The sequence below is a fragment of the Ambystoma mexicanum genome, chromosome 6q, assembly GCF_040938575.1.
Source record: "Ambystoma mexicanum isolate Mex_15411 chromosome 6q, UKY_AmexF1_1, whole genome shotgun sequence".
Lineage (NCBI taxonomy): Eukaryota > Metazoa > Chordata > Amphibia > Caudata > Ambystomatidae > Ambystoma > Ambystoma mexicanum.
In genome coordinates, this window is record NC_090937.1 from 378,329,640 (window position 1) to 378,401,728 (window position 72,089).

The window sequence follows — 72,089 nt, forward strand, 5'->3', positions numbered from 1 at the left end:
TAACCAGTGAGGGGGCCTAAGTCTGGCTATGTGGAATTGGGGTGCGAATAGCTACTTGGTACCAAGTACATCTAAAGTGTGCAACAATCAGCCCTTTCCCTAAAAATTCCCCTTCCTATCCACAACCTCTACCCAACCCTCAATCCGGTTTCCCTAAAACCCCCCAACCTATCCAACCAGCGAGACCCTAACCCTCCTTCCCTGCTCTGGTCCGGGTAGCCTGTGTAAGCTTCGACTTGCAGGCTCCACGACCATAGTGGGGGTGGTTGCTATTGCGTTGCTCCTGCGCCTTGGACCAGAGTGCCTTGACAGCAGACTTCTGTTCCTTGCCAAACATCGGATATCTGTCATCTCATACTACTCAGAAGTGTATAGTGCACTCAATTGCCAATAAAGCTGTCCCTTGCAGCTGGGAAAGGTAATGGCCGCAGAAGGAATATCCTGTGTGCTGAAAAGAGACAATGGACCTCTCTTTCAAGGCCATGTGTTCCATGACATTTCTGGCACAGTCCACCAAGAGTCCTAACGTCATAAATATGGAACAAGTGGAATCAAAATGGCGCCGCCAAAATGAACAGATAAGCATCACGATGAACTAAAATGTCAGACATGCAGGTGGGACAAATCATTCCAGTATGGAACAGGCACTTTCTAGGAAAACCAAACTGCCTTTCAAGATGAACCTGCCAACAGCTGCCACCCATCAACAAGAGCCCCTGTTAATAAGGGGAACAGCCAAGACTATCGGCAGAAACAAAGCACACTTAAACAGGCTGGGTGGACAACTATCAAAAGTACTGTGTGGATGGGCCTCTAATCACCTTTACCCAAAGCATGCCCACCACTTAACAAGCAAGTGCACGTTTGTACAATAAACTTGGTTTATGTATAATCGGCTGGGAGGAGTTGAATGACGCTGTAGAGTAAAACTAACAAGAGTCTCCCTGAACCACACAAGTTGACACATTATATAAATGTTTAAAACAGTTAAAACACTCCCATATATTTTATTACAAACCACCCCCCACACATGATTGTTCAAAACCGATACAAAATGAAATCCAATCTTCTCCAATTCTCCCGTTCTCATTGGTTACAATTATCTTAACTACAATCTTCAGCTCATGTGTCTCGAATACCCCATTTTAGGATTTGTCCATGGTAGGTCAGACATCATAACATAGTTACACATTTAAACAGAAACATTTATCACAAGTTCCAGCTGGCTCTGGACCTTCTCACCCCATCCGCGACTGAACATCATTTGCAAGGACACTTCAAACAATATGGGGCGAGGCAGAGTAAATAAGTTTCCTTTGAACTGATGATAACTATCCAGACTTGCTGGTGTCCCTGGAACACTCTAATCTGAATGACTACCAATTCAACATGCATCACCTCCAGACAGAGTCTGAGAAAATAATTGAAGCCTATATGTATCGGTCAACTCTGGCCTCAGGCGTCCCTTCACCCCAGATTTATTGCTGATCAAAAACAAATGTGCAGATTCCCCTGAACAATAATTAACAAGCTCTCATGCACTTAAAAGATTGCATCTTCTTTCAGCGATACTGCCAAGCCATAAAAACCATGTGCTTGCCTGTGTGTGTCCATCTGATTATTGTTGTACTTTCCCTTCTTAGGTCCTTCAAACCTTGCGAAACCAGTTCTTTCAGTCACTCAGAATTCACCTCGCAAACCCTGACTGCAGAGTTGAACCAATTTATGAAAAAGCACACTGCATATAAATGTGTGAATTCCCCATGTATGTATATCAGTGCATGAATGTTTTAAACTACTTTGTCCTCTTTACAATGGTTTCTTCATGACAGAATTCCTTTCTCGTATGCGCATTGTGAAGCTCCTTGTTGCCCACTTTCTAGGCGCTTACGTGGCACATCATACCAATATTTTGTTTATATTTCGTCAGTGGGTTTTGACATTTATCTTGCTTCATGCATGCAAATCTAAATATAAATGTATCACAAAGTAACACTAAAATAACACATATCTCACTCTCATTAACTACTCTAGATACATATAAAATTGCAACATCGGGCCAACTTTGCCACTCCCCTAGTCACTGATATGGCACGTGGAAGTAAACCACTCTTTCTCACCAGGGCCTCACCTGCCACCAAAACGGAACAAATGCAAAAGGCCAACGGTACTGATGAGACACCAATCATGACCATGTGCATTTCCCAAAGGGATGACTTTAAAGACTTCCCCCGAGCACCTCCATGATGAACTGGACACACACGTGAGGCCATCACCCCCACATACTTCATCGTCGCCCTTGGCATCAACACTATATTGCCACGCTCATGTGGTAAAACCGAGAACCCGGCAGCCATCTGATAATAGTGCTCCCGACTCACTTTCGGTAAGTGCTGCTCCACGCTGTGCCAGCAGCTATAAAGCAAATTTCTGACAGCATAGCGGAAGGCATCCGTATGTTTTGTTTCCTCACGTTTCTGTAAAACATATACGGTTTTTAAAGTAGATAGTTTCGTAATAATTAAATGAGGTATCAGATTCTCTGTTATTGCAGGTTGGCATCGCATAAAATCTATTTTAAGCAGTATTTATTTTTAGTAGGAACAGAGAAACGATCTGCTTCTGCAAATTCATTTAACCCCAGAGCCCCGGTCTGGTGACTATTTTTGAACAGATAATGACATTCAATTGGCTCTCCAGGGACGCTGTGGACAGTTTGCTGTCTTCCTCTTTTGCATATAAACTGCCTGCGTTCTCCTTTGAAGCAAATATTGGTTTTGTTCAACCTCTGTCCATTTTTAGCAACACTGCTTCCAATAATATGCTATCATAAAAAAAGCAGGCTGATGGAAATGGCGCTCGGCTCGCCTGATGCTAAATTCAACATCATTTCAGCTGTCCGCTTTTCCACTTGCCTTCATCGTCCCCAGTTCCGAGTAGTACAGTACCGTGTACTAAAATAAAAGTGGCCCACTCCAGCTCATGACTTTTCACAGAAAACATTAAGCAGTGCCTGTGGGAAAATATGTGACACGAGGTGCATGTTGGTGCAAATTAGGAGAGTCGCCCCCACTGGGTTAGTAGGCCAGCCACAGGCTGTGTCCCTTCAAAGATGTCTGCTTGGGTAAAGCCCACACAAATCTACAAACAGTGGACCTGGGAATGAGCAATTTTGTAATTATATGTGTCGATCCGAAAATTGACTGAAAAGCTAAACACTGACAGTGACCTCCAAAACGAAGGTTTGCTGCAAAATAAACTACCAGAGGTAGGAGGCTGGAGGGCAAAACTCTAGACTAGTTTTCTCCACCTGCCGCTTTTGCAGATGGTTAAAGAAGATAGAGGGGGACCCGCTTCCACAACAGCCACTCGCTCACTCCCGAAAAATGGCTCTTTGGAACCCAACACAAAGAACAAGTATTGGCAAAGTCAACAGAATTGGCTTTTGTGTAGGCATGGGTTAGGCATTTGCGAGGCAGAGCTGTAATGAGATTACCTGGCCATAAAATGCCAACAGTTGGAACATGCTGTGAATACCTGGGTACATGATAGCAGTGACTGGCACATGCCTTCTGAGAACCTATGCATAAGCATAAATATTTGGATTTGTCAATGATTGTTTTTAACAGGACTTCAGTGCAAGCAGTTGATATAAATCAAGTGGCTGAAGGCACGCTTGGATAAGACATTTTATTGCACCAGGAGCCAGATTCCCCAAAACAAACGCAAATAAAAAAAGCACATGTGGAAATGGACAGCAAACAATGCACTTTTCCATGCATTAGTTGCAGGAGTGCGCCTATAACTTTATTACATGACAGGCTCCCGGCACCCACATGGAAGTTGGGAGTGCATTTCACAGAGACAAAACCCTTAGAGGGCCTGTCAGAATGATATATGATATGATACTGATATGAAAAGTCATTTATAACATACCAGGACACAAGTGTTTCTAGGTGCAACAAGACAAGAAAGGGAGGACAGGAGGAGGACAAAACAACAATCTTACAAGGCCTTGTGTCATTCAGATCGCGCAAGTGCGGGGTTCATTTACAATGAAATGTAAACCAACAACAAAAAAAATCTATCCCTTTTTGAGGGCTAGAAATGCAAGTTTGACAGCAGCAGAAGCAGCTGTTGCTGTCAGACTTACCTATAATGATGAGGCGCAGGGGGATGTGATCATCGAGCTTCAAGATCATCTGTGCTAATCTACACATTAGGAGAGGAGGTGGCCTAGCTCTAGTGCTCAGGGACTCCTTCGTAGTCTAAACACCTTCCATTGACATCCTCCCAGACTTTCAATCGCTCGCTCTGACCTGCTCCACCTCTTCCATGGCTACACTAAGCTTCCTCTTCATCTACAGACCTCCCTTCTAAAGGCCACACTTTGCTGATGCCACCGCAATCCTGCCCGTAGATCGACCAAGTACTATCTATACTTGGAGATTTCAAAATCTGGTTTGAGAAAGAAGACAACACTATTACAAAGTCACTTTGACAAAACCTTGCTACATTACGCCTTAAACAGATGGTGTAGGGTACCACCCACAAGGCTGGACACACTCTGGATGGCATTTTCTGTATTGAAAACATAATCACCATCTGCTTCCCAATTCCCTTCCCATGGGAAGATCACTTATTATCCCATTCACAATATTCACAGAGACATCCCGCCTCTCAGGACTGCCAAAAGAACCATCAAACCTGACCGGACCGTGGAAAGAAATACACATCAACTCCCTACTAGAAAGACGATAAACAACCACATCTACCATCCCCACAGACGGACTGACAACTACACTCCATACAAAATGCCACCATATGCACAACTGAATTATTTCCGCACTCAACTGTATTGTGCTATGAAACCTTTCAAAAACGTACAAAAAAAGAAACAAGACACACGGTTCACCCCCAGACTAAATTACACAAAAAAAGAAAAATCGGAAACTGGAGCAAGTCTGGATGAAAAACAAGCTACACACTAGAAAATCTGCCTACCATCAACATTTACGCCATTATAGGACACAAGTACTCAAAGCAAAGAAAGCCCACTGCTCCAAATGCATTGATTCACTGCATCACAGCAAAAGCAAAATGTATAATATCAGAGAATTAAAAAACCTGACAGCCTGCAACACAACCCCTACACCTACACAAGAACTCTTTGACAAGATTGATGCACACTTCAACCAAAAGATCCTCGACATCCAGGATCCCCTCAACAATAAAGGATGCAACCATCTACACACCACCAATGAAATGCCACCAACACCTACCACTACCTCCTCTCTATTGTCGTTCCGCCTTCTGTCTTCAGGAGACCTACAAGCTACCAGTGACTCATGCAACCCATCAGGGTCTCTCCTGAGGGCCCATGTCCCCCTCAATCTTTACAAATCGATCATGAAATCTGCAGACGTAGCGCCCATCTTCCTACGCCTCTTCAGTGACTCCATCAGCACAGGAAGAGCTCAGTTGAAATCTGCCTACATCAGAGCTTTTCTTAAAAAGCCCAGAGTAGACCCATATGACCCAGTTAGCTATCGGCTCATCTCAAACATGCCTTTAATTGGGAAAATTCAGGAAGAATTCATTCACATATCGCCAACTCCTAAAAGAGACACAGCATGGATATAGACCTTCTAGGAGTAGAGATTCAGCTCTGCGCTCTGGATACACTTAAAAACAGTACAGATGAAAACTCAGAGAGCGTGCTCATCTTGCTAGACATTTCAGGCGCATTTGACAACATCAGTCACAAGATCCTCCTCAAAAGACTTCAGGATATTGGTATTAAAGCAGCAGCTCAACACTGAATCACCTCCTTCCTCATGGGCAGTACAGAAACCCAAGGCTTGTGCCCCTACAGTTCCCAGCCTTGTACACTTACCTGCGGAGTATTGCAAGGATCCACACTCTCACCTCTAATTTTCAACATCTACATGACACCCCTACTGGACATCATCAATAAATCTTGTATCTCCTGCTACAACTATGCAGATGGCATGCAAATAATCTGCACATTTCTGAACGATCCATCACGAAACACCCCAAACATTAAAAACTGCCTTGCACTGGTGGCCGTTTGTATGACAACGAACAGACTAAATCTCATCCTTAGTAAAACTGAACTGACGCTCTGGAATCCTAAAGGTTCTAACTCCACCACAATCCCTAGGCTTGACAAAATGGGTCCCTGCTGAAACCCATCAACCATAGTAAGAAATATTGGAAGGAAAATGGACAACACCCTCACTCTTGATCCACAGGTGAAAGCCATCATCAGAAGCTCTTTCTCCCAGCTGCGTATTCTATGCCTCATCTTACCTTATTAACATTCACACACAGGGCCATGGCCATAATGCCTCTAATACTATCCAAACTAGACTATGCAAACAGCCTCTATCTCGTACTCCCAGATTACCTAATGAGGGAACCTTAAAGGGTTCAAAATACAGCAGCAAGACTACTTCTCAGAATGAAGTGATTTGAATATATCACGCCAGCATTATGTATTCTCCACTGGCTACCGATCAAAAAAGGGTTAATTTTAAAACCTCTTTCCATCGCCCATCATTCATACCCTGGAGGGATGCCTTCCTCCTTCAGAATCAAGTTTCAACATTACACTCCTTCCAGAACACTTAGGTCCAGTAATGGTGCGCTAGTAGTAATCCCCAACTTCAACAAGAAACGGCATGGAGGATCCTCTTTTTCAGTCTAACAACAAAACTGTGGAATAACTTACCCAAACCTTTCTGGCTGGAAGTGAGCCACCTAACTTTCAATAAACAGCTCAAGACTTGGCTTTTCAACCAACCCCCTTGAAAGAAATTAAAAATAATAGCAACCAACTAAAGACGTGGTGCAACAGGAATTTGAGCTAGTTTGCGACAAGAAATTTTCGAAACTCTTGGCACTACCATCTGTGGGAAACCAATTTGATTCATGGATCTGCTGTGTGACACTGCTCCACACCTTAATCTCAGTGAAATCTATAACCAAGAACCAGGAAGTGACAACTCCCTCACTCCCCTCCCCATCTCAGCTCCTCTTCATCCCTCAACTAACTCCTCACTCATAAACTCTTGCATCCTTACACCTCCCACACTCCTACAGATGGCCTCTGGTGTACTTAACAGATTCAGACCATATCATCTTTTATCAACAACCATGCTGTCAATGTTTACACTCTAGAATCCGGGGGCTGCTCATATGGCTAACCTGCACTGTTGGTACCAAACACAAACAACGTAGAGATTTTGATATCAGGACGCAAGTATCGGGTACTTCTGACCTGGATCCATCAACACCAAAGGATTCTGCATCTGTCTTCCCGCTATCCGACTAAAACACTGTGCCCTCCTTTCTTACAGGGCCAAGCGCAGGGAGGCCAACTATATTGGCAGAAGGGTGCTATGTAAGACCACTTTACATTGTGTAATAGTTTCTGCTTATTTCAAACAGCATCCCGTTTGTGAATTGCTCACAAATGCCCCCATTTTAAGCAAATGTGGAAATGGGATGGAAAAGGGTATCTGAATGTGTGCAGCTAAGATGCACACATTCAGATGGCCATTGTGGATTGGGCAGCACCTTTATTTGGCACAAGTGATGATATGTGGTAGCTCATCAAATCACTTGTGCCAAAAAATGTTTTGAGAATCTAGCCCCAGTAGTGCAGTTAAAGCTCTAACTATTCACTCTGCTTAGAAATAGCACTGGTAGGCCAAACTTAGATGTTACTGCTTGATAGAACTAGCTCAATGAGATCCCAGGGGTGTTTTGGACGGTGAGGGGCATATAATGGGTGGGGATGACTATAGTAATTACAATTGGCCGGGGTAGTCAATGGGGAGGTAAATAACGAAAGTCCCACAAGCTGTGTGACTCTCCTCGCATGTTGTTTCCCACCCAGCTGTACTCCAATACAATAGTTTTGGATTATAGGCGCTCCTTAAGCACCACCTAATAGATATAAATAAAGTACACAGCGTTCTATTTTTCCCCATTGGAAATGCCTCCAGATAGCAGCACGCGGTTGATGCCCTTCAGGAAGTGAGATGTTCTGGAGTGCAGTTTATCCCTGTTTCATTGTATTCTTTATCTTCCAAAAGTATGCTGGCTTAGTAACAAACCGCTCAACAGTGGTCCATGCAAACTGAAAACAACCATTGGCAAAGCCAGCAGTGTTGTCTTTGTCTAGAGATGGGATCAGCATTTTCCAGGCACTGCCATAATGGTACTTAACTGGGCATAAGATGGCAGGTCCTGGAAAATGCCTATAAAAGAGTCACAACTATTGGCTTTGCCAATACAATCTATTCAAGGATTAAGTGCAAGGAAGAGATGTTATGTCACCAGCCTTTAACACTATGTACATCACCACAGTAGTGATGTTCAGTTATTTTAAAACATTATTTATATTTCGTTTTATATCGCAAACCTAGCTTAGGAGCAATGGAGTCCTGTACAGGTTATAGAGCAAAATGTCGACAGAGAGAATTTAACAAGTCACCAAGTAGAGCAAAAAGTCAACAGAGAGAATTTAACAAGTCACCAAGTGAACATTAGTAACAATTATTCCAGTACAACATGTAATGGGTGTGTGAAGAAGACAGCTGCAATCTAGATTAGACCAAATTGTTGTTGGAAGCGCCAGGTCTTCAGTTCTTTCCTAAACAGGAGAATAATTTGAGCAGTTCGCACTACTACTAGGATGGAGTTCTAGAGGACTAGACCAAAGAGTAGTACGAGAAGAACTTTTTCCTAGTTTTATCCTGCAAGCCATTCTCCTATCTGGTGATGCTCTTACAGTGAGACGGTGTGTGCTGCCCAATGTTTTTTTGTTGGCTTTGTGGTAGACCAGCGTACCAGTGTTGGTTGACGTGTAGGTGAGGCGAGCATTTTTTAACCAGATCCTAACTGGGATGGGGAGCCGGTATAATTCACACAGGCTGGGAGTGATATGGTCAGATTTCCTAAGGCCGGTGATGAGTTGACTTCAGTGTGATCAACCACACTGAGGAGGGGCAGGTGAGCAGACGTGCGCACTGCGAGGAGGTCATTATCATCGTTGATTTATTTAAATCACGAGGGACTGCACTACTCTTCAGAAGTCCTGTGTTGGAGGGCTTGATCTGCAGAGTAGAGAGGAGATCAATTACCAAGCCGTTTGATCCTTTTCAACAATGTGTTTTTGAAAGGGTAGACTGATATCCACAATGTAGCCTACTGATTTTGCTGAGTCGGTGAGGTGTTGGTTGAGCCTGCCCAAGCACATGCCTAGCCACATTTGAGTGGGTTCCGGCTTTGATGGGTGGTCCAGAAATATGAGTTTGGTCTTAGGAGTGTTACATTTTAAGTAGGCACTTGTCATTTATGTTTGAAATCGTGACAAAGGCAAGCAATAGCTTGTGGGCCCTTGATCTTTAGGTACAATTGTGTATCATCTGTATACTGGTGTATTGCGATGGTGGGGCTGCATAGCGATGAGCCCAGTGATTCCCACAGAGAGGTTAAAGATGACCAGGAGAGAATGGAACCATGTGGGGACTCCACCAGTGATGGGGTGGTGGTTAGACCTGTTGGAGCCAATCTGGACAACCTGGTGTCTGACAGATAGGTAGGATGTGAACCATTTCAGGATGTGTCAGGATGTGTCAGAGAAGTCTATCATGTGCGCAAGTGCCGAGTCTTATCCCAGTGGGAGTGAAGTGTGACCCCCACCGTGGGTAACAACCAGACCGTGTCTGTGGCGTGAAGAATAAAGAAGGAATGGAGGAGTACATAGGTCCAGAGAGTGAAGGCACAAGATGAGACGGATGGATTTAAGTTCAAGTAATTAGGTGAATGCAGCATAGGGGTGTATGATAATGATCACAGTAATGCCTGCAAACTTTGAGGTGCTTTGATCAAAGTAAATCTCATCTAGAAAGGAAGGTTGCTCCTTCATTGACAGGTACACTTTGCTGGTGGCTGTTATTAGAGCAATGCTGTCAAGATACACATTTAATCATGTTATGGATTTGGGATGGCTTTCAGATGTGCAAAAAAGAGTGCGTAGGAGCTGCAGAAGCAGCTATGCCAGATCATCATAATGAATGTCCTTCCTGATGCAAGGGCTATGGCAGTGCAGAGCCCACTGACAGAAGTGTCAGAGGCAAGTATTGGCTGTTGCCAGATCATCATAATGAATGTCCTTCCTGATGCAAGGGCTATGGCAGTGCAGAGCCCACTGACAGAAGTGTCAGAGGCAAGTATTGGCTGTTGCCAGATCATCATAATGAATGTCCTTCCTGATGCAAGGGCTATGGCAGTGCAGAGCCCACTGACAGAAGTGTCAGAGGCAAGTATTGGCTGTTGCCAGATCATCATAATGAATGTCCTTCCTGATGCAAGGGCTATGGCAGTGCAGAGCCCACTGACAGAAGTGTCAGAGGCAAGTATTGGCTGTTTGCAGAGTTCATGTGGGAGGACACAAACGGAAGGGTTAACTAGATAGACTAGAGAACACCACCTATCCTGTGCCAGTCCAAGTTGGCCAAGGTAAGAGGACATCCTGCCTCCATGTATATTCAGAGTGAGGGATGAATGTATCCTTGTGGTGGCTGATTATTTGTGTTGTATGTAGCAAAGGATTATACTAAAACTGAGTTCTTGGTATTATTATACAGGAGTCAACATTCAACCTGACAGGAAGTGATACTGGTGAGCGTGGCAAGTCAATCATACATGCCACCCTTAGCTGGTGGTAGACCATTCGTGAATCAGGTATTGTAATAAAAAGGAAGGTTGTATGGCCACTACCCTGTTGACAAGCAGTGTTGATGTAGAAAAGCTAATGTTACATGGATATGCGCAATTGCTTACACTGAAGAATTAATTTCACAATGAGGGCATTCTACCAAATAGATTGGTGATAGTATTAACATGTCTACCCATTTAAACAGGGAATGCATCTCAATGATATGACCGTTACCACATAGATCAATCAGCAACATAGAACAGGGGGTAGCAATCAGATTACACCATGTGCAGTAACTAACATTAAGATTCACAGAGATAACAAGTTGAATATGACATCTTAACAGCAGAAGTAAGCATTTATTCACAAAGCCCAACCTCGAAATAACATGCTTTAAGTATATGATATTACTATGTGATGTGTGCTATCATAATGAGCCACCATAGCAGCTCCAAATAAGCACCCACGTGTCCATACATGGCACTCTATGGCCCTGCCCATGGAAATCCAGACCCCAGTTTGCTGGATGGTAGTAGTGTTGCTAAGTCTGGAAAAGATCTGGGGCTACGCTAATTTCTGGACTCGGGGCTAGCTAGCCTTTTGGTTGTAGCCCCTTAGTGTCTATCCGGGGTTACAACCAAAAGACCTGGGGCTATAGCCCTCTTAGTTCCCCCAGCAATGCCTCTGCTGGATGGAGCATACATAGATGAAACAAAGCTATTAAGAAGCATACCCCATAGTACCTATGAGGATAACCCACACAATGCATGAAACAGAGAATGAAAAACAGAATTCTCTAGCAAGCACTTCACCTTTTGTGGGATACATTTACCCACTCAGCAGAATTCCCCTCCATCTCCAAGCTGCATTTCAGCAGCTACCAGCAGAATGGCTGCGCTGGCTCCTTTCAGCACCATTGCCTCGCATCAAAACTGTGTTTTGTAGCTACAAAGTGAAGGCTGCACTGTCTTGCCAAAACACCTATTGTGCAAGATGGAACAGGGAGCACACTGAAAAAGGCTGCCAGTGTGTTTTCTTACATGCATCAGGGAAGAGAATTGAAAAGCAGCGCTGCTTTGCTGCTAGCTCCACATTTCCCCTTGAAAACGGAAATATTTGGCATTTAAAATTATGGCACCCTGATGCTCTGTTTCATCTATTCAACACTACACAGTTCTGATCCAGGGAGATCTGGCTGTGCCCATCCACATTCAGATTGTGCTACAGCCAAAGAAAGCATTATCACTGAATGACAGGCTGTGTCAGGCAAGATCTGGGGAATCACCAGCAACTTTACTCTCAGCCGTATGGAAAAAGCTTGACTTTTTGCTATAAAGTGTCAAAAATTACCCTTCAAAAGAAACCCTAGCTCTCTGTGCACATGTCAATTTCAGTGGACATTTTCCTTGAACATACTGCTGTGTAAGAGAAAGTGACTAGGGCTGCAAACAATGTTTGGAATCCAGATGGGAGAGAAAACCGAATTTGAAGGGGACTTCCCAGCAGAATTCACCACATGTCCTGTGTGTGTCATCAGAAGATCGATGAAACGGGCACGCCACACTAATAGAGAGGACTCCCTCACCAAGCACATTAAGTCATAAGAGGATAAGATCACCTGTGTATCCACATTTTCACCAATCAGTAATGATTTACGACGCAGTATTTTTTTTAAAACTGGGCCATGATTAACACAGAAGAGTTTTGCATCAAAAAAATATGTTTTGCCTTCAAACAGATGCCTAAACTTCGAGACAAACTGGTACATACATATCCATCGAAACCCCAAAATAAAATCTGTACACAAACAGCACTCTGGAATTTACCTCCTGTTAGGGGTCACTTCAAATGTGGTTATTGTTCCATCTGTCGTTTAACCAGCATCTTCAAAGAGATAGATCTTAAAGGCTGTAAATGGCAACTTAATACGTTTACCAACTGTAACACCAAATGGGACATTTATGGCATCAAATGCACGTGTGGCCTATTATACATTGGCAAGACAAAAAGGCCTGTTAAACAGCAGATCTGTGAACACAGATCATGTGTGAAAAACATGGTGGTGGACAAACCTTTGGTAGCCTACTTTAAATTGGCCAAACACACTCACAAAGACATTTACTGGTTTATTATCCAGACAGTTGCAGTACACCCTCGTGGTGAAGATAGAGATCTAAAATTAAAAAAATTAGAACAAAAATGGATTTATGACCTAAATTCGGTGAAGGAAGGACTAAATGTTGCAATCGAATGGAGTCACTTCACCCACTAACTAGTTCACTCATGTAACACCTGTTGGAATGGCCATTCGTTGTCTCGCGATGGCCATTCGTTGTCTCGCGCATGAAGTTAGATATCCATATGATAAGTGTCTCTATTATACACCTATATGGTAATTAAACCATAAAATGTATCCAATACATTTTCTGTTTTTGTCAACAAAAGTATAAGGTTCATACTAAAAAACATTCTAAGTAATGAACAAAAATGAGGTAGAAATATCCCACATTTATAAATACATCATATGGCTCCAAATAGATAGTGTGGGAAATAGGTCTAGACAGTATGACAGATTAATGGTCGATTTGTGTTTAATTGGCAATATACCGCTTCTCTCTAGGCATTTATGTTAATCATTTTGACTGTTGCACAGTTCTGTAACAATGAAAACACTGTGAGGCTCAACTAAACACCGGGAAAAATAGGCCCGCACTGTATTATGTATCAGTTAAAGTGATTTGAGAGCTTGTTGGGAACTGTGGGTCTTGCGCTAGTGTGTGCGTTGTTTTCCTCTTTGCATTGCCTGCCGCCTGTCAGGTGGATCCCAGTGGGACAAAGCTCCAAAGTTCCTAGTGTTTGTAAAGGTTGTTCTGGGTGATTGAGATCCAATATCTGTAAATAGGCGCTGGACAGTGGTTCCTTAGTATCAAATGAGTATCAATTTCCACCCACGTTCCAACACTTGTTGATTTATTTTTCCTTCAACATTTTTTTCAAAACATGTGATATCACTCTTGTGACAAGCATATTCTTTGGCTAATCTTTACATGTGTTACAGAGTATGCGATATACTTCTATTCCATTAGTGCCGACATGTGTTTCAACCCATGAGGTCTTTCTCAAGGCAATTGCATGGTTAGCGTGTTCCCAGATGGTTGGAATTGCATTTACTATAGTCAGCAATGGTTGAGGGTGGTTCCTCTTCTCCTCGGGTGAGGGTCCTTGCAGTCTCTCGGTCTCGCAGTGATCTGCTTCGATGAGCGATGAAAGATGGTAGGAGTTGCAATTCCAACCATCCGGGAACACGCTAACCCTGTAATTGCCTTGAGATGGACCTCATAGGTTGAAACACGTGTCGCCACTAATGGAATAGAAGTATATCACATACTCTGTAACACAAGCAAAGAATATGCTTGTCACAAGAGTGACAGCACATGTTTGGAAAAAAACGTTGAAGGAAAAATAAATCAACAACTGTATTATGTATCGTTGCTATAGTAATGTGTACATTTGACATCACGTCGGCTTGATTAAGCCACTCATGGTCCGGTTTTCGACCTCTTTAGAAAACACGGCTAAAATAATACATTAGCCGACAAACTCTCTACAAAAAAGCAAGATTTCCCCAATCCAATATGGCGGATCGTTTACCTCATACGTGGCCGTTGCATGCTTAGACGTATTTAAACAGTAGCAATATAATATCACGTGATTCGTATTTGTGAAATGGCCGTATGAAGAACAGATCCATTGCAGGTAAGCTCCACAACAACTGCTCCTATAAATTGCAGTTAAACAATGCTCTGGCTCAAGGGCTGAGCGAATAGTTAATATAACATCAACATAAACGGTCTGTTTACTTTGTAGTAGATAAGGATTTGGGACATCCCGTAGCAATCGCGCCATTCCTTGACCTTAAGGGCGGACGTGCCTGACGCCAATCCATTATAAAAGGAACGCAGAGAACAATCTTTTTTATAAAAAGACGTATTTGGCCCCAGTAAGTATGAAGTTAAAACCATCCAATATGAGATATGTACATTTCATTACCAAAAGTTTAATAACGAACGTGTTTCTGATACACAGGTGCATTAAAAAGGCTCCTCTTGTGATGAACGCAAACTGTGAATGGGAAACCACACTATTTGATCTTGATTGAAGGAAACTGTTCCACGAGACCAGTGTGCACTCGTACGGGCACACATCAAGGTAATCGGAAACCTATTCAAAGGGCGACTGATAGAATTAGCATCGTGTTGTTTCTGTTGTTTTCAATGATCAAAATTAAGTAGACAAAATAACTGGGTTGATTAAAAAGAGCTTGAGATCAACCAATCAACAAAACCTGTTAAATTCTTCAAATTTAAAAAGTTATCTCTAGTAGATAAAAACAAGGTTTCACTTGTTGAAATAGATGCCAGTGAAATAAAAGGCATGATAAGGAGAAATGCAAATCCATTTTGTCCTTTTTTCAGTTCTGAAAAGGAAATCGTGACTGATTGAAACATTTCAAAAATTCAAAATGATATGGCTCCTTACACGCTAATAAGAAATGCAAGGTCAGTGACATGATAATCCACATTCGAATCACTATGATATATATTGGGTACCTTTGTAATAATTGTCACTACATGTATGTTTGGGTTTAGATTGCCATGGAAATTGAAAGTCGTGTCAACTAATATGGTGAACATAAAATACGATATATGAATAGAAAGTGTCCTGAAGACAGGTCCAACGAAACACGCCAATCAGATCCATCCACGCACATGTTCGTTCAGAAAATGGGACCTAGAAACATATTTAATTTGTCGACACAACTTGTATATTTCAGAAATATTTGAAACACGCTAATAGAAAGAAAAGCAATGTCTGAACAAGTTAACTAGTGATAGACATCTTTCACGATTCATGTTGAAGTACTAACCTCACATTGATCTTTCAGAATTGATTTCTGATTTTGTGATAACTTCTTCTGTTCCCGTTTTTTTTTTTAACTTATACCGATTTATTCCTAGGCTTTTAATTGTTTTATGTTTATATATGAAATTATATTTGATTATTAAAATATGTAAATCTTTTCAATCATCTATTGTGTATCCTTGTCGATATTGGTTATGACAATCCTAGAAGTGTTCTGATTGTGGTTATCTAAGGCCTAAGCTTGTAAAGAAGGGTAGCTGTGTGTTGGCATCTCTCTTTGTTACTCTTTCTAGTGATTCCAACCTCTAATTCTGTCAGGATCGGAGGATCCGCATTCTCAACCTTGGCACCAACTCTGATGAACTCACTCCCTCCACATATTCGAACCCAACCAAGACTACATTGCCTTCCGCAAGGCTCTAAAAACCTGGCTCTTTCCATAAGGCCGACTGAGACAATCTAAGCCTGCTGAGAACTTGCAACTTAAATACAAATGATCAAGAGATCCTGAGCAATGATGCCACTGACTGCGCCTACTTAGTCACTGTTAGGCAAAGTTTGTATGCAGTACCCTTTGGGAACACTACAACAACTCTGACTACAGGTATAGGAAACTGTTCTGACTTGAGTGTCGTGTAGACCGTTGAAACCTCTGTCCTCAAGTGACGCACAGGGGAACTAAAAGAAACCCGCTTTGCAACCTTTGGGGCCACAGGTGGGAGATGTTACTTCCCGGATCCACGGAACCTCTGGAACACAGATGCTGCTGTCAAAAAGGAACGAGGTTAAGTACCAGACAATTACAATATATCACGTTAACCAAAGGATCTGAATAGTCTTACCTATCTGGTGTTAGGAAAACCCAGGAGACCTAGGAGGGAGGTTCGAGACTCAGATGAGGCGGTCCCTAGAACAGTAGAACCGCAGAATAGCGTGGATGCAGGATAAGCCACCTATAGGACTGAAGGCGTGACTTGAATCCCAAGAGGGAAATGGCGTAGAAGTTCAGCAAGGTACCAAGGGATGATCCAAAGGCAAGTCAGGGTCGTGTCCAAAATCCAGCAACAGGTAAACAGTTCCAAGCAAAGGTACAAAGGAGTATCCGAAGGAGTCCGAGATAGAGTTCCGAGATCAAGATAAACTGTAGCAAAACGTAACGCCAAACAGGGTCTGAAGACAGCTGAGAAGCAATGAGTGTTCCGTGTCTCAAGCCTTATATACTGTGCGTTTCTGGGACATGTGACGTTTCTGGGTCATGTGACGTCCACCAAGGTCACGTGAGGACCGCCACTCTGGATCACGTGATCGGCGTGGAGATGTAACGCCGCCCCTTCTGCTGTATGTTCTCCATGGCAACTGCCAGTGCAGGAAGGGTTGCAATCGAGCCCGTACACCATACCTGGTACGGAGCTTTCGGTCCTTTGGGTTAACCGAATCACATGAGCCTCGAACCCTGGAGGGAGGTGTTGGGGAAATGTGAGCAGTGTTCTGGTGTGCAGTGGATCGGTGTGCAGAGGATCGCCTAACATAGCCCCCCCCAACGGCCCACGACCCCGTGGGCAGGACGGGTGATCCCTATGGAAGCGAGCTACCAACCGAGGGGCGTCAAGATCCAAGGCGGAAACCCAAGAACGTTCCTCCGGTCCGTAACCCTTCCAATCCACCAAATACTGGAGCCTACCCCTAAACCAACGGGAATCCAAAATGGCAGACACTTCAAAAACATCAGGAGAGGCCAGGGACACCGGAGCAACAGGGGCTTGGAGACGGGAAGAATCAGGACAAGGCTTGAGGAGAGAGACATGAAATACAGGATGGATACGCCAAGAACTTGGGAGAACTAGACGAAAAGCCACCGGATTCACAACCTGAGAGATCACATACAGGCCAACGAAATGAGGTAGCAGTTTCCGGCAACCCACTAGGCGAAGGTGACGTGAAGACAACCACACTCTAGAACCCACCACCAGGGGAGGAGCAGCCAGACGCTTGCCGTCAACACGGGCCTTCATAGAAGCCTTTGCTTCAGTGAGATGGACCACAGTACTAGCATGAACAGCAGACAGATCCCTAAGACAAGCCGTGGCCGCAGGATTCGAAGAAACAGAAGCATCAGGGACAGGCAAGACCTTGGGATGTTGACCGTAGAGGGCGTAGAATGGAGAAAAACCTGTAGCAGAATGAACCGCGTTATTGTATGCAAACTCAGCAAGCCGTCAAACGGTCAACCAGGAGGTCTGTTGTTGCAATATAAGACACCGAAGATACTGCTCCATAGATTGATTCGTCCTTTCGGTCTGCCCATCAGTCTCAGGATGATAGGCCGAAGAATACCTGGTATCGATGCCCAGTAATTTAGTCAATGACCTCCAAAAACGAGAGGTGAATTGTGACCCTCGCTCGGATACGATGACCGAAGGAAGTCCAAATAACACGAACACATGCTCAAAAAACAAGTCTGCCAAGACCGGGGCCGAAGGAATACCCTTACAAGGAACAAAACGAGCCATTTTTGTGAACGTGTCCACCACCACCCAGATGGTGTCAAAACCTTGTAACTTGGGGAGATCGGTTACGAAATCCATTGTCAGTGTATGCCAAGGTTTTGGAGGTACCGGAAGCGGAAGCAGCAGCCCAACCGGTCGTCCTCTTCGATGTTTAGCCTGAGCACAAACAGCGCATGAATTGACATAACATTCCACATCGCGCTTCATAGAGGGCCAACAACACCAGCGCTTTAGGAGGTCCAAAGGGCGCTCCTGACCGGGATGGGCATTGAAGGGAGCATCATGAGACCACTCAAGGGCCAAATTACGAGTGTCAGGTGTGGGAAGAAACAGACGTTCATGCACGAAAGGCAAACCATCAGAATACACGGGGTCCCAATCTCGCAATTGGTCGGAATGATTGCTAGTCCAAGATCGTACAGAATCTAACAATGGCAAAGAGGGAGTGCAGAGACAAATTACATGACTCTTTTCGAGAACAGTGTCAGGGAAAGTTGGCAACGCGACCCCACCCGGGGAACGTGACAAGGCGTCCGCTTTTCCATGTGAGGTTCCAGGACGATGCATAATATGGAAATCAAAAGAGGAAAAGATGCCACCGGACCTGTCTGCTATTGATGCACTTCAATGAGGCCAGATCTTGTAGATTTCGATGATCTGAGTATACAGTGATTGGATGCTTAGCCCCCAGAAGATGATGGTGCCAGACACGAAAGGCGTCCATGACAGCCAGGAGTTCCTTCTCCGTTACAGTATAATGGGTCTCAGTATTGGTGAACTTACGGGAATGGTATGCCACCGGGTGCAATTTGCCTGTTGTAGGACATGTCTGAGACAATACCGCACCAAGAGCAAAAGAAGAGGCATCCGCCTCAACTATGAACGGAAGATCGGGATTGGGGTGCTGGAGGACAAGTGCAGTAGTGAAAGCGGTTTTCAAAGCCTCAAAAGATTCCTGATGTTCCCTCTGCCATCGATAGGGTACCTGAGGGCTGGTCAGGGCCGTGAGCGGGGCAACAATTGTGGAAAAAGAGGAAATAAAACGCCTATAAAAGTTGGCGAAGCCCAAAAAGGCCTGCAGGGACTTGAGTGTTTGAGGTACTGGCCAGTCTAGGACTGCTTTAACCTTGGATTCGTTCATGGATAACGCCCCAGGGGTAATGTGGAATCCCAGAAACTCAACAGACGTTTTATGGAACTGACATTTCTCGGGTTTGGCAAATAGGGAATGTTCCCTCAGACGGGATAATACTTCTCGGACATGCTTTACATGGTCATCAAGATTACGTGAAAAGATCAAGATGTTGTCCAAATACACAACCATGTATACATCCAGAATGTCCCTGAATATGTCATTCATAAAACGCTGGAAAGTTGCCGGGGCATTACATAGGCCGAAAGGCATGACTAGGTATTCATACAAGCCGTAACGGGTAAAAAAAGCAGTTTTCCACTCATCGCCTTCGCGAACGCGCACTAAATTGTATGCGCCGCGAAGATCCAGCTTGGGGAAAACAGAAGCATAAGATAAGTGGTCCAGAAGGGGTGTGATTAACGGAATTGGATATCTATCCTTTTTCGTTATAGCATTAGGACGCCGATAATCCACACAAGGACGTAAATCCCCCTCTTTCTTAGGTACAAAAAATATAGGGCTTGCAGCTGGTGAAGTAGAGGGGCGGATGTGTCCTAATCGTAGAGCGTTCTGTACATACTGTTTCAATGCTTGTTCTTCCGAAGGAGACAAGGAATAAATCCTGCCCGAAGGAATGGTGGAATCAAGGATTAATTCAATTGGGCAGTCATATGGTCTGTGTGGAGGAAGTACCTCGGAAGAACCATGATCGAAAACTGATTCGAATGCTTTATACTCAGATGGAATCCCTGACATCTCCCCCCCAACGGTATGGGAATTCACAACCTCTGATCCATCATCATTCAGTGTGAGTTGAGCTAAGGCTCCCAAGGCCCGAGAAGGAGTATCGGTTGCTTGATGGGCTGGGAGACAATAGTTCTGACAAATCTCAGACTCGAAGAGCACCGTGCCTGATTTCCAATTAATCAGAGGATTGTGCTCACGTAACCATGGTATTTCCTAATATGATACCGAATTGAGGTGTGGTAATCAAGTCAAAACTTAACGTCTCTGTGTGAATGTCTTGTATGGTCCACAATAGAGGTGCAGTTTGGTGTCTAACAGGACCAGAGACTAGTGCAGTGCCATCTACGGCCTGAACAGGTTCAGGTCGGGTTTTTACCACTAAAGGTAGATTGAGGGAATGGGCTAACGCAATGTCTATGTAGTTCCCAGTAGCACCTGAGTCAATGATGATCGTGACTGCATGAGAAATACCTGTAGAGGGACAAAGAGTGGCTTTTACAAAGATGGGTTGAACACGAGCAAAGGCAAGAGGGGTACCCGGAGATGAAGACTGAACACTCGGCCTGATCTCCGGATCTAAGGTCGAGCTGTCCGAAAAACCTGACTCTTCTTGGGACGTCGAGGACATTCCTTCACATAATGTCCCGTGGTACCACAATAAAAGCATGCATTATCCACCCTTCTACGTTCTCTCTCAGATGTTGTAATAGGGCTAAGTAAACCTCCTACTTGCATAGGTTCTTCCGTAGTAGAAGCAGGGGTACTGACGACTGTAGGGTGGGAAGAAACCCCCAACTCAGCTCTACGCTCTGATCGCCGTGCATCTACCTGCAGAGCAAGATCCACTAGTTCCTGATACTGAGTGGGCATGGAAGGTATCACTGCTAAAGCATCTTTCATTACGTTACTCAACCCCCTATAAAAGATAACTGCCCGCTTGCTTTCAGGCCATGATGTCTCGCCAACCAATTGATTGAACCGGGTGATGTAATCTATCAAAGTCCCTCTGCCCTGAGTTAGTTCTAAGAACTCCAAATCCCTAGACTGTGCCTTGTGTCTGGTATCAAAGACTCGAGACATTTCTAGAACTAACAAATCAAAATCATAAAGAACCGGGCTATTATTCTCCAATAAAGGATTAGCCCAAGCGGCAGCAGTCCCGGCCAAATGGGAAAGGGCAAAGGCGGCTTTAGCAGTGGAATTAGGAAAGGCCAAAGGTCTGCACAAGAAATGTAATTTGCACTGATTGATGAAGGTCCTGAATTTCTTGGGGTCACCTTGATAACGTTCAGGAGCGGCCAGGGGGGAAGGGGTTGGGAGGACCACCGGAGTTGGAGCTGGGGTATTTGCCAAGGGAGTAGGTGTGGTTGAAGTGCTAGCATCTCCGAATTCAGGGTCTGCAGGAAGAGAATGCTGAACACTCTGTATGGAATCTAATCTTTGGTGAATCACCGTATTTGCGGCGGCCATATCTGCCCTTAATACTGTAATCGCCTGGACTAAAGCAGCTATGGGTTCTTCCGTGGATCCCTGCATTGTCTAACACGACTATACGGCTTCTCAGTTTGTTCTGACTTGAGTGTCGTGTAGACCGTTGAAACCTCCGTCCTCAAGTGACGCACAGGGGAACTAAAAGAAACCCGCTGTGCGACCTTTGGGGCCACAGGTGGGAGATGTTACTTCCCGGATCCACGGGACCTCTGGAACACTGATGCTGCTGTCAAAAAGGAACAAGGTTAAGTACCAGACAATTACAATATATCACGTTAACCAAAGGATCTGAATAGTCTTACCTATCTGGTGTTAGGAAAACCCAGGAGACCTAGGAGGGAGGTTCGAGACTCAGATGAGGCGGTCCCTAGAACAGTAGAACCGCAGAATAGCGTGGATGCAGGATAAGCCACCTGAAGGACTGAAGGCGTGACTTGAATCCCAAGAGGGAAGTGGCGTAGGAGTTCAGCAAGGTACCAAGGGATGATCCAAAGGCAAGTCAGGGTCGTGTCCAAAATCCAGCAACAGGTAAACAGTTCCAAGCAAAGGTACAAAGGAGTATCCGAAGGAGTCCGAGATAGAGTTCCGAGATCAAGATAAACTGTAGCAAAACGTAACGCCAAACAGGGTCTGAAGACAGCTGAGAAGCAATGAGTGTTCCGTGTCTCAAGCCTTATATACTGTGCGTTTCTGGGACATGTGACGTTTCTGGGTCATGTGACGTCCACCAAGGTCACGTGAGGAACGCCACTCTGGATCACGTGATCGGCGTGGAGATGTAACGCTGCCCCTTCTGCTGTATGTTCTCCATGGCAACTGCCAGTGCAGGAAGGTTTGCAATCGAGCCCGTACACCATACCTGGTACGGAGCTTTCGGTCCTTTGGGTTAACCGAATCGCATGAGCCTCGAACCCTGGAGGGAGGTGTTGGGGAAATGTGAGCAGTGTTCTGGTGTGCAGTGGATCGGTGTGCAGAGGATCGCCTAACAGAAACCCAACCTTTGGTATAAGCTTGTACTACACAGTTTTGGTAGCGTGTTGAGCAGCCAGGCTTATCTCAAGAGAGGTCAATTTGAGGTGTAGGGGAGTTACACAGAGATTCACAGTGACAAGTATTCAAATAAACTCTTACATACAAGGTTTCTTGAATAAACAAATATTAATTTATTTATCAGTCAGTTAGAGTAAGCCTTCTTCAGAAGGGAGCAATATAAAAGGTAGCACACAAACACACTTCAGTACTATTCACTCTTAGTTTCTAAATCAGTAAAGACCCTTTTGGGATGGCCCACAGACATAACGTACACCCTCGGATGACTTCAGTAGCTGGGGTGCTGGGGACATTAATATCTTACTGTTTGCATTAGACTGCTGTTAGAAGTTGGCAAAAGGAAATCATTATTAGAACAAACAAGAGACCACAAATATTCTTAAGCAGGCAAATACTTTTGGATCCCCTAAGAAGAGTCATTCAGTATAATAGGCTAAGCCAAGGTCAATGGGCAAAAGTCTTATATAGGATGAAGCACTTCTGGTAGGTAAGTAGAAAAGTCTTTGCACAATGTTGTAGAAGTCTTTGAAGAAAAGAAGAATGAAATGTAGGGCCACAAGCTGTAAGACTTGTGAGTGGTAGAAGATGCAAGCAACTCTACAGCAAGAGGTAAGTTATCAAAGACATTTTACAGTACCTTTGTATTGAAGAAAAAGTGCAGCAGGTGACTTCAGTTCCTGAGCAGCTCTGCAGATCTCAATGTTACTGGGCCTCAGTTGTGGGGACAAGAGGGAGGACTTCTGGGGACTCCTGCACTGCAATGGGACGGTCACCGCTCGCAACCGGCAATCTCCAAATCAGTGGCTGTTCAGTGTTTCAGCTCCTCGCGTCTACCGCAAATAGCAACACCGCGGTTCCTGGCTGTCGAGATGGGCTTTCCTTGCTTCTGGAGTCCTGCACTCTGTTGAGGGAGCTCACGCTCGGTCAGTCCTGCTTTCTGGGAGTCTGGAGGATCTTCCTGGCGTTCTAGGCCAGCTTAAAAGCAACACAAACAATCTGGTGTTCCTCTCCCTGGCTATATGGTTTCCAGCAGCAACTCTGTGGACATTCAACCAGCTCCGAGACGGATGTCCAGGTGGCTTATTTTGGAGTTGATGGTCCCACCAACTCAAAGGGAGAAGTCGTCCTTGCAGGGGCTTCTCTGTCGATACGAATTTGGAGTTTCAGCACAGCAGCAGGGCTTCATCGGGCAAATCAACGGTCCAGGAGTTGCAGCAGGCATCCTATTCAAACCAAAAGCCTCACCTTTTATTCAGTTCTTTTCCATTAATTCCAGCTTCCTGTCAGTCACCCAGCAGGGTGGCTGTCCTTGCCGGACAGTCAGCCGGCCAATCACTACAGAGTGCATTTGGGTCTCCTAGGAGACTAAGCACAGGGCGTTTCGGGCACCTCCCTCCCTTCCTGCCTACCCCAGACACCCTGGAGCCAGAAGCCGGCTTCACTCGTGAATCCCGCCAAAGGCAAACCGAACAATTGGACTAAACCAGGTTTGCCGCACAGAGTAAATCTCAAGAAGGACTTTTCCACAAAGAAATGGCAAAAAAAAACAAGACCGGGCCATTTTGACAATGGTGCTTTACTGCAGCTGCGAACTCAGCCCGCAGTAAATGCACTGCACAGTAGTTAAAACAAAACCACTGCCACCAGCCATTCAGTGAGAAAAGGGTAACATAAAAATGTTACATGAGAAGCTAGACAAAAAGGGGATACTAGGTAACCCCTCCAGCACCCTATTGTAAGATAGTGTGTGCTGGGTCTACAAAGTTCCAAACTAAGTAAAGTCAATTTCACTTTACTGCTCTGGGAACAGTAGTTTATCCCAGAGAAGGTATTTAAACCTTTGGGAACTATGAAAGACTTCCCTGTGCCACTGCACTGAAGGTGCTGCGTGACACAATGTAAAAAATGATGCCTACAGAGTTTGTCAAGCTCCATAACCAAAAGAAACACAAAGCTCAGAAATCACAAAAATGTACATGAGAGAGTGGGAAAAAGAGTCTCACTCTCTCCAGGTTAAAAGAAATCAAGTCCTCAAAATCCAGAAAAGTTGCTGGGGGTCTCTAAGGTAGGGAATTTGCACATTTCTGAGAATTCTCCCTAACAGTCACTAATAAGTTTACTCTGAACCAGTGGCGTTGCTAGGGGGGCAATGGGGGGGGCGGGGCCTCCCCTGTGAAACCCTGTGGACCCCCTTCTCCCCCCCACCTAAAACGAGCAGTGACCATATTCTACCCTTACTTTTGTCTGTGCCCCCCCCTACTTTTTTCTTTGGATCCCTCTGTGCTCCTCCTAAATTTGATTCCTGGCGACGCCACTGCTCTGAACACAGCATTCGGAAACGCCGACTTGGAATCCGGAATAGAGAGCTCCATTAATCCAAACCTCCACCCAGACACGGACCTCTCCTATCGCTATGCTCACTCGCTACTCTACACAAACACACAATTAGAACGCAGCTACAGCCCTCAATCAATTTGGCCTAGTTGCTCACATACGAACAATACTTCATGAACACCTCAACATTCTGATAAAACACGGCTATACCCCACGAAAATCGGCCTAGCTGCAAACACATAAGCGTACTACACAGACCTAATGCAGCCAGAACCCATTCTTGGTGTCCATTCTCCAGACTGCACACATTCAACTCATACCAAATACCACAACACCTAATGCTAGGATGCAGCTACCATCAATCAATTTCTTCAGCGGCGCACATAATCAGTGCACCCAAGCATCCTATAATACATTACTCTCTCGACTGACCTGGACTGTGAACCCCAAGGGCGTTCAACCTACCAGCGCTTTGAGGTCATACCAATGATAAATAGAGCGCTATTTAAATGCCAAATAAAATAACTTAATATAACATATATGGGGTATAAAACCAGCCACTAAACTGTGGAAAGTGGAACACGTTTTGTCATAAAATCTAGGCGCATAAGTATTTGCCACCCATTGTGAACTTGGCAATGATCATTTGGAAGATCTCTTAGAAGATCTCTAAGCCATTGCCCTGGCTTTACATTGGCTAGGCACTTAGGGCAATCCCCAAGCACTTCATTTCATATCCACTATTAGGTTCTGTGGGAGAAACCTTATCCCTTGGATGGTGAATGATAGGAACAAATTACGACCAGGAAATGTAACTCAATGTTTTCATAATAACTCAAATATTAAATTTGAAAATCAAAGTGAAAAACTTTCTCCTTATTACAATTTCAGGAGCAAAAGAAGAAAGAGAATAATTGAAAGCTCCAAACTGGGCATTGATGGGTATTACATTTCCTGATAGATTCGAACACTTTCTTGGTTGGTGTCTTACCATTCATCATCTGTTCCATATGACTCATACGCCGTAAATTCAAATTCAACGCCAGGATTGAGGCAGCTAAATCTAAACGCATGGAACTGTTTGTAGTTCTACAGGAACTAAAAGGCATTCCGGTGGAATCTCTTCTGGTGGCTGATAACAACTGGTGTCAGATGATCAATTACAATTTAGCTCATAAAATTCATCTGCATCATCAATGTATAGCGGATCAACTTATATCCCTTCAAACCTCTGGAGATCTGATTCCTTGTATTTGTAATACAGCCAGCGCTGTGTCCCCCCTTTTTTCTTTTCAGAAAGTTTCTGAAAGGGAGGTCACCAATATAGTATTAAAAATTAAAGCAATTTCGTGCAATGGGGACAGTTTCCCTGGCGCCTTGTTTCAAGAGTGAGTTTTTGAACTCCCTTGTGCCCTGGTAACCACTTTTATTAATCGTTCATTCTCTGAAGCATCCGTACTGAATAACGTCCAGGAGGCATGGATTACACCTCTCTTAAAAAAACAGAACTTTCAGGCCAATTACAAATTTTTCTTTAGTACTGAAAATACTTTATAAAGTGGTGTACACTCAATATCAAAATTATGAAGATCAAAACAACACCCTTGCTCAAGGACAGTCGTGATCCGTGAGAATGCCAGAACCAAAACTGCATTACTGGATCTCCAATCCAATTTAGCAGGTATAATTGACAAGGGCAGCCTGGCACTGCTATTACTTCTGGACTTGTCAGCTGCCTTTCACTTGGTCACAGATAGACTAGTCAAGGCTGGCAGCTGCTCCACTTTGCAGCCTGCTGCTTCAGATCATTTCTTGGCCCTAGAACAGCATTTGTGACCAAGGACAATGTGCAATCACAAATGGCCTCTCTTCTGTGCGGAGTGCCTCAGGGCTCCTGCCTATCACCACTCTTGTTCAATATTTATATCAGGCTGCTATGTGATCTACTATCTTCTTTGGGGGTACGGTTTGCAAACTATGCAGACAACATTCAGATTGTGCTAGAACATTCGGGCATCTATAGTAAAGATCTAGAAAGGGTGAATGAAGTGTTGAAGGCTATTTAGATTTGATGGCTGTGAACTCCCTAGCCCTAAACAGCAAGAAAACCGAGTTGCTTATTCTAGCCACCCCACACAAGCTAAACCAACTTGATGCATCTTACAACAGTTTTTCCATTGTGGGTAATGATATTAAGGTGGCTGACTCTGTCAAAACACTGGGGGTTGTCTTCGACTCCCATCTATCTTTTAAAGAACATCTCCTCCTGCTTCAATTCCATTCAATTGCTATGGCAGATCCGTTTATATATATCAGAGTCTAATAGGGCCATGATCGCGGAAGCTATCATTAATACAAGGTTGGATTATTGTAATAGCTTGCTTGTCGGAAACCTCCCAAGCAAATTTGAAAGGCCTGCAGCTGATACAAAATGGAACAGTACATCCTGTTTGTGGTACCGGTCATCGGTCTCAAGTGACAGAGGCACGCAAAAAATTGCATTGGCTTTCGGTTAGCCAAAGAATTTAGTTCAAAGGCACTATCCTGGTGTTCAGATGTCTGGCAGGAGAAGCTCCCATTTATCTCTCGCCACGAGTCTCGAAAGTTACTTTTAGGCGAGCGTTACGGTCTGACAAAGACATTCTACTCCATCAGCCCAGAGTTCACCTAGAAAAGATTGGTGGCTCATGTTTCAATGCCTGGACTCCGGGCCTTTGGAATTCTCTATCAACCAATCTCACGGGGTGCGCATCGACCGCTCAATTCAAAACATTTCTAAAAACATACTGTTTAATTTTTCTTCTTCTCCCATTTCCAATTGCTGCATCCTGTCTTTTCATGTTTTTTGTTGTCTACTGTCTTGCCAGTGCCTTGAGGCCAGTGGGGCTATGGCGCTATAAAAGAAAAAGATAGATAGATAGATAGATAGATAGATAGATAGATAGATAGATAGATAGATAGATAGATATGGATTTTTTTTCAAAACTTTTATTTAATCACGGATGCAGTATGCAAATGTGTCAGATGCCTCAAGGATACAGTAGCAAATCCCCATCAGAGCAAATTACCCACCCACAACAACATAAGGTAAATACAACTATCCCACCGTTATCACAAGATCATTTCACACAAATGATACATTCTGCAGGAGAGTCGGCTTAAAAGTTATGGACGGAAAATTCTGGCAATAGTCACCAAAATGGAAGCCAATGTTCAGATAATTGTTTATTATACTGCTCAAGCAGGCCGTGACTTTTTCTGCAACTATGATGTTCCACATATTAATCCACCAGTGTGCAAGCAATGGGCCTTCTGGGCTCTTCCATCCCCTAGCAATAGTAATCCTAGCGGCCAGTAGAAGTTGGGTAATAAGCTGAGCTGTCAATCTCGATGTATGGTAGATATCTTCCACTAGGCTTATCAGCAGGACAACCAGCGAATCAACTGGTAAGTCCACTGCAGATATTGCCTTAATCTGGGCCAGTGCTGTCTGCCAGAATGTGTGAATCAGAGGGTAAGACCACCACATGTGGAGATAACTTCCCTGGAGACCACACCCGTGCTAGCAGGCAGGATCTACGGTTGGATTCATTTTGTGCAATGTTTTTTTTTTTTTTTTTTTAAGTGGTAAATACTTTTATTAATACTATTATTACAACCCCTTCAGTGCTGGTCTATTATAAATTGCTATGGAAATTGGACGAACATTAACCTCCTTAGTACTTATGGGGCACATGTTCTTGGCTGTCAGGAGCATAAGGAAGAGTTACTGCAAGTAGTGTCCAGATCATTGTACCCAAACCAGCCACTATTCTGAAACTGTCCCTTTCTGTTTTTTTTTTTTAACACTTTCTTTATTAACATTTCAAATAACAAACCAACACATCTCCCCCTCCCTCACCCGCCCACACCCACCTGAAGGTACAGCAATGGAATAAAAGGTTGACAACTAACAAAGTAGAGGTACATGGCAACATTACGGCTCGAACCACAGGTCCACAAGTGCACAGAGGCCACCCCCGATCTTCTGCATCTTGACAGAGCACCCGACCCGGTGTACCTCCCCCACACTCACAGGTGTTCCAGCTCTCCCACCCGCGCAGCTACAACCACCCCACTCCCCAGAAGGAGCGCCAGGACAGCGGCCTAGGGCGAGGAAAGTTCGACGGTCACCGCCGGCAATTGTTGAAGAAGATATGAAATATACACGTCCCACATCCTGCAGTCCTTGCCTCGCTGAGGCTGCATCATCCCCCACTTAGAGTCCATATTGTGACAATACCATACGTCTCTTTCCCACTGGGCTACCCCGGGGCTGCCCTCCCTGCCCCATTCCATAGCCACTCTTCGTTTCGCCAATATCAGAAGGAGGCCCGCCAGCTTCCTGGTCCCAGCGGGTAGCGATTTGGTATACCCCTGCAGGGCCATCACAGGATCCAGGTCAATCTGTCTCCCCACTATGCCCCCAAGCACACCAAAGATATGATTCCAGTACCGCTGTAGCTTCACACATTCCAACGCCACATGTAAAAACCCAGCGGAGGGTGACTCACACCTGACACAGGCGTCAGACCGCTAGGGAAAGTACCTTTTCAGTTGGACAGGGGAATAAAAAAACTGATGTAAAAACTTAAAGTGAATCAGTTTAAACCTAGTGCAGACTGCCCCCTTTCTAGTCATTTCGCAGCAGTAACTCCATACAGCCCCAGGTATCTCCCTGCCCAACTCCCGCTCCCATCGTTCCCGTGATGTGGTCACGGTCCCCAGCCCATTCATAGCCGCCGCATACAGTTCAGATATCACCCGGTGTCCCACCTCCCCCCGTATCAGCTTATCCACCATAGCAGTTATACAGGGCTGCGCAGGGAACAACGGAAAGAGCTGCTTCAGCACCATTCGCAGCCAAAAGTACAGAAAGACGTCCAGCGCGGAGAGTACCCCCCTCCCCCTCAGCTGGTCGAGAGTGATAAACCGTCCGCTCGGAAACAGGTCCCCGAACCTGTGCACCCCCAACCTCTTCATCATAGTAACATAAAGGGTTTCACTAGTCAGGGGGATACCCGGGATATATATGACCGGCAGCTCCGGCGAGTATATTACCTCCCCCTTGGCTTTCCGCTCCAGGCGGGTCCAGGACCTGCATGTCAGAGCGACCATATCCTGGGGCACCCCCGACCGGCTCGGTGCCAAAAGGATAACCACCCGCAGTAAGGCGAGGGATGCTAACGCCCTCTCCATTTCCACATGTCGCCGCTCCGCGGCCATTCCGAACCAGTAACGCAGAAAACTAGCCTGCGCCACCGTATAGTACAGTTCAAAATCCGGCAGAGCAAGTCCACTCTCCCGGACCGGCACTGTCAATTGTCTCCAGGAAACCCAAGCTTGCTTACCCGCCCAGATAAAATTCAGTCCCACATTTTGTGTAATGTTAAAGGAGACTCTACAACAACAACACAGTTTACACATGCATTCTATGTCAGTGACACATTTAGAAAATGGTGTGATTCCTAGCCAAGTTTTCTTTCCATTAATTGTCATCTATAGGATGCGCAACCTCAGTTTCCCAATGAGAAATATAAGATGATTTAGCCATCAGTAAGTCAATATCTAACAATTTATAAAGACCCGAGATTCTGCCCCGCTCAATACCATCAATCAGGGTAGGATCCAGGCCACTAGATGTCATGCTGCTCTATTCCTCACTGTAGAGGGAGATACCCAGTGACAATAATGAGTGTATCTGAACCATTTGTTTCCACCCAAGGAGAATTTGGTTTTACAGTCAGTGAAGGAAAGAGGAGACTCATCCTGGTATAACTGAGAGGGGTACGTAAGACCACTGTTAGTCCATTGTAAAAAACTGTTTTTCCATTAAGCCTGATGAAAATTTTGGATTGCGGAAGACTGGAGAGAAGGAGCTTATACCCGGTGTCACCTCGTATGAGATTTAATCGCTTGCCTCTTAATACTGTGGCAGGGAAATTGGACAGTGTACATCCTCAGGCTTCTTGATGCTCTTTTTGGCTGACAAATTAAAACTCTGGGATCTTTTTTATTTTTCTGCCTATTGTATGCTAGAATTAGGAAAATAACTCTGGTTCCTTTGCTTAGGTGTAGAGGTTTTAGTTCCTATAAACCAACATTGATTTTCATGATCACAGTGCTGCGTAAGGCAGTATCATGGGCACTCAACACCTATATGAGGAAACCCTCACTGATTAAGGTATCAATTGCTAATGGCTATGAGAGTGTAATGGCCCTTTATTGAGATTGTTTTAGTATTGAATTATGTATGATTTTAAAGGTTTTATCAATATGTAGCAAGTATGATCCATATGGGATTTCATTTGCTTAGATTTTATGTGTTCCTTTTTAGCCTGGTTCTGAAAAATAATTTCAGGGTAGTGTGATGATATTGTTGTCTTTGTTACATAGAACAAAAATAATGTTATCAGGCTTTCCCAGCGTTTATACAAAATGTTACATGCCACAAATACCGCTAAACCTCCACAATCTCCATGAGCAGGGTATTCTGTAAAGTCATGAGTGGCCATGATTTGCGAAGGTGGGTCACTTTTTGGGGGCTGCTGGGCCTATTTCTTGTCAAGTCCGACCCTGGATGTAAGGAACAACTACTGTCACCGATGTCAAAGTTGGTCCTTATGGTCATCTAAAATGTTCAGGCATCTTGGCTTGACCGGAGGCCACAGTTCCAGTGGGCCACTGCTGTTTGCAAACTTTCACTTTGCCTTTTTCTGGCCGATCTCTCCTTATGCCCTTTCCCCTTCCCCTCCCTGCTCCTGAAATGTAAGGATTTCAATTGGATTTCTTACTTGCAGGCCGCCCTAGCTGTCTTTGCAAACTCACTTTTTTATGTGGCAAAGCACATACATGTGAAATGAGAGAGAGGACTATTGGACTGGAGTGTATGCCTTCTAATGCGTTACGAGTAGTATTAAAAGAAAAATGATTCAGTGTATCAGTGCTTACTCCTGTGCCTTTTTTGTTTTTTTAGGAGTTTGAGTTCTTTAAAGCTCACTGCTGACAGCTGATGAGCAGTCCGTGGCTCTCGAGTCCCTGTTCTATATCAACTAACATATCATCATGACCTCATAAAATGATAATGAATTTTACAGAATGGGGAGCGCTGCTGAGCAGCCAGCAAAATGGCTGCATGCTACTGAACCTCTGTGGCCGTTGCCTGTTTGGTCTGCCCGATACGCTTAATTCGTCAGATCTCCCTGAATACCACTGAAAACGGCAACCGGAGGAGCCCCGGAGTGAACACGTGTGAGCTGAGACTTGTGCGGAACTCCCTGCCAGAGAAAGGGACTGAGAGGCAGAGTGCCGTTAGCCCTCGTGGGAGAAACGGAAGAGGCCTTGTGAAACCATGCACCTGTGCCCACAGGGGGAGAAGAACAGCGGGCTGCACACACAGGCACTGCAGGAAGGTTCCTAGACTGGGCAAAAGATGGCAAGACCAGTGGGGAGGGGGCCGGTGCTGTTGGAGGCTATCCCGCCAGACTCAGTGCACTGCCCACAGGTGCAGCGTGGGTGGCTGAAGATTCTATAACACCGGGAGTCAGACGGCCCCATATAGGTACGGGACCCCTTAGTGGAGCCGTAGTGTGCTGCAGTGTACTGGGACATGCTGAGATAACCCAGTCGGGGGAGAGCAAGCCAAGGAGGTGGTGGCCAGCAAAGGTTGAGCATCTGTGCTTGGCGGTGAGGAGGGACACCGGAGTGAGGCTCGAAAAGTCCCAGTCTAACTGAGAGCCAGCTAGCCCGGTGCTATCATCACAGGAACCAGTGGTGAGTCCTTGTTGGAGCCCCGAGGCACATTGTGGGCTGGAAGTCCATCGCCGTCAGGTCTGTGGGGGTAGCAGTGAGCCCACTGACTGTGCCACTCAAAGGGTTCACCGGGATGCAGTGACTGGAGACGGCCAGTGCGATGTAGGTGCTGTGGGGTAAATCAACCATATTAATGCCCTGCAGGCATCCTCTGGAATAACGATATAGCTGAGGCTTGGCGACCGGTGGTGGTGAGAGGTTCTGGCCGAGGTGCATTTGAGTGTGTTGAGAATAACTGGTGATTAAGACAAGTTGTGTACTCTGCCTATGAGCTCCCCATCAACGGAGTGCTCTCACCGGAGTAGAGAAGAAACTGGAGGTGGGTGTCCAAGTGACCTGACTCCCCCCCCCCACCAGTACATATAGGCCCACAATGGTTTGGCCCATGCGTAGAGCAGATCTCATTGAACTGCCTGGTGGAGACAGTACACCACCATGATGAAAAGGGAGTGGAGGCCAAAGAAACGCGACAATTTGGAGTCAGTTAGGCATTCCTGCGCCCAGTGGGCAGGCCCAGAACTAAGCCATACCCTGCACCAAATGTGACACCAAGTGGAGAGGACCATGACCCCCGAACCTCAAGCAAATCCTGGAGAGTATGTAGGGGGGCTTTGCCACCATGGCTGACAAACTAGATAGCACGAACTCGAATATCAGCACCCTCAATAGCAAAATGGAGCGGGTGAGTGCGAGAGTTACAGAGGCGGAAACTCGTATTGGCACGACTAGAGATGACCTAACAGTACTCAGTGTGTAAAAGAGGGTAAGTCCCAATTTTTTGTTAAAGGGGGATTGAGCTGAAAATGGGACTTGGTTCTGGAGGGAAAAACAAGGGGACACAAGCTCAATTACCCCTCTTTTCGTCCGCCTTGCAAGGGAACAGGGCCAGAGGGATTTTTTGATAGTTATATTTCTTATCTATCTAGAAGTCGCATAGAAGTATTTCATTATTCAGAGAGCAGTCAAAGTAAAAACACAAATTTTAATAGTTTAAGTTATACACTTTTGTAAGTAGTCGGTGCTTTCCACAAGGCACCTCCAAACTTAGAAAGAAATACATGAAAGTCCAGCAAAAACACACACATATTCTGCTCGTGGTGTCTAGGGTTAGTAAAGTGACAGTTCTGATAAGACACTTTGTAAATTTAATTGTTGAATTTCTTGTTCAGTTCGGGAAAACCAAGACATTAAATGAACAGCATAGAAATTTTAACGCTGCAAAAAAACACAATTATTTTAGTGTTAGGATGTCTACATATGTTTTGGCGCACAGTTTGCATAAACACCATCCCTGGTGTTCTGCTGTTTTAATTGTGGCCCTCTTCGGAACAGGATGTTGTTTATCAAGATGACAAAAGTTCAGAAAACCCCAGATATTCACGCTATTTTCCAGTGCTTCATATGCTTTTGTAGTCGGACTCAAGAGTTTTAGTCTTATTTGTAACGACAGGTGGATTCACTGCCGTGCTCTGTATGTCATCATACAATGGATTACTTTTATCTTGTTTGGGCTTAGTAGTTGGTCCTTTCGTCGAAATAATTCAGACTTTCAAACCTGATGGTTTTATCGAAGTCATGTAATCCAGTTTGGCACTGGTTGTTTTTGCAATTGCACGTTTCCCCTGTATGTAATTTCCTAGGGGTACCTTCTTTTTCTATTTAAGAAACCTTCTGAATGATTCAGTAGGACGATCTTTTCACATCGCAGTGCAGCTCCTCTCAGTTTCGGCGCAGAAAAACCAACTCATTCGAATTTGGTGCTGCGCGGGAGGAGATTATATTACTTCCGTGTTTACATGTCATATGACATATGACATGTAAACACGGAAGTAATATAATCTCCTCAACAATGGATACTGTTAGAAGAAAAGAGATTTAACTACACGGTGGAATGGCAACAGTAAATGTGATGAGGTGGAATGTCCTGGGAGTAACTACACCAAAACAAGGAATATTATGGCATATGCCTCCAGACATAAAATCATTGTCTTTTTCCTTCAAGAAACTCATGCCACTGCAGCTATAAATAAAAGTGTGGTCACCTCTTGGGGAAACAATAGGTTCTTTCTGTCCTTTCCAATCCAGTCCTGTGGAGTTCTGACTCTGATACATAAATCTATAAAGTTCTCTCTGAAGAGCACACATAGAGATCCAGACGGTAGATATGTGCACTGCATCCTGGAGGGGATGGAAATACTCTTACATATGGGCCTAATGTAGACACTCCTGGTTTTTAGGGGAATGTGGCAACCGTTATAGATTCATACCTAGTGGTTCCAGTCATATGTGGGAGGGGCATGAACACTATACTTCACCAGAGGCTGGAAAGGACCAGAACAGCCCCCATACATCTCTCCAGAGCGGTGCACAGTTTGCAGTGCCAAGTAGACAGACAAGAGCTGTTGGATGTATGGACTTATGTTACTTCCGTGTTTACATGTCATATGACATATGACATGTAAACACGGAAGTAATATAATCTCCTCCCGCGCAGCACCAAATTCGAATGAGTTGGTTTTTCTGTGCCGAAACTGAGAGGAGCTGCACTGCAATGTGAAAAGATCGTCCTACTGAATCATTCAGAAGATTTCTTAAATAGAAAAAGAAGGTACCCCTAGGAAATTACATACAGGGGAAACGTGTAATTGCAAAAACAACCAGTGCCAAACTGGATTACATGACTTCGATAAAACCATCAGGTTTGAAAGTCTGAATTATTTCGACGAAAGGACCAACTACTAAGCCCAAACAAGATAAAAGTAATCCATTGTATGACGACATACAGAGCACGGCTGTGAATCCACCTGTCGTTACAAATAAAACTAAAAATCTTGAGTCCGACTACAAAAGCATATGAAGCACTGGAAAATAGCGTGAATATCTGGGGTTTTCTGAACTTTTATCATCTTGATAAACAACATCCTGTCCTGAAGAGGGCCACAATTAAAACAGCAGAACACCAGGGATGGTGTTGATGCAAACTGTGCGCCGAAACATATGTAGACATCCTAACACTAAAATAATTGTGTTTTTTTGCAGCGTTAAAATTTCTATGCTGTTCATTTAATGTCTTGGTTTCCCCGAACTGAACAAGAAATTTAACAATTAAATTGACAAAGTGTCTTATCAGAACTGTCACTTTACTAACCCTAGACACCACGAGCAGAATATGTGTGTGTTTTTGCTGGACTTTCATGTATTTCTTTCTAAGTTTGGAGGTGCCTTGTGGAAAGCACCGACTACTTACAAAAGTGTATAACTTAAACTATTAAAATTTGTTTTTACTTTGACTGCTCTCTGAATAATGAAATACTTCTATGCGACTTCTAGATAGATAAGAAATATATCTATCAAAAAATCCCTCTGGCCCTGTTCCCTTGCAAGGCGGACGAAAAGAGGGGTAATTGAGCTTGTGTTCCCTTGTTTTTCCCTAACAGTACTTATTCAGGTTTTGGTGATGTCTAGAGACCTGAAAAGAGCCCTGTCAAAATGTGATGGTTTGTAATCCAGATCCAGTAGAAACAATATCCATATAATTGGTCTCCCAGAGGAATTCAGCCGTGGATCGATGTAAATCGCTGCAGAGGCATTGCTTAAAGACCTGCTGAGCAACCTGGAATTCTCCACAGCATTTGTAGTTGAGCATGCACACAGGACACCAATGATGAAACCGACACCGGGGGCCCCTCCTACACCTGTCATAGCAAAGCTATTGAATGACAGGGACCACGGCCCAATTTTACAGCTTGCTCGGGAAAAAGGTTGTTGCATTATGACAATGCCACAATACACAAATACCAGAATATCTCCACAACAGTGCAGCTGGAGCGCAAGTCATTCATGGGGGTCAAGAAACTGCTATGAGAAAGAGCAACACCATATGCATTGCTTTTTCCAGCGAGGTTACAAACACAGCATCAGAGCAAGACTTTTTTCTTCACTGTATGGTAAGAAAGGGCAACCTTCCTACAGGACAGTATACCTATTCCAGGGCCAATGGGCATGAATGAAGAGGCGCATCGACTACTTCCTCCACTTGAATATTCTAACTCTCGTTGCTGTGTGACTCGCTCTGCCCGACGAGGGGGCTCGTTGGGTAGGAATGGCGATGAGAAGACTTGCCTGCGTTGCCATGGTATTATAAGTCTATTTGGCAAGCAGGGCTATAATCCGGGATGGATGAAATGTTTATGGTTCACTTATCTGATGCAAGGGCATATAGGCTAGTAATGTGGTAGGCTAAGGCAAAGCAGCATTCCCAGATGCAAGGTTGCTAGCTGTATGTAGGGTTTGGTACTGGGGATAGGGAAGGATCAATGTGGGGTATGGGAATTGGGGGCTAGATATTGCCCTCTGCGGGAGGGGGATGAGGGTGCAAAGTGAAGTTATGGTTTTAAAGGTTGATAAAGTTAAAAAGTTGTCTTGGCAGATGGAGGATTTGCGAATCAGCGGGAAGCTCGAGCAGGAGGGGAGGTGCGCACAACAATGGATACTGTTAGAAGAAAAGAGATTTAACTACACGGTGGAATGGCAACAGTAAATGTGATGAGGTGGAATGTCCTGGGAGTAACTACACCAAAACAAGGAATATTATGGCATATGCCTCCAGACATAAAATCATTGTCTTTTTCCTTCAAGAAACTCATGCCACTGCAGCTATAAATAAAAGTGTGGTCACCTCTTGGGGAAACAATAGGTTCTTTCTGTCCTTTCCAATCCAGTCCTGTGGAGTTCTGACTCTGATACATAAATCTATAAAGTTCTCTCTGAAGGGCACACATAGAGATCCAGACGGTAGATATGTGCACTGCATCCTGGAGGGGATGGAAATACTCTTACATGTGGCCTAATGTAGACACTCCTGGTTTTTAGGGGAATGTGGCAACCGTTATAGATTCATACCTAGTTGTTCCAGTCATATCTGGTTGGGACATGAACACTATACTTCACCAGAGGCTGGAAAGGACCAGAACAGCCCCCATACATCTCTCCAGAGCGGTGCACAGTTTGCAGTGCCAAGTAGACAGACAAGAGCTGTTGGATGTATGGAGGGTACTACAACCTCAAGGGTGGGAGTATACATTTTATTCTTCAGTTCACGGAAGGGCATCCTGCATCAACATTATCTTGATCCCGAGACTGCTTATGGGGAAGGTATTAGCCACAGACATACTCACACGTACGCGTTCTGTCTATTCCCCCATTGTGTTACGTATGTTAATGGGAAGGCTTGCTCCTAACCAAATAGGTTGGAGTTTTAATCTGAGACCCTGCAAGATTGTGTTTAAGGCAGACATTGGAAACGACATATGCAAATATTTCACTTACAATTCTGCGTGGAACGCACTGGTACAAAGGATGTTTGGGCACTCAGATGACCTGCCCCTGTGAAGCATAAGCCTTGTGTCTAGCGACTCCTCATCCGCCAGCCAGTACAAGACAAGCTGCAGCTGTCCAGCTAAGTAGTACGCCTCGATGTGTGGTGCCCTGATCCCTCCATCCTTGTAGTCCGTGTGCAGCACATCTAGTGAAATTCGGCAACTTTTCCCTCCCCAAATAAACCCCCACACTGTTGAGTCTAGATTGCCAAAAAAACCTCTAGGGTTTTCGTACGGTACATTTACAAAATGATACAGTAGGCGTGGTAACACCACCATCTTAAGGAGCGCCACCCGGCTCATCACGGATTATGGGAGTTTCTGCCAGAATGCAATTGATTTCTCAACCCCATGTTGTTCTTTCAACGTGTTTGCTTCGTGTTATGGTGTGTGGTATATGTTAACCCCCAGGTCTCGGAAAGTATCCACCTGCCATTTTAGCCCCAAGTGCAGAAGGTGCTCAGGTTCTAACCCAGCTAGGCCAGCCAGCAGGAACATGCTCGATTTCTCCCTGGTTACGGTGATAACTGACAGCTTTGAAAAGTTATCTAGCATGGCAAATATATGTGGCAGGTTGTCCCTGGGGTTTTGCACATACAGCAGCATGTCATCCGCGTACAGCATTACCAGATGGATGTGACCTCCAATCGGTATGCCCGCTGTGCTAAAATCCTTCCTGAGGAAGGCCGTGCGTGGCTTCAGTGCCAGCATGAACAGCATGGGAGATAGCGGGAACCCCTGTCTGGTGCCTTTACCCAACTTCTACCCTTCCGAGATATGCTTCCCTGTCTTAACTCTGGCTAAGGGCTGGGTGTACAGCAGCTGCACAAACTGCACGAAACCTGGGTCCTCTCCGAAGTGTCGCAGCGTCACGCGCAGCCAGTCCCATCTCACAGAATCTTTGCATCCAGAGAGGCAACCACGTATTCTGCATCTTCCCCCACTGTTTGTTCTATAACATGGTGCAGTCTGCGCAAGTTCCAGGATGTGCTCCTGCCGAGTACGTAACCCGCTTGGTCCAGGTGGACCAATGTGTCACTCACACGCCTGGCAGCCAGTAAGGCGGCCAGTATTTTACAGTCCTAGTTTATCATTGAGAGTGGTCTGTATGACCCATATTCCAACGGGGGCTTCCCAGACTTCAGCACAGGCACTATTACTGATTCTCATAGGCTTGTTAGCAGTAGTCCCCCCTCAAAGGCTTCTTCCATCATGTGCAGGAGGTGCAGCACGAGTACTGCCATGTATTCCCTGTAAAATTCAGCTGGAAACCCGTCTGCCCCCAGTGTTTTACCCTTGGGTAGCGCATGTATGGTCTCCTGTAGCTCCTCTACTGTGAGCGGTGCGTCTAACATTTCCACCTGCTCTCGTCTCAAACATTGTAGCTCTATCTCCTCCCACACTGCTTCGATTTCCTTCACCCTGTTCTCTCCATCAGATTTGTATAGTGTCTGATAGAACCTTCGGAAGACTGAGTTAATCTCCCCTTGGGCCCGCCATTCCTTGCCACATTCATCTCTGATGGCGCTAATCATGTCCCTGCTCTCCTTCGCTCTGCACAACCAGGCCAGCAGCTTGCCAGGCTTGTCCTCTCCCTCATGGAGTCTCTCTACATATTTGCGGTAGTCGTGTTTGCCCAGCCTTTCCCAAGCAGATATACACTATTGCCGTAGTTCCATGCATTTTGCCTCACTGTCCCCCTGTTGTCCATCCTGGTCTGCCCATGCTTCCATCTTCTCCTCTGCTCTGCTTATGGTACCCAGTATGTCTTTCTGTATCCCACACGCTTTCCCAATTGCCTCCCCCTTTATCACCACTTTAAGGATTCCTGCAAGGTGCGTGCGCTCCCGACACTCAACAACATTGGTATCGAAGAGTTCTTCTATCTTCCCTCTCAGGTGTTCCCTAAACTGCTTGTCCAGCAATGCTTCTGCTCTTACTCGCCATGTCGGAATGGGGGCACTGTTCACTGTTCTTTTGCCATGTCACTGATAGGGCAGCATCGTCCGAGAGGACCCTGGCCTTGTACTCTGCCATCACCAATTCGCCTAGCGTCTCAGTGCCAGTTAGCATGTAGTCAATGCGCGTGTGCGCTCTGTGTGGGTTCGAGTAATAATAGTACCCTCTCCTGTCCCCATGCAGCTGTCTCCACACTTCCTGTAGTCTCAACTCCCGCATCAGGGCCCCTAGTGCCCTTCTCTGGCTCCTCCTGTCCGACCTACCCAGCGTTGGGTCAAGGGTAAATTTGAAGTCCCACCCCCACAGCTAAAAAGCTCCTCTGTACGATGCCAGCTGGTGGCTCAGTGACCTGAAGAAGGTGGTGGGGTCATGATAGGGTGCCTATGTGTTGTTTATGCAAACTTTGCGCTGTTCCAGTAGCCCATACACTACCGTCAGCAGGCCCTCAGTGTCGCACTTGCATTATAATAACTTGAATGGCACCGTAGGGGGGTACTTAAACAAGGGTGCCTCTGGCGCATGCTGAATATGGCGATCCCCATACTATCCCTCCCCTTTTCTCCCTATCGTAGACTGCCTGGCTGCTGTTAAATGCCTCTCCTGTAGGAGTGCCATCTGTACTCATTTGTTTACTAGATATGAGCAAACCCTGTTTCTTTTGATGTAGCTGTTAAGCCCCCTCACGTTCCAGGTAACAATCTTTATGCTACTCATTTTTCTGTTGGGGTGATTTTTAGAGCTTGTTGGAACTGTGGGTCCTGCGCTAGTATATACGTTGCTACTTCTTCTCGTTGCCTGCCGCCTGTTTGTGGATCTCAGGAGGAAAAAGCTCCTAATGCCCCAGTGTTAGCAAGTGTTGTTCTGGGTGACTGAGATCCAATACTTTGTACGTAGGCGCTGGTCTGTGGTTCCTTAGTATCCAACAAGTTTCCTCTTTCTCTCTGGTCTCGCGGTTATCAGCTGTTCAGAACAATCAACAGCTGATCACCATGAGACCAGAGAGAAAGAGGACACCCAACCAGGAAGAGGTACCACCCAGTACACAGGATTGTAAAAGATACACACCTATGCCTATCTAGGACCACGCTTACAATTTTTCACACATTGAAAAAGACCTTTTAGGTTGAAACACGTGTCGGCACCAAACTAATAGACGTATATCACATACTTTGTACCATATGAAAATATTGAGCAGAGGATATGTTTGTCACAAGTGTGACAACCCATGTTTAAATTACTAGTGAAACAATAAAACATTGAATGTTGCAAACACCCAACGTGTGTGGTAATTGAAACTAATTGTGTATTAATTTTTCTGCTCTGGTTTCTCACCCCTGGGGCGGCCCATTCGCCCATTCGCTCCCTTCCCTCTAATCTCGTCTGCCACCCAGTCCTCCTCCTGTTGTAAGACCCTGTGCTCCCTCAAGGGGGAAGGCCGAGCAGGCTATTTATCTCAACATAGAACTCACCCCGACTTCCTAACGATCCAGACTGGTGCCCAACAGCCCTACTTGTCCTTCTCACCGCCATGTGCCTGCTTTCCAGCAGGGCACAGCTCTTATCTTCCTTCTTTCGCCCAGCTAGTCAGGCTTGTACCTCCCTCCCCTCCCCTATTTCCTCTTTGGCGGGGCAGCCTAACGTGTAGTTCACCCTAACATAAAACTCCCAAACTTCCCAACTTGTGAAACTAGTGCCCAACGGTTCCTAGACCCTTCAGTCTCAGTCGCTTCTATCGCTGACCGGTGTCCCACTTCCTTCTCACCAGTTCAGCACACAGTGGCAGAGTTCTTCTCAGCCGCACTCTAACAGGGACCTCCCAGTGTCGGCAGGACATGCAAAGCCCTCAATGTCTCCTGCTTGCTTCGCTATCCTACTTTCCAGCGTCATGTGCTCGCCTCAATGGATCTTTGAGCTGGGTCCATCCACCTCTCCAGCTAGTTTCAAGGATCTGCTTTTTATCTTCCCCGTAGTGCTCGCACTCCTATCCAGTCCATCCACGCCTGTGCTTCACCAGTGTTCTCAAAAAAAGTGCAAGATGCTATTGTGGAATATTTTGAACTTGGCTGGGAATATCAGCATCTATTTCATGTCTGCCTGTCGCAGTCGTTCCTTAGTGAGGCCAACGGCTGCTCTTTGCTTCTGTACCGTTATGGTATAGTCAGGATACACCGCAATCTTGGCTGAGCCCCTCTCTATTAGCCCCCTTGCTTTGAGAACACCAAGATCATCTCTCTCTCTCTGTAGGTTAAAAGCTTTGTGATCAGAGGTCTTGGTGGTGCACCCAGTGGGGGTCTTCTAGCCAAGGAGTGATGGGCATGTTCTGCCATTAAGCCCTGTGACAGGTTTCCCGCCGGACTTCCTGTAGCAGCATGTTCTCCACATATGTTGTGAGGTCTCTCCCCTCCATCCCTTCAGGCAGGCCCGGTATACAAATGTTGTTGAACTGGGCTCTCCCTCTGCGTCCTCGGCCCTGCTCTCCAGTACCACTACTTTCCTCTTCAATTCTCGGACCTCCGACTGTGTTCCTTCCAGGCCCTGCTTGTTTTCCTCCATTTGTGCTTCCACTGATTGTACTCTCTCAGCCAACTCTCTTACGCCCTGTCTCAGAAGGCCTACATCAATCCTGACTTCATCAATGACCCTCCAGCAGTGTATGTAGTGTAGCTATGGCCTTCAGGATCTGGTTTCCATCTTCTTTTCCCTTCCAGCTGCGCTGGTGTGCCGTTGTGTAGAGGCTTGCAGCTTCCTTCCCCTTTTCGGACAAATGCCTCCATCTTGTTTGGACTTGCCCTTGTACTGCTTATCTGGCATGAGCGCAGCTCGCTCTCTCCGTGTGGCTACTGCAGTGCTCCCAGCAGCTTCTGCAGTGTATTCCAGCTATTTGTGTGGGCTCATGTACCTGTTTCACTATCTACCTGCGCATGACAGTGTCGAGCGGGACTCCGTTGCTGATGCTGTACCATCTCGTAATCTCTTCCCTCACGTTCCAGCTGTTCCTGGTGCAGTGTCAGGGCCAGGGGTGTCCACGCTTTCCAGGCCCAAGTGTCTCGCCGACGTCTCGTGGTGATTCCCACTCCGACCCTCCACTCGGTGCGCAGTAGTACGCAGTTCTCTCTTTCACCTTTCAGTCTCCTGCTGCCTTACCCTTCAGGTGGTCTCACTCCCCAGGTTGCCACCTAGCGATCTTGTACCGGCTGGGCACTCCTCTTCTCCCTGCGCAGCCCCTTTGTGGTATTTCTGCAGTGTGGCTGTCTTTCTCCAACGTGTTCAGGGTTTGCCCCTGCCCGAGCTATGCCTCTTCTACAGTGTGCTGCAGTGTTGTCCCCTTGAACCCCCTCTGGGTTTGGCTGCGCAGGCAGAGTGATGTTTGCTTTCCTCTGGGGCCACCCAGGGCCCTCTGCTCTTCCTTCTCCCCAGGCTACGGCCCCACTGAGTGCAGCTGCCGGGTTCCCTGCGCTGGGCCCTGTGTGCTGCTCTGGCTCTTGCAGGGCGTGCACTATATGTACACAGTCAGGGGTCACTCACCGCAGCAGCCTGGGTATCACTGTGCCTAATGGGATCCCACATGGTTCACTCCTCACTTTAGGTTCGGATCGTTGGGCTGCGTGCGTAGGCTTTGCTTCTTTTGCTGGGTAATGCAATGTTCTCTTTGTGTGAAAGACAAGGATGACATCCGCTTGCCTCCGGGGCCACACAGGGTCCTCTGCACTGTTCCACCTCTTTGGCCAGTTCTAAGGTGGTGTGCTGTCCTGGCAGGGCACATGCTATGTGCTGACAGTCAGAGGCCCTTCACCGCTGCGGCCCGGGTGCCTTCTGTGCTTCAGTGCGGCTCCGTGTGATTCTTGAGGTCCAGCTCCCGGGGACCTGGGGGTAACAGAGGGCTCTTCGTTGTGGGGCAAGGGGTTTCTGTTCTGTGCGTTCTCGCGGTGCTGCGGCCCCCAGCTCCCTCTTGGCGTTGCCGTCCCATGTCTTCAGCATCTCGGGGGGGGTCTTCGCTTCTCGCCTTCGCTAGTCGCTTACTCCGGCAGCCAGTAGGCAGTGGACTGCCCTCACATGTGCCACTCCGGGTCTCCGCTTCTGCCGCACTCAGGGCTATGGCAGGATCGATCGGTAAGCCGCTACCATCTTGACAGTCCGCTACCGGGGAGCTCAAGCAGGCTGTTCCAGCTCACTCGCCTTTAGTCCCTTTTTCCAAGGCTTATCAATGTCGGATCAGGTGAGAGCTACAGAGCTGTGCTGTTCACTCCATGGTTCTCTAGCCACACCCTTTTTTCCTCTCCCCCATGACTTGGAAGCATATCCCACCTGCTTTGGCACTTTTGAACTTGGGCTGAACCAATCTATGAGTGTAGTGGGTTCTGGTGGGCCTGGTCGAGTGAGCCTTGGTGATTCTTTGCACCCGGTAGGGCGGGGCATATTTGTAGGTGGTTGTGAGTGTCTTGAATGAGATTCTTTCTCGGATGGGGGACCAGTGTACTGCTTTACGTGCAGCTGATATGTGTTCTGATCTTGGAATGTTTAGGGCAGCTCTTAGGGCGTTATTTTGGATGGTCTGGAGTGTTTGAATATTGGGGGGGGGGCGGAGTACCAATGAAAAGCACATTACAATAGTCCAGCCCAGCGCCCACCACTGTGCAGGCGATCGTCAGGCAGTTGTCTGAGGAGAGGAGGGGTCTAGTGGTGTTTAGGAGTTTGGGTGAGAAGGCTGCTGAGGAGGATATGGCATATACTTGACGGGTTAGGGCAAGTGTAGCGTTGAGGTAAACTCCAAGGGTTTTTACAGCTGGTGAGACTGGGATCAATGTGCCATCGATGTTGAAGGTTGAGTACTCAGTGTCCAATTTCTTTAGCACAGCGGATGCACCAACAATGAGAAGTTCTGTCTTCTCATCCTTGAGAGAGATTCCATGGGTCACCATCCAGGCTTGGATGGTGGCGTAGGTAGAGCTAGGCGTGGCAGCGTCATTGATGTAGGTGCCTGAAAGGGGGAGGAGAACTTGAGTGTTGTCTGTGTAATTAATATACGCTATGCCAAGGGAGTCCAGGAGGTCGAAGAAAGGCTTCGTGAATATATTATAGAGGGTCGGCGAGATGCAGGATGCTTTGGGTACACCACAGTTGATGGGGAGGGCCCCTAGCACAAGCATTCTCGGAGAATACTTTCATTACTCTTCTTTCTCGGAAGGAGGCGATCCAGGATGTCACTTCGATGGAGAAGGAGGCCGAGTTGGTGAAGTGGTGGCATAGTATATTGTGGTCAAGTAAGTCGAAGGCTGCAGACAAGTCAAGGAGGAGCGGTAAGGCACGTTTCCCCTGATCCCTAATCTCGTCCATCTCGTTTTTGAGGTTGGGGAGTGCTGACTCTGTGCCATGCCGTAGGATATGATTTTCTTCTAGATGACGTGGAATTTGAACGTATGCTGCTCTATCAAGTATTTTTAAGAGGAAGGGGACCGTCGTGATGGGCCGGTAGTTGTTGGGCAAGGCTGGGTCAAGTGTTGTTTTTTTTAGGCCGGGTAGAACCCAAGCTTCTTTGAGGCTGGAAGGCAACACGCCAGTTGAGAACGAGGAGTTGATGATGGCCGTTATAAACAGCGCCAATGCTTCAGCACAATCTTTGATCAGGGGGCCGGGCAAGCATCCCCTTTGCATCTTGTTGCTTTTTAAGATGTGTAGTGTTTCTTGAGTGGTGATTTTATTGAAGCTGAACAATGGGGCTTCTATGGTGTTGAAGGTAGGAGCGTATGTGGACATTCTGTATGCCCACACACCATGCAGGGTCTTTGGTCAGGGCGGAGGCTAAGGGGACCATGGCTTCCAGTTACCCTAAGGATGGTGAATAGTTCTCTGGTGTCCGAATTGGCGTTGGTTATTCTTGTATTGAAGGTAGTTGGTTTTGCCTGGATAAGGGCTTTTTTTTATTGTTTGGAGAGGTTTGAAACGTCTGTTTAAGGACAGTGGGGGGGCTACTTTTCCAGCAGGTTTCCGCAAGTCTTTTATCAGCTCTGAGGACTGTAAGGTCCTGGGTGTACCAGGAATTGATATGAGCTGCGGGTTTGGATTCTTTTAGTAGTAAGGGGGCAATGGTGTTGACTGCACAGGCCAATGTGTTACTGTAGAGATCCACTAAGTTCTTCAGGTCAGAGGTGTTTAGGAGTTCTGGTTTAAGAGCATTGAGGAATGGAGAGTGTCTGTCTCTGGTTAGGTTTCGGGAGCTGCGGGCCAGAGACAATGAACACCACTATGGCTACATAAACTTATGCTAATGTGCTAAAACAATTGTTACAACATCCTTAGCACAATAAATATCACCATTAGCAAATTGCCCGCTTGACAATGCCCCTATGGCTACATAAACATCTGCTAATGTGCTAAAAACATTGGCACAAAATCCTTGGCACAATAAATATCACCATTAGTATAATTCCCCCTTGGCAACGCCCCCATGAATACTTAAACATGTACCAATGCAAGTGATCAATATAACAATTAACTCAAAGCCTTTGGCACTACAAATATCACCATTAGCAGAAGGCCTCTTAGGCAATGCTCCTATGGCTACTTAAACATGTGCTAATGCAATCACCAATATGACAATTGGCACTTACCATGAATGCACTCAAAATATCTCATGTGAATTGATGCATTGACGCACATAACAGTTTTCACCAAAGTCCACATTGTAGCTTGCACAGCATTTCTAGACTTTTGCCGAAACTCATTAGTGTGCATCCCTAAAAGTTAAAAGTTACACTACAGAATAGTTATCTAAAACATTCCCCTGATACTAGCAACGCACTCACTCTAACAAAAACGTAAACACTGTTGTGGGCGGTAGTTGCTATAACAGTTAAAACATAATGTAACATGCACTGAATTATTCTGATACACTTTCTAAATTCATTTCTCTGAAGAAATTCAATAAATCGGGATCAAGTTCTTATAGCGCTGACAAATATCTGTTTACTTCAATCTGGAGAACTTTTCCATATATTAAACAAGAACCTAATGCTGTTCACAACTTCTCTTCTATTAAGCAGCAAAAATCCATTGCACAACTGTCACACATCCCTTCCATGCCATTGCCTTGTTTGGTACAGTACCTTTGGGCATCCCTCCTTCCACTTGGACAGTGCTCACAGTTTGTGGCGTTATACCCGATCGCATTCGGATCAACATCAGTTCCTCACCCTGTTGCCTTGCAGTCCACCTTCACTGCCGTTAGGCTGAGTAGTGTGGGCTCGCTCTGCTCCTCTTACCAGATCCCTACCTAAATAATAAATCACAGACCAATTATGTTCATGGAAAAGTTGTAGGCCGTAGGCATTTTATTTTCTTACAGAAAATACACCACAACAAAAATCAACACACTGCCATATGCTTTTGGGCACCTTGTGTCCAGTCCCGAAGTTGCCCAAGGCTCCTCCTGAGTCCTTGTTATCCCTGGGCCTTCGTTCCTGGGCACATGCCGCCTACGACATGCTTTGGACCGTGTACCGAAAGAGTACTTGGCGTTCCCACTTCTGCCTGCTCCTTCTTTTTTGGACCGTGTACCGAAAGAGTACTCGGCATTCCCACTTCTGCCTGCTCCTTCTTTTTTGGACCGTGTACCAAAAGAGTACTCGGCGTTCCGGCTCCTGCCTGCTCCCTTCTTCTTCCGTTATTCTTGGAGGGTGGGTTGGGTGGCAAACGTTTTTCCTTCCCCTTATCCAGGCCCTAAGACCCTACCTGAGAGAGGTGAGCTCTTACCTGGTTTGTGCCTCCTCTCCTTTTCCTGGCTTACTTATACACCCCCGGCCTTTTGTTTCTTCTGGGGGCGGCCGGGTTACCCTGCTGGCCCCTTGCTGTTATATTTCACACCTTCCCAGGTGCTGCTTCCTGCCCTTTCCTGGGCTTTTGTTTCTTGTGGCGCTGTTCGGACGCCCCTCCCTACGCTTTTGCGCCGTTTCCCCCCACCCCGCGCCTAAACTCCCAGACCCTCCATCGTCCGCATTTCATGCGGCCCGGGGCCTGGGGCATAGGCTGAGTAGTGTGGGCCCGCTTTGCTCCTCTTACCAGATCCCTACCTAAATAATAAATCACAGACCAATTATGTTTATGGAAAAGTTGTAGGCCGTAGGCATTTTATTTTCTTACAGAAAATACAACACAACAAAAATCAACACATTGCCATATGCTTTTGGGCACCTTGTGTCCAGTCCTGAAGTTGCCCAAGGCTCCTCCTGAGTCCTTGTTATCCCTGGGCCTTCGTTCCTGAGCACATGCCGCCACACCTGAGCGGGTGTTCTTCAGGTCCCCCCAAAAGATCCCTACCTACAACCCCGTTCTTGGAGTGCCCTAAAAATGTTGTTGGAAAAAACCCCCATCCCCTTCCTTAATAGGTGTACCCCATCCTGGTGAAACATGTCCGGATTGTTCTGGTGTAGACCATGTTTTATGAAGTGCAGCCCTGTGCTCTTGCAGTACTTTTCTACTGATTTATTTAGTTTCTTTCTGGCTATTTCGATTGCGTGCCTCTTCTGTGCCCCATACCAGACCCTTCTTGGTATTATTTCTGACATGAAAATCTCGGTTTTCCACCAACTGCGGGCTATGCTATGCAGCGACTCGCAAATGTTCCTCTGTAATTTACCCCCATTTGTGCTCACCAGGTCGTTCCCTCCGAGATGTATAACCAGGTACTCGGGGGGGGGTCCCTAAAACCTATCAGGTCCGACAGCCTGTCGTGGATGTCCTCCCAGTGCATCCATGGGAGGCCCCACCAGGATGTAATTATGTTTTTGAAATGTAATCCTTGCTTCACTTCTTCCAGCCACCTGCCTGCCCGGGTCACGAAAGAGTGCCCCACTATCCATGCCGATTTGTAGGGTCTCCTTCTTGGGGGCCGGGTGTCCCCCCGGCCCCTTGCTGTTACATTTCGCACCTTCCCCAGGTGCTGTTTCCTGCCCTTTCCTGGGCTTTTGTTTCTTGTGGCGCCGTTCGGACGCCCCTCCCTACTGCTTTCGCGCTGTTTCCCCCCACCCCGCGCCTAAACTCCCAGGCCCTCCATCGGCCCGCATTTCATGCGGCCCGGGGTCTGGGGCATAGGCTGAGTAGTGTGGTCTCGCTTTGCTCTTCTTCGCCATCCATGTCCCTTTTCCTGCTTTCCTGACCAGTTCTACTGCCTCCTCGAAGTCTGAATATGATACCGTTGCGTCGCTCCGGGCGATGCCGTCATTCACCAAGGCCCCCGGGGGGTAGGATAGGTGGTGTATCAGCCTGTATTCCCCTTCGTCTTTTTTCGGCACCAGCCCCAGAGGAGAGCATATAAATTCTTCGAATGGTAAGGCTGTAAAGGGGCCCTCCACCCTCCCCAGTTCTACCTCTTTCCGGATCTTACTGATCACTATATCTCTGTTCTCGGTTGCCGACTTCAGGTTTCTAGGAATGTCTTGCGCTCCCTGCCCGGTAAACGGGATGTTAAAACCTTCTCTAAAGCCTTGTCTGATCTGATCTGCCGTTTCTTGGTCTGGGTATTTCTGGAGCCACCCTTCCATCCTCTCGATTTTCACTGGCGTGGCCCCCTTCCCGCCCCAATTCTTATTTACGCATCTCATCGCTTCTGCCGCCTGGAGCTGCGGCCCTTGTGCACTTGGAGCTGCTGTGGTCACCCTTACATCTCTCGCACTTGTGGCTGAACTTGCACTTCCATCCCCAGCTACAGGGTACCCCCTTCTCAAAATTCCGACATTGTCCTGATTCTGCTCGTGCTGTTCCTGTGCTCCCGCTGCCCCCCCCCCTGCGTTGTTGGGGGCAGGCTGCTCTGCCACCCTCTCTGTGACCCATCATTTCTGCTCCGAAAACTCTGGTCTCTATTTCTGTCATAGCTGGATTCGTACCTTCTGTTATTGTATCTATAATCCGCTTTGTAATCATTCTGCCAATATTGCCTTCTCTGCTGCCCCCCTGCGCTTCGTTCCTTGGAATCCCATTTCTCCTTCAGCACATTAAATATGTAGAGATAAAAATGTTCCTCATCCCATCCCATATCCTCAAAGCAGTCCATCTCCTTTCTGAACTCGTGATCATACTCCAGCCATGCGTCACCCCCAGTCGCCGCGTGTACCTTCAGCACCCTCTGCTGATACACCACTAATGCTACCCCGTCTTCGGGGAATTTTTGTAATATAATTGTAGACATTATGGTGAAGGCCGCCATACAGTTGTCAAAATTCCTTACTACTGGCCCCTTTTTTAGTAAGCTTTTCTCATCCTCCTTAATGTCCTCTAGAGCCACATTCATCCCCCTCTTTTGACAATCTAACAATGTGAAAATATCGATCAATTCCTTCCTCCATATTTTCTCCTTTACTTTGTCATTTATATACCAAGCCATTGCCTTCATTGACCTGCCCTGTGCATCTTTACCCATGGTTGGCCTGCCATTTCGTTATGAGTGGCCCCCCAATTTCTGCCGCTGCCACCGTCGGTGCTGCCCCCGGCGGTGTGTCACCTGACACTGTTGCCGCTGGTGCCCCCGTTGCAATCCTCGGTTGTGGGTTGTGTCCTTGCGTTGCTCCCCCTGGTGCACCTTGTGGTGCCGGGACTATTGGTGCCCCTTGTGGCGCCGGGACTATTGGTGCCCCTTGTGGCGCTGGGACAGGGGTTTCCCTGGGTTCTGCCCCTGCCCCCCCTGCCCCTCTCTGTTTCTCCCTGCTCACCACTCCTCTCCATTTTACCTAAGCCCTTAAATGATCCCTTTCTTCGTCATCACTGCTTACTTCAGTTGAAGAACTCCCCTGCCGCTCCTCCCTGGATCCCTTCTCACGTCTGCTCTTCTTGCCATTGGTTCTGGGCGATTTACCCGAAACTGTGACGCAATTTTTAAACATTTTTACGATTTTATTCCCCACATTATTATTCACAGTACCTTTGTTTTTATCTTTTTTCTTCCTCTTGGTAGGTGCCTCTGTCTGTTCCTCCGATCTCTTCGACTCCACTCTCCCCCTCTTCTGTACTTGTGGTACCTCGTCTTCTCCTTCGCTGCTGCTTGGCTCTATGAACAGCAAGGGTGACATTGCCTTTGCCCTTTCTTCCTTCTGCATTACCTCCAGCACCCATTGTGCCCCATATTCTTTCTCTGCCTTTCTTGCCCATTCTGAGAATTCTTCAGCCCTTTTTGCTCTTCCTTCCGCCATCCTTCTCGTCTGAATTCTGTCAGCCACGCCTTCCTGCTCCTTCGCACCGTGCATCCTCTGTTTCTCCTGGTCTTCTAAAACCGATCTTTCTCGCCCGTCTCGCATGTCCACGGGAAAAGTGCTCTCTTCGCTCGCAGCTGGTACTTCTGGGTCGCTCCTGCTCCGGCACGGCTGGGCGAACTCATAGCAACTGCGTTTAGATCGAATTAAGAGGAGGTGGAAATGCGTGACCCCGCAAGAGCAAACGTTTTTCCTTCCCCTTATCCAGGCACTAAGAACCTACCCGAGAGAGGTGAGCTCTTACCTGGTTTGTGTCTCCTCTCCTTTTCCTGGCTTACTTATACACCCCCGGCCTTTTGTTCCTTCTTGGGGGCGGCCGGGTTACCCTCCTGGCCCCTTGCTGTTATATTTCGCACTTTCCCAGGTGCTGCTTCCTGCCCTTTCCTGGGCTTATGTTTCTTGTGGTGCCGTTCGGACACCCCTCCCTACGCTTTTGCGCCGTTTCCCCCCACCCCGCGCCTAAACTCCCAGACCCTCCATCGTCCCGCATTTCATGCGGCCCGGGGCCTGGGGCATTCTATCACAACATTGTTTGCCACGGAACGTGCTTCCCGTTAGCAAGTCCGCTGCTCCTCCTCCACTGGTCGCACAGGAAAACAAAGATCTAACTCATTTAGCTATTCTCCTGTGCTGGCATGACGTCACCACAACTACCTAGAAGGCCAACACAGTAAGAGCTTCTGAGGTCTCAAAGCTCAGTGCAACACGCAGCCCTGTGCAGCTCGTTAAACTGCCAGCAAACTTCGCCATCCGTCCCAACCTGCTTTGTGGACTGATTCAAATAAAGCAGCAGATAGCGTTCGCCAAGAACATAGCGGGGGACCTCTACTCCGCACCCCCTTTTCCCTGTGCATAATAATAAACCAATGAGGCCAAGGTGTAATAATCCACACAGAAACAGTTGCAAAGTTTGGATACATTAGATCACAGTTTATTGGAGCACAAGAAATCGGAGTGGTCCAAGTCTCATCAGTAAACAAGATTATATCAAAGGGGTGACCCGTGCCTCTCCCTGTTAGCCATTTTTTAAAAGAGCGGACATTCGCTTCTGGTTTTCATGACTGCCAGTCAGTCTACAGAGCGGCCATCCTCTTCTGGTTTTCATGACTGCCAGTCAATCTTTCTCTGTACCACTGACTTCAGGGGACATAGTCTCAGCTGGCCCTAATGAAGTCAGTGCCCGTCAATCGGCTTTGGCTCGACTGCGGCCATACCTGAACAGCTCGTGACGCAACCACAGCGTCAAAGTTCTTCTCTCCGGCTTGGACCGCTCACCTAACTCAGCCACACTTTGGGGGTGGCTCATCAACACCCAGAATGCCCCCATCCCTGTGCTCTTCCTCTTCCTGACCCTCTCCTACCTATGTCTGCATATCCACGACCTTCTATATTAACAACTCTCTACCATGCGAGCCCCCAGCATTTGTCTGCCAGGTGGGTGCTCCCGTGACCCATGTGCGGATCAATTAATGTTCATGTCCCACTTCTCAGGTACCTGACTGCTAAGTCGACCCCTTTCCCAGAAGCCTGTATGGATCCCCCCTTTCTATTGAGCAAGCAGTTATCAGACACCGTGTTCCTGCTAGATCAGTTCTAGCCAAAATCATTCCATTAACCAATATCCCACAGGGATATCGGCTCCTAAAGAGAATACAGGGTGTGCTAGACCATGCTAGTATTCCGCCCAGCGGCGTGCCGGTGCCAACCCATTTTGCTGCAACAAGGCTGAACACCAGGCTATCCAGCTGTGACCCAGGAGTTTACATTTTTGTGCCGTGTTTTCAACCTGCTGCTATTTAGAGGAGCCCTCTGTGATATAGCGTTGGCTACTTGTGGGGGGTCCAACTCCCCCAATTAGATGGTGTTCAAGAAATATATATTTTTCAGTGTACCACTGCATTGAGCAAACCAAAGGTGCCAAAGGCTGAGTTGGCCTAGCCTAGATTCGGCCTGTGACCTGGAAATCACACACAGAACACAGCAGCAGTGCTCATGCCGCTGTGCTACCTTAACAGTTCCTTTGGCCATAACATGCTTTCACTTAGTTGACCTTTGGAGATCAGTCCGGGCAATTAAAATTGCCCAAATCCTGCAGGTGGCCCAGGCCTACATAGTCACTTGTGCCATTGAAGGGCTTTTGCCCATCCCCCAAACGGCTGGTAACCATGTACAGGCCTATCGCTTTTGACACTCAATTTGTGCATAAACCATAATTTTGGGGGATAAACTACCCCTTTCTTCTGGTAAATTAACCCATGAAACTAATCGTACCCTAACTGTAACGACTGAGACGCCTGTTTATTTAGAACATTTTTGCGCAAAATCATAAATCGCTCAATTCATTGTTATTATAAAAGTATTTACAGCTGCCAACGCTGCACGCACCATTCTGGGTTAATACATTCCCTGTAAAGGATTGGTGCACTTCATCATAAGACAACTCAAAACCTGCAAACAAACCCCTTTGCTTATGCTCAGCCCGTGGTGCCACTCACCAAATGCAGGGGGAGCACATGTTTTCATACATTATATATCACCCAATCAAAATTGGTATTCATTTTATAGACCTTTCTGGGATTCAACCTGCGACCAGCAGATAAAACAGATCACAGCACAGAGCTCATTACCCACTGAACCCTCCTCCAGGCTAGAAATTACTGTTACTAAAAATTATTGCCGTGGAGTCAGTCCTTCCGGGTAGGCAACCTGCAACGTTGCGTGCTGCGCCTTGACCTAGCTTAACATCTGTAACATTGAACATGTGGCATTTGCATGCTAATTAACCAGGCTCGGCGGCCGAACTGCAAAAGACATCTGCCCCAATATGCGGCCTAGCCCGCTAATCTACCGGCAGGCGCTGCGCTAGGATAAATATGTTAGAATCATACCTCATAATAAATGTCACGGCACGGAGGCTCTTCACAAAACAACCTTTGAAATAACCGACCGTCGGAAAAGACACGCCGTCTCCGAGGCCGGGAAACCAGCAGGCTAATATCACGGCTAGGTGGCCGGGAAATAAAAACATGTCAACATGTAAAATTACTATTTCGTTCCCATAAGGGACTCGACCTGAGCCCTGCAGCTCCATCATGATACTGTGAGCAGTGCTGCTGAATTGACCATTCACCTCTTTGGGTTCTCCATGAACCCCTATCCTGTGCAGCGTGGCCTACAACAGGGTCTGACTGGCCATAAGGAGGGCCCCAGCGGGAAACGTTTCGGGGGGTATTTAAGGGCAGGGAAGGTTCGGGAAGCAGGCGACTGTTGGGACTTGAGATTGTTTCAGTCCTGGTCGACTGCTCCCGAGCCTTCCTGCGTAGCTGGGCCCTCAGTGCTGGTTTACCCTCAGTGCTGGTCTAGTATAGATGAGGTGAAGTAGTGTTATTGGGGGAGGTCAAGTATAGTTAGCGTTATATATTTTAAGTAAATTTCATTATAGCCGGGGGTACCGTACATAAGGTACCCCCACTTGCTGTATTACTGTAGTCATCTGTGATCTTAGTCGGCATGCCTGGGGAAGGGTTTTTTCTGCCTCTTATTGTCGGGTTTACGGCTTGGGGAGAGAAGGGTGCCACCTCACGTGTTCCCTCTGTGGTGGTTCGCGTGAAGTGAATTCAGGTCCGGTGCTTCCGAGCACAGTCCTTTGGGTGTTTATGTAGGTAGCGTTTTTTATATTGTGCGCGCAGGAGCCCTTGTTGCTTGCTGCCTGCGAGTGCATTTGGGTGCGGTAGCTGGCTATAAGCAGAATGGGCAGAGCGGTTGCCTTAAAGGGACCGTTTCTAGTTTCTGGGCCTCCCAGTGCGCTGTGGCCCGCGTGCCTCCAGGAGGCAGTGTGTTTCAGCTGTTTCTAGGGCTCAAATAAAGTTTTAGGCTTCTGGTTCTGGGGGGATTTTGTTTTAGGGCAATTTAGGATACAAAGGGGTGTTTTTTTACAGTGCAAAGGTTAGTATTGGGGGGTATATTAAAAATAAATATATATATGATATTTAATAATCTGTCTATTGATATCTGGGAATTATAAGATTTTAATTAACGTTTCAGGGAGTGAATTATAGCCAATTTTCTTGTTTCTGGGCTTCTAGTGTGGTTAGAGTACAAGGGTAGGTGCTTGCTCGTGGGTTTTTAGGGTAGCTAGGGGAACAGCAAAGGGACATATTATAGTGCACTGATTATTTGTGTTACAATGGTGGGACAGGGACTTAGTAATAAAGGTTTGGTGGATGCCAGGGCCCTGAGGGAGGCCTTACAAATTATTAGCTGGGCATCTAAGGCCCAATTGGAAGGGGCGATGGTAGAGGTAACAGGAGAGGGGGAGGTGGTTAGGGGCAGGCCGTAGTGCAGTGCAGCGGCAGATGGGGCTCTCGCGGCAGTAGTGGCTTGCACCCCTGCTTAGCTGGGCATCTAAGGCTCAATTGGAAGGGGCGGTGGTAGAGGTAACAGGAGAGGGGGGAGGTGGGTAGGGGCAGGCCGCAATGCCATGCAGCGGCAGATGGGGCTTTCGCAGCAGTAGTGGCTTGCTCCCCTGCAGCTGGGAGAGGAGAGGTCTGGGAATCCAGGGGCAGGAAGATGAGGAAGGAGATTGATATGAGAGCTTCCAGGGGGGAAGTGCATGTGGATGGAGAGGTAGATAGGGATGTGATGCACAATGACCAGGAGGAGGTTGGGGATGTCAGGAGTGTCCATAAAGAGGTAGGGCAAGGGGGCCGCAATGGTGGGGTGATGGGACGCAGAGTCTGATGACAGGACAGAGGGGCAAGGGGGGTAAATACCTGCGGAAAAGTGCAGGTGGGACGAGGAGAGAGAGGTCCCCATCAGTCAGTGAGGTTAGGGAGAGGCGCAGAACGGCCCCCCAGCTAGGAGGTTGTCGGACGGAGGGCGCTGCGCAGCCCCCGCTGTTGTAGAGGATCAATGTGGAGAGGGTTTAGGAACGACCCCTTCTCGGTCGGCGCGAGGACAGTCTAGAGGGCACAGCATGGGCCCTAGCGTTGAGGACCACAGGGTGGAGGAGAGCACACCTCGCCCAAGAGAAGAGGACCAGGAAGGGGTTTCAGCGGCCCCGCCGAGAAGACGCCAAAGGAGCGGCGGGGTGGACGCCCCAGGCTCATACGAAGAGGATCTACTCAACCCGAGCATGAGCTCGCATCAGCAATGGTATTTCAGGGGTGATGAAGTCGGGTTGGAGGAATATGTGGGGCAGTGGGAGGATGAAGTTTATAGGGAGGTAAGGAGGAGGGGGAATGAGAGAAGGGGTTTTAGGTGGGATTGTGAAAGACAGGAGCAGGGGGTTTGGGTGGCAAGAGGTCAGGGGAACAATTGGTTGGGTGAGACTGCTGACATGTTTTGTCCCCGCAGTAGGAGCCCAGTAAGAAAAGAGATGAGGAGCATCGGAGTGGAGGCCAGACCACAGACAGGCGATGACAGGTCAGAAAGAGGTGAGCGGGAATGGGATTGGTCAACTGCATGGCAAAGGGAGGATACGAGAACGGGGACAAGAAATGTAGGGTCTGGTCTGCAAGGGGTAAGAAAAGAGATCGGTGTACAGGCTATTGGAGCCTTGATAGGTGAAAAGAGAAATTACTCAGTGGAAGTACAAACGGACAAGGTGGTTGAGCCATTGGCGCTCGAGGCACAGGTTTCAAAAGAAAAAGAAGCTGAAGTGAAGGGCAAGGAGAAAAAGCTACCTTACATGGGCATCACAAAATCTTTGGGGGCGCACTTGATGGCAGCGACTAAAGATAAGATTCAGGCAGGGGAATTTGTGGATGTGTTTAAACTACTGCTTCATAGGGAAGTGAGAGCAAAGGAGGGTTCTAAGGAAGAGGAGAGAGAGTTGACCTCGTGCCCAAGAGTACCAGTGACAATTGAAAACTGGACGTCGGCATTTATTATTTACGCCAGTGTCTATTGTGAGAAATTTCCAGAGCGGTGTGTGGCTCTGTTAAAATATATGGATGTGATCAGGAAGGCGTTTACAAGTTTCGGGGGCTTTGCGTGGGTGCGTTACGATGAGGAATTCAGAGAAAGAATGGCTGAGACATAAATCTATGGCTGCAATGGATGGCGCCAACAAGGCCTGCCCGATGTTGCACACAGCAAAGGTCTGCCTGTGCCTTTCCGGCCCTTTCTTGGCCGCCTGCCCAGGAGGGGGTGGTGGGAGGAGGCAGAGGGCAGTCCTCAGCAGCGTGTTGGGCATTTAATAAGGACGGCTGCACAAGGAATTTCTGTAGGTTCAGACATGAATGTAGCAAATGTGCAGGGAAACACCCTCTCACTCAGTGTTTCCAACAGGGAGAGAGGGGGCGGGGGAGAGGATCTGGCAGAGGGGTTGTGGGAAAAGGCTTTTACTCCAATTAAATTGGATGTGCTGGAGAAGTGGTTGGAATTCTATCTGGACAGGGAAGGGCTAAGATTTTGAGTGAGTGTTTTGGTCATGGTTTCAGGCTGGGTTATCAGGGGCCAAGGGTGCGTCGGTGGGCGGAATATTTGAAGTCAGCCAAAGAGAACGTGGAGGTGGTAAGACAAAAATTGTGCAAGGAGAAAGCGGCAGGGAGGGTAGTAGGGCCATTTGATGAACTGCCGGGTGATTTAGTTATATCTCTGCTGGGTGTTGTGCCTAAGAAAGCCCCGGGGGAATTCAGATTGATACACCATTTGTCATGGCCCGAGGGCATGTCTGTCAATGATTTCATTGCCCCTGAGGAATGCAGAGTTGTATATGCAAGTGTGGACCAGGCAGTGGATCTGGTGAGGAAAGCAGGGTGCGGGGCCTTCATGGCCAAGTGTGACATTAAAGCGGCTTTCAGGTTGTTATCGGTGCACCCGGAGGATTTTTGGCTGTTGGGTTTGCAATTTGAGGACAGGATATACATCGACAAAGCTTTGCCAATGGGGTGTGCAATTTCCTGCGCTTTGTTTGAGCGTTTCAGTTCCTTCTTACAGTGGGTTTATTCATACAGTTCTGATTGTGAAAGTGTGCTGCATTACCTAGATGATTTTCTGTTTATTAGTGGGGCGGAAGGAGAAAGAGCGCAAAGAGATGCTAAAGTTGTTCCAAACTTTGATGGGAGATTTGGGTGTGCCTCTAGCGAAAGAAAAAACGGAAGGGCCAGCAGTGGTGCTGACATTTCTAGGGATTGAACTGGATTCAGTGGCTATGACCTCACACTTGCCGCACAACAAGGTGAGCAAACTGGTAGGATTGCTGGAGAAGGCAGTGGGGGCCAAGAAGTTGATGCTAGTTGAAATGCAGAGTTTGGTGGGACATTTGAATTTTGCATGCAAGGCAGTGGCCCCGGGGAGGCATTTTTGCAGAAACATGGCGCGGTCTATGGCGGAAGCAAAGTGCCCACATCATCAGATAAGAGTATCAGGTGCAGCGCGGGAAGATTGTAGAATTTGGCTGTGTTTTTTGGAGAGTTTTAACGGAGTGTCCATGTGGTTGCAGGGAGATCCGGTGTCTTGGGAAGTTCAGATTTTTTCAGATGCAGCAGGATCAGGTGGTTTTGGAGTGTTTTCGGGAGGGAAGTGGTGAGCGGAGAAGTGGCCATCGCTTTGGTTGAGGGAGGGAAGGAGCATTGCATTCTTGGAATTCTTTCCTTTGTTGGTTGCACTGGAGTTGTGGGGGAAGGAGTTGCAAAACAAGAAAGTGAATTTCAACATTGACAATGAATGCGTGGTTCATGTAGTGAATCGGCAGTCAGCAAGGGATCAGAGAGTGGCGAGGGTGATGAGAGTTTGTTTTGCGTTGCATGCAATGGAATGTGGTTTTCAAAGCAACACATTTGCCAGGTAAGGATAATGGCATCACTGATGCATCATCTCGTTTTCAGTGGCAGAGATTCCGTGGATTGGCTCCAGATGCGGATCAGGAGGGGCAGCGGATTCCGGAGGAGCTGTGGAAAATAGGAAGCTGAGAGCGCTTGCATTGGTGGAGGGTTCTATTGCTCCTGCATCTAGAGAGGCCTACAGGAGAGCTTGGGAGGATTTTAGAGGAGGGGAGCTTGTAGTTGGAAAGGTTGGGGGGATGTGAAAGAACGGAGAAGGGACAATGTCACTAATTTCCTCTTGAGGTGCATGGATAGGGGCTGGTCTAGAGCATCTATAACGTGGAAACTGGCACAGGGATTGCTTTCTATTGGAAGTGGTTTTGGGGTTTTCAGCTGAGCGTTGGAGAAATGGCAAATAGGATGTTGGAAGGATGGGCAAGGGAAAGTAAGAGGGAAAAAGATAAGAGGAGACCGATATTGGCAGAATTGCTAACTAGGTTGTGTCAGGCGGTGGGGGGGATTTGCTGGTCGGCCTGGGAAGGCGAGTTGTTTGCAACTTGTTTACTTGGCTATTCTTTGGGGCCCTAAGGTTTCTGAGCTGGTGGGGGGGAAAAGTGGGGTAGGTGGACTGCAATGGGATGATGTTCAATTTACAGAGTCAGGTTTGGACATCAAGATTAGGAGGTCTAAAACAGATCAAAAAGGAAAGGGCTCTTGGGTTTTGCTGGGTTGAGGGAGTAAGGAGTTATGCCCGGTTCGGACAGGTTTGGTTTGGAAGGAGCATTGTGAGGGGAGGACAGATTTGGTTTTCCAGCATGAGAATAGGGAGCCAGTATCAGCGCCACAAGTTCTGGGAGTACTACAGAAGGTCCTGGTAGCAGTAGGGGAAAAGGCAGAGGATTTTGGAACTCATTCATTTAGGATGGGGGAAGCATCTGAAGGTAGTAGGCTGGGATATTCAGAGGAGAAGGTGAAAAGTTTGGGGCGTTGGAAGTCAGGGAGATACAAAGGGTATGTCAGGGACTTGGGAAAACAGGATGTTTCAAAGAGGTTTTTCAGAAGTCAGCAGGAGAGTTGCATTTAGTAGGATATTGTTGATTTGTAAGTGATTTTGTAATTTATTTTTTCAGATGCTGCTCGGAGGCCGGGGCAGATGGCACAAATCTGGATTGTAGGGCATTCAATTGTTAAGTGGACGGGTAAAGAAGCTGAGAAAAGGGTTTTTGGCAGGCAATTGGGTTGCAGCTATAAAGATGTTTTGGTAAGATGGTCCGTTTAGGGGTGCTTTGCTGGGATCAGTTACTTCCTATGTTGGCTGGGTTGAGGGAACGCAATGGGTCTCCTGACGGGGTGATTATTCATGCGGGGAGAATGACCTGGTAAGAGATACTGGTGTGGCTCTTCTTAGAAAAATTAAAATGGATTTTTCAAGAAATGTGGCCTCAAGCATTGGTAGTTTGGACTAGGTTGTTGCTGCGGAGAGTGTGGAGGGGGCGAGAAGTGGGGGACCAATAGAGCGGGCAAGGAAGGGGATAAACAGAGAGATGGTACAATTTTGTGTTTCGGCAGCGGTACAGGTTTTGGACCACAAAGACATAGTTTATGAAGGATTCATGATATTCAGAGAGGATGGTGTCCATTTGTCAGCTATTGGAAATACTTATTATCTGTCGGAATTGATCTGGTTGGCGAGAGATATGTTAAAGAGTTGGAAGTAGGAAGGATTGGTGGGGTGGGGCAGAAAGAACACCTCAAGGGAGGGTTTTTCTGTTGCCGGGGGCATGGCCCCTTTAGATGTGGGGGGAGGGAAGCACAATGGGGAATGACGCAGGAAAGGATGGGGGTGGTGCTGTTTGCACAAACGGGCTACCCTGGGGGAACAGGTATTGAACCTGAAGGGGCATGGCCCTGGGGAGAAAATGGGACGCCTTGAGAAGTGGGAAGGAGATGGTAGGGACCAAGGGTTAGTCACGGAGGAAGTGGATTTATTTATTTATTTAATTGTCGGGGAAAATGAAAGTGTTCATTATTAATTGGTTTGTTTAAAATAGTTTGTTAGTTTGTAAGGCCAGGGAGCCAGGTAAGCGGTTATTTGTAAGGTTTGGCGTGTCACATTAAAGCAACCTTTTCCACTTAAAACGAGTCTGGGTTTTTGTGCAGTAAGCCAGAAGAGGGGCACCGGGGGGAACGCGAAGCATTTCCCCGGGGTTATTTTGGCACTGCACAGGCCAGCGAGTTGGGCTGCGCATAGTGCGCCCCCCGGGGGTATTTAAGAGCAGGGAAGGTTCGGGAAGGAGGCGACGGTTGGAACTTGAGATTGAACCGCCCTCCCACCCCCTTTTTGGGTTCTGTCAAGTATCTGGTTTTAATTATCCAGGGGGGGCTCCCTTTAATTTGGTTCTTTGGGGTTATTCCTTCTTTTCAAAAGTTTTTTCCCAGGGTTGTATTCTTGGTTTAAGGTTGTGCTGTTTCGGTAGTTTTGTATGACAGGTTGGGGCACTAGTTTGAGAATTTGTGATGTAATATTTGTTGCTGATGTGGCAGGTCAGACTGGCTGCAGTTCATAGGTAAGGTTTAGAGGGGGGTTTTATGGGTCTGGGAAGTTCTTGGCTGCTGGGGGCAACGAGTCCACAGCATGAAAAAATGAGTGACAACGGTGGGCCTTAGCATCTACTGCTTGCCGGGTCATAAAACCGTTTGCTTTGCATTTGTTGAGGCATTACTCGATTCACCAATGGCACTTCAAAACCGAGAAGCAAAGGGCTGGACAAATTGTTTCTACAACAATGTGATATAACTCAAACCGGAGAGGGGGGGCTCCAGGGTGGTGGTATCTCTCGGGGGACGTGGTCTGGTCCTTACTGCACCCGTGCAGCATCTCCTTCTGTCCATTAAGCCCCTCGTGACCATTGTTGAGGTCCCTTACGTCCCCTGGATGGAGGTAGCACAATGATGAATCAGTCACGGAACACGACTGTAGTGACTTGGGCTGGATCGAGAATTATATGTCTGCATTAGCTCTGATGTAATGTATGGAATGTGGAACCTCGAGAGACCTGAGGGCTCCAGGGATGCTGGTCGGGAACTGCAGAATGGGAGCCCTGACTAGCTAGAAAGATGTGTGTACCTGATTCTCCTGCTCTTACTTTCTAACCGTTATCTGCAAGAATAAAGAAGCTTTCTATTTCTATTTAGCTGGGTCCAGACTCCTTCCTGAGTGATTACTGCCATACCTGGGACGCAGGTACATCAGTATGGCGACGAGATACCAAGAATCCACGAGAAGGTGACAGCCCGAACCAGAGATCCAGTGATGATCCAAGGAGACAACGGGGACTTGTGTCTTGTTAGCCATCGCAGCTTTTCTTGATGCGTCATTAAGACACAGTATGCATTCAAAGGTGCGATTTGGGAGAGAGTACATGACTGCAGAAAAAGAAAACTTAAAGGTACTGTTGAAGTCTGGCACGCAGCTGTAACGGGCAGCGCATGGCGATGAAAAGTCAATTTTCCAAGTAACTGAGGGGAGGAATTCCGCAGATATGTGCTGTCCTTTTTGATAGTTTTGTAGAGTGTCCAGACACTTTCAGATCTAATCTTCCTGGGTAACGTAGCAGGCTGAGCTGCAGTTGTGCTGGGAAGAGATGGGATTTTAGTACTGTTAATGAGTTCATGTTCATTTTTAGGTGAGACTTGCAGAAAGCACAGCACTTTTGACTATATGTTTAATCTTATGTCAGTAAGCATTTAGAAAATGCAATTGTTGCAGTCATTGACTCTTGATGTTGGATAGACCTACATAATTATTAGATGAAGTTTCCATTAAGGAAAGCAAAGTTATTACAATTTACACTGATGGAAATGTGTATATTGTGCAAAAATAATGCAATGTTGCGGAGTTGCAGCTCAGTTGCAATCGGTAGCAAAGGACTGCGGGACTGATCACGACCTCGGCGGTAACGCTAACGCTATTAGCGCAGGGGCTATTAGCGCGACCGCCATAGCCCCCGGCGCTAATAGCGCGGGATCACGAGTTCGGCGGACTTGGAAGTCCCCATTCCCCATTGAGCCCATTGGGGAATGCCCCATTCCCCAATGGGCTCAATGGGGAAAATTTGCGCTCTTACCGCTGGCGGATTTCCCGCCAGCGGTAATAGCGCACATTTTTGGCGGATTTCCCCCCAGCCAAGAGCTGGGGCGATATCCACCAAAGCCCTGATTCGGTGGACCCTTAAATCCGGCGGTAATAGCGCAACCGCCGGATTTAAGGGTTACCGCTGAGGTCGTGATCAGGCCCTGTGTCTGTTTTCCTGGCTGTGGCTTTCTTGGATCATGAAGAAGAGGAGGAGTCTAAGTATGAACACCCCCTTGTTGGCGTAGAACAACGCAGAGTTCATGCTGCATTGCAGTAGGCAGCAGAGGACTGTGTCTGTTTTCCCTGGCTGTGGTATACTTAGATTTTGAGGAAGAGGAGGAGTCTAGGTATCAAAACCGCCTAGTTGGAACAGAACGCAGTGGAGTTGCGGCTGAGTTGCAGTCAGCAGAGGTCTGCGGTTGCTGGGGCCTGGAGGTGAGCAGACAGAACTTTTGAAAAACTTTTCTCTGGTGAGTGAGTGAAAAACTCCACCTTTTAGTTGCCTGTCGTTTTTTATACCCTCAAGCAGCTTTGGGAATGTATGAATTAAGAAGTAAATCTGTGCCGGATAGCAGTTCGGTGGGTGAGAATTAACTATTCAGAATATGCTACCAATGCTGATTCACCTAAAATAACGTTTACTAATTCATTGAGTAGCAGGAGAGAGGTGCATTTTGAAAATCACACACGTAATTCTGGACATGAGGCGAGGGGGGACTGTTATGGCTGTAGAACTTTCTACATCGTGAAATTTTTAGGGGAATATGGAACAGGACTTTAGTCCTACTAGACCTGGCCTGTTGAACCTAGAATACACAGGGTTTCAGTACATTTATGAATGATAATGCAAATGCCTTCATTTTTGACAATTTTGACATAATTATGCTCCAAAAGACCTGGTTGACCTCCCATATCAAGATCAATGGTTTTACTATAATTCAACAACTTGCTGTATGTCCCAACAAGACGCGGCCCTCTGGTGGATTATTGGTTGTGACCAGAAATTCGACTATTATAAAATTGGAGGCGCTGTCTGTTGCTAAACCAGGTAGGTCGATTTTAATGGTGGGATGGGTTCAAAAGGCCTGTTACAGCTGGATCTTTACTGAAGCCCTGTGTTATCCAAAGTAGAGGACTTTATAAATTATGTAATTGTACAGTTAATGGAATACTTGATCACCCAAGATAATACTAAAGATTTCTTTGCAGGAGACCTAATTTCCCATTGTCATTCCGTTGTGTTCAATGTTTAAAGCGACAGCTTAGTTGCTGGAATGGTGAAAAATTGTTGCAATTCTTAAAAAATTGGAAACTAGCAGTAGCAAATGACAATGTGAAGGGGGATGCACATACTTGGGTGACTTGGAATAATGGTGCTGCATCCTCAATATTGACTATGTAGTATTATCAAGTACTTTGATGAGGAAATGTAACACCATCATAATAATTTAAACAAATAACAGTGGCCGTAACATCCTCACAGTGGAATTCACAGTCAGTTGGAACAGGTGTCAAACGGCCTTCCACAGGACTCTAACAGTAAATCCAGGGGGAAATAGGATATCCACATGTACCAAAAATGGGGGTAGCCTTATTCAGAATTGCGAAATTTTTGTGGCCAACACCGCAAAAACACCAGCAGGACAGAGTGGGGTTTAATCAAAGGCCCCAAACCAACAGAACTGAAGGGGTCACTGGAAAACTGTGGGTCTCTGTGCAGAATTTGCAAATAGCTTCCCCACTGGAAGCCTGTTGGTGTCTGCATCTGAAGAGGGAATTCCTTTGAAGCTATTGCATCCCAGCTATTTACAACTGCAAAAAGCATGGCCTGCCCTAAGGGGGTTGAAAACAAACTCCCCCAATGGCCAAACCTGTTGTCTCTGAAGGCTCATTTCATTGCAGGTCAAATGGCCTATCCTGTGTGTGACTGAAATGTAGGGAGGAACTGTGAAAACAGGGGATTCAATCCATGGAAGCTGAAGTCTGAAAACAATACAAGAAAATAGAAGGTTTTCAGATCGAAATGGTGGTCAACTTCGGATAACAGGACAGGATGCCAGATGTCAGCAGGACCTCATGGTATAACAGGCCCGGCTTAGCGCATTATCTGCATTGGTGGAACTCTGTGTAGCCGATGCATCCCAACTATTTACAACCTGCAGTCCATCAACTTCAAACAACAGAATGGCAAATGGCTGGAAGAAAGGAGAGCACAGATTTGCATGCATATGAAGATTTCCGCTTAGTTCAAATGGACTATCATAACTGATGCATTTTCTTAACAACCACAAGTCGCACTGCATCCATTCATGTGTTATTTTTAAGACAATATCAAGGCAATTTTGTTTGAATAAAATGTGTCCAAATGCGATTTAGGGACTTGTAATGGCAAGCTAAAATGTGTTTCTGGCTGCTCTGAGCATGTCCTGAGGTTAAGAATTGCCGTGCTGGTGGAGGGTAAAAGTAGGCATTTGGAGAGTAAATTGCATGTTCATAACTATGATGTTTTTTGTGTAAACGGCAAAAAATTACCACACACCCATGCAACATGGTGCGGACCCAGATGTGATTTTATTTCATTCCCCATAATTAGCTGAAGCGGAATATATATACATTATAGCAGTCACTAGTAAATGATGATGTTTCGCCATATAGCTACTTTCTGGCAAAAGGTGACATAAGAAAAAATGTGGATTTTCAAATGGGAGTTTTGCGATATTTCTGTTCCAGACTCCTGAACCAATCCTTAGACAGGGGATCGGCTTGGGGGTTCAAGAGAAACTGGAAGGACTAATCAAAGGTGCAAGAATTTTTTTAGGACACTGCCCATATTGCAAACTTGATGGTGACATCACTGGTATATAAAGTGGATGCACTATGAGGGAAGGAGAGAGCTGCAAAAAAATTACTAACAGGGAGAGCTGAAAAAAGATTACCAGGAGATAGCTGACAACAATCACCAAAGGAGATGTACTGAAAAGTTAATTTGGAGGAAACATTGGAAGGGCCGAAAATTTCTATTGCTGGGGAGACTAGAGAGCAGAGGCTTTGATTCTTCACTGGACTCAGACAGGAGATCCAATTGACTGAAGTGCTGGCTAGAATCTTGTTTTCCCTTACAAGTTAAGCTGCTCAGTCCCTGAGTGCCAGGCCCAGAGATTTCCAAAAGTAAGTAGATTGTCCAACAGAAGGTCATCAGGGATCTGTTTAATTAACCCATTCCCTTTCATTGGTGGGTTCTTTTCCATTAGTGGGTGGGGGGAAACTGTGTATATACTTAGCCTATTTGACTGAATATAATGTAATGAATTCACATTTAGCAAAACCCTCCGGAGTGAGTTTTCATTAACATTCGAAATTAACAAAGCTCATTCCTAGTGTTCGCTGAAAACAATACCCTGAAATTTAATTGGCTATTCCTATTTGTCCTGTTGACCCCAACTTCTTTAAGGAAGAGGGGTTTCCTTGTCCCTAAACTAGAACTATCCCTAAACTGCCAAATTCCCCAACACATGCCTTTAAGTGGAGGGGGGATGGAAAATCCAAAAATCCTAATCATCCCCATTATTTTTGTCCAACCTCCCCAACACTGGCCTTTAAGTGAGGGGGGTCTGAAAAACAACCTTCTAAAACTGTCCCTCTGCCTTGACGTGGCCTTTGAATAGAAGGGTGCTGCATACAATTGATGCTTGGGTTTTTGGGGCTGGGGGGAGAAGCACTTGCAAAAGTGAGACCTTGTGTATATAACATTGTGAACCAAACTGCTAGCCTTATTTAGGGCGCAGGAAAATCGAAATTGCACAGCACTGCATATGTAAATTGATTTTGTTCATTGATACAATGTTGATTATTCCTTGAATTGAGATCTGTATAAAGTAAAGTATTGTGATTTGAGTTTTCCCAACCAACTTGTGTGATTTATTAATGTAAAAAGAAGTTTAATCGTGAGCCACAGAGAAGGTGGCGTGTGATGTTTTAGTGCAATCTCCATTACCTGTAATTCAAATAAATATAAATATATTTTCTCTACACCGTCCTGGTTCTTGGCTCATTGGTAGCACAGGGGGAAGGATCCAAGGGGCATGATATGAATCTGAAATAGGGCTGAACAAAGAATCCATTAAACTGTCTGTTGTGTGACACCTTGATTGGGGAGGGAAGGAACTCCCATGTTAAGGGTGGCCTCTCAATAAACAGTTACAACAGCATATGTTCTTTAAGTGACTTCACACATTTCTTATGGGAACTGGACATGCTAAAATGTCTGGGACATAGGAATGCCAGTAATTCCTGGCACATATTTTATTATGACATGTGGGAAAGAAAAAAAACTCTCAGAAAGGATTTGAGCTCTTTAAAAGGATTGTTACTTACAAAGAATGATTATAATTGTAAGAATAAATCCCTTACACAAAATTATATGAGACGGTTAAGATTATATCGCTTTTTGATGGTTCAGAATGATGGGGAGCAAATATTGACTGCACTCATTACACATGATACAAGGAATTACTAGCCATTGGTAAACCAGGAGGATAACACACATGTCGCTTTACAGAGAAATAATGGTTCAGAAGCAAATAGGAGGAAGCATTTTGAAGATTCCAATACAGTTCAAGAAAGGGTGTGAAGAGCGAATGCAGAGCTCTCAGTATGGAAGCTATAATTTGATGCTTCGGGTATTGAGCGATTACTTGCTAAATCCTCCACTTCTCGGGCAGCAGGCTCGAATGGCCTCCGAACACTATTCTCAAAGCTGACAAATTGCTTTAGTGCCATGTTCTAAACCTCTTATTGTTCAAATAGAATAAATACCAGGCAGATGCCATCCTCCTTGAAATATTCCATAATTCTCCCCATCTTCAAGAAGAGCGACCATTCCGATCCATGCATAGATTTTTGCAGCATTAGTATTGGAGGAATTGGAGGCGTGGGCCCATAGTCGGGGAGCCCTTCAGATATTTCAGGTTGGTTTTGGACATGTGGACTAATCTTAATGGTTTCGCAAATAAGGTCATGCACAATAAAGCCTGGGCTAAGGGTATGCTGCACTGGTTGACTTTTCTAATGCTTTTGACACTATTAATCGTGGGAGGCTTTTGGGAGAAATTACAGCTTTGGGGACTGCCTTCTGCATTATTGGCTATGACTGAATATATGCCTAATGACAAACGTTTAGAGGCCAGATTGAATGGACAGGGAAACTGATCCCATAAACATGGTTCCATGTGTTAATATCCCCGCAAAAATATCATGATACAAAAATATGGCCATATTTTTGCAGCGATATTGACCCATGGACCCTTGCGGGGAACACCCCCGCAACACCTGCATTATTTTAAAATGTGCAGGGGACCCCCACCACAACCACTGCTCCCACAAAATATCCTCCCCAAAAATATCGCCTAGGGCGAGACAAACGTCCATATGTATGGCGATATTTTTGGTGGGGATATTTTGTAGGGATACTATGAACATTGGCAGAGTCCTCTGCTAGGGGTGCATTTTGTCCCCTGCCTTTTTAATCTCTATCTGGCGCACATTGGCGAGACACTGTAGAAGACTGTCTTTGTTAGCCCTAGGATTGGAGAACAAAGGATTTGTTGGATGGCTTATGCAGACGACTTTGTCCTGGTTCATTTACACCAATAGGCTTCCAATGTCTTTAAGATGCCATAAAAACATATGCTATGCTTAATGAGTTGGTGATCAATGCCAACAAATCCCACATAATACATTTTTAGCGAAAGTCCACAGAGAGCAGGCAGAGTTAGTGCTGATAGTTCCGATATGGAAGTCCCAGCCGTGTTTTCCAGTAGTGATGGAACTTTCCATGGATTTCCCGAGGATACTCCCCCACAGGAGGGACATCCTATGTGGCCCGAGCGGACAGCTTCACCTTCTAGTAGTGGGGGGAACCCTACGCCTGATGGCATGCAGGGTTTCAGGCATTGATGGCAGGCAATGATGGCAGCTCAGGCATTTTGCAACTCGCTACTGACTGTATTAAAGACACCTGGGCGCCTTCCACCATCAGGATCTGTGGTGCCGTGTAGAAACGTTGGTCCATCTACCGCACAGGTTTCGGTATTAATCCTGTTTTGGCCCCTTCAGTACATGTACTGACGTTCTTAGCAGAAAGGTTCAGCAATGTTTGCGCCTACAGGATGGTGGGCGTTTACAGGTCCGCTATCTCAGCAGGTCACGAGAAGTTGGAAGGGAGGCTAATTGGTGAGCATCCAGCAGTCTTATGCTTGCTGAAGGGAGTAAAGATAAGGAATCCCCTACAGCCTAAATATTCTGTGCTCTGGGATGTGAAAGTAGTTTTTCAGATATTTCTAGCCTGACCAGATAATAGGGATCTTTTGCGATCCGAGCTTTCAAGGAAATTAGCTATGCTTCTATGCCTAATAGCATGCAGGAGAGTCTCTGACGTGAAAGCACTAGAGATAGACAGAAACATTTTCTATCCGGAAGGAGTAGCCTTTAATGTGGCAAACTGGACTAAGTCAGATTCAAGGATTATTTCCTACCCGTACTTCCTGAATAATAGCAGGCTGTGCATAGCGCAATGTATCAAAGACTATGAGGTAGCCACAGCAGAGGTGAGGTCAAGAGGGGTCACCCAGCTTCTAATTTCACGCAGGAAGCTCTTTCATGCAATAGCAACATCAACAATTGTGAGATGGGTCAGAGAAGTGATGCACTGTGAAGGTATTGACCTATCTCAGTTTGGCGCGCATTCTGCGAGAGGCGCAATGGCATCTAGAGCTTTTTCTGCTGGGGTACCTTTGCATGATCTCATGAAGTCAGCTGATTGGTCTAACGAATCAACATTCAAGACCTTTTATTTGAAGCCTATTTCCCAGATAGCAAATGGAGTGATTGACAGCTTTGAACAAGCATAATGCTCGCCTCCTGTCTTGACATGGAATGAAGATTGCCCATGCTTATAGCACAGGATAGTCTTGATTCTATTAAAGACAAGGAGGCGAGCATTATATTCCACCCCGATTACACAAGGGGTCATATTACAAAACTGTATTGAAGAGTTATTTACACGTATTGCCCACCCTTATGATTGCGTCTCCATTTGTTTCAGGAGATGAGCAGAAGGCGACCTGAGTGAGTGCGTGGAGGAGGATCGCGACTGGAGTCTGAGAGGACAACTCTTTGCCGGCAAGAGAATGGAGTATCGGCGCAGAGGATAGTTCGAGTTGTACAGTTGGTTCAAGTTGACTGTTAGTGTTTCAATTAAAGTGATGTCCAATCAGAGCCTGATTGGACAGAAGGGGCAGCCCAGAACTACGCAGGGCCTGAGGATTATGGGGATTGGTAGTTTCTTGAGACATTTTACCTTTGGATTAAAACTCTACCCCCTTTTTGTGTTTGAGCCTTCAGAGGAGGTCGGAGGAAACAAAAACTGTGTTTCAAAGTTTTAAAAGAAAGTTTAAAATGTTAAAAAGTTGAAATGCTGTGAGAGCAGTAATAAAGGAGATTAAGCATCATGCTCGCCTCCTTGTCTTTAATAGAATCAAGACTCCCCTGCGCTATAAGCATGGGCAATCTTCATTCCCTGGAATGCCCTCCCTCAGTCACTTTGGGAAATACCTGACCATTTCAGTTTTAGGACACATTTAAAGACTCTGCGGTTTCAGGATTCATTTTCTTTTTGATTATTTCTTTTCCCTGGTCTCTCTATAGCGCCTAGATGCCCCCGGGCTTTGGTTTAGCGATCTATAAATGTAAATACAATACAATACAAACGCCATGGCCTCAAAGAGCATTGTCAGCATTATTCCGAACCAGCCATATAATACAGCGCTAGCCTATTCATTAGTGTACCATTAATTCTAACAACTGAGGTTTGATAAGCAACCCTAAGAGATACAGTCTGATAATGACACTTATCTATGTTATAATGTCAAATGTAGTTGCGATTCTATGTCTTTCTTCACAACATAGTGCTGCGTGAAATTAGACTTCTAATATCAAGGATGAGGATGCAATGAGGGGTCTCTTATAAATCTCAGAACCCACGCATGGCACAGTGTGGGGACAGCGGGTTCTCTCATGCCATTCTGCTACCTGCACGAGAGCAGAATGGCTCACGCATGCACAGTATAGCATGCAGAGCACTCGCACGCGACTTGCTGTAGCATGCAAGGGGCATGGGAAAAAGGAAAACTGAGCAGGTGGGAACAGGCTCACACAAACCTAATCACACATGTTCTCACATAGGGCCTTACCTGGAAAATATAAAAACATCATTAGAGGTCTTCATTGGCTTCCAGTGGAATTCAAGCGTGAAGTTGGAAACTCCATGCACCCAGTAAAATCTCTTTGTGTGCATTTATATGCTACGATGCGCGCTGCTTATTTCTTAGGTGTGTGGTGCTCATTTATCGACTTCGGAAGGATGAAAGGCTGAGTTTTCCCCAGCCGGGATTCGAACCTGCGTCAGCAGGCTCTGCACAGATGGCAAAGTGAGGGCTCTACTCGCTGTGCTATCTGACCGGCTACTGGCATAACAGCCCTGCACATGAGCACAATCTGTTCGCTGCCTCCGCCTCCCCTCTCCCCCCCCCCCAAAAAAACTTCCAGCTACCTTCCCTGGCCACCTTCCTCTGTTAATGAGCAGGTATTGCTCCCTCACACAGAAGTTTTTCTTGCACGCTTTTTTTTTAGTGCAACCCTACACTCAGGCCCCTCCCTTTCCCCAGGGCCAATAAAGCCGAGGGGTATCTTGCAGCATGCTGTACAGGTTTGCTGAAGAAGACAAGGCATAAGGAAGTCCTAAGAACCAGGGCTATGGCCTGA